The 72,089-nt window shown below is 41.1% G+C and overlaps 1 protein-coding gene across 1 annotated transcript; it reads right to left on the bottom strand.

Annotated features, from left to right (window-relative positions):
* Positions 1-22,052: 22,052 nt before the first annotated feature.
* On the bottom strand, positions 22,053-67,522 carry LOC126095570 (uncharacterized). Its single transcript, XM_049910347.1, has 5 exons — positions 66,642-67,522; positions 63,366-63,465; positions 47,068-47,223; positions 26,348-26,463; positions 22,053-22,158 (listed from the first exon to the last, which is right to left on the bottom strand). The coding sequence occupies exons 1-5, from the start codon at positions 67,520-67,522 to the stop codon at positions 22,053-22,055; spliced, it is 1,359 nt and encodes a 452-aa protein (XP_049766304.1).
* Between the last annotated feature and the right edge of the window lie 4,567 nt (positions 67,523-72,089).

Genomic DNA, 72,089 nt, shown 5'->3' with positions numbered 1-72,089 from the left:
CTCCAATAACTAAAAAAAATTCTCTGCTCATGTCAAAAGTGTCATCTGCCTGAAACGTACTTTAAACAATCGTGATCCCATACCAAATATATCATTCAAAGTTCTCATAATATCACAATGGGTCTAAAAAAATATGTACAGTTCACAAAGTACAGACAAAATACAATTTCGTAAGTGTGAAGTTATACAACGGTTTAATTACGTAAACATGTGTCACTGATGTAGTAAAAATAACATCTTTGTCTCTCTCAGTTAAATGATCAGATAGCTGTGTAATTTTGTGTTAGAGAAATATGATATCGATGTGTAAAGTTGTATAAGCAAATACCATATTAGCTAGGGCTCCTTGTGCTTGCCAAACACATGATACACAAAGTAAGTGAGTACCCCCCTGAGGATTAATGTAATTATACCCTCAGGTGTTACAGATTACAGCAATAAAATGAAATGTATCATGGAAAACTTTCTTTGTAATTCAAAAATCTGTAAAAAATAAATGGTTTAAGTACAAAATTAATCACTCAAATGCGTGTCCTGTAGCGCTAAATGTGCAACTTGCTGTAAGATAATTCTGTGGAAGTGTCAGAGTAATCGTCCTCTGTAAGCAAAGTACTTACCTCATCATAAACGAAAGTGAAATGATTTGTGTATAGATATCGTAGTTATTACGTACCTTACCGTGATCAAGAAAGCACTATAAAGTAACTTATTGTTGTGCTATAGAAAAGCCTATCTCATTGTAGCTATACCACAATAGTCACTACTAAAACATCTTTTACTTTCCAGAATAATACAGAAAAACTGTGCAGATATAAAACAGATACACCACAAAAGCAACAATGTAAATTGTGTCTCATATTAGTAGCGTCGCGATATAATCGTGTAACTGTCAAATAGACTAAGCATTGTGTCACCTGGTATCTCTCAGAAAGTACTTTAAATCTAGAATGTATTTTCAAGTAAACCAAAATGTTGCATTAAAATTTCATTAGCAGTACTGGTAAATGTTCTAAGTATGTGAGCCTTATGGTCGTTACATAATCGTGCAACTAACAAGCAAGAATGTACACACACACTGTGTCGTCTGTTCACTATAACAATGCATTCGTAATTTCTGTTTAAAAATGTTCCCTAGGTTCTAGACTGGGTATTTAACTTCAAACATTGTTGCATGTTAACAGTTTCTTAAGTCTGACAAAGCATAGTAGAAATGTGAAGTGAAAAGTTTTATGGCAAAGACAAAGTTAAAAAGCAGATTATCTTTCAATAAACGGTTTCACATGTGAAATGTGGTGTAAACCTTTACTCTTCCTAGTACGCAGAGTTTCAACTTGAACGCAATTATCATGTGGTATACGTCGGATTCTGTAAGGTCCATTGTAAACTAGAAAGAATTTGTGACTCAAGTGTTTCTTCTTATGTGACAATGAATGAGCTTTAATGAGAACTTTTTGACCAATATATAATTTCTTTGCATTTGCTTTACCGTGTAGTTTTCTCCTTTTGTCTGCTGCAGATTTTATATTTATAATAGCCAAATCAATTATGTCTTTGCGTCGAAGTTTACGTGTATTCGGGAAAGGTACAAGCTCTCTGATTCTGTTCGGTGGTTCTTCATTCTTTAGTACAAGAGTAGGTGGTAAAGCAGTGGAGTCATGCGGGCATTTCATTCAGCACGTTTTGAAATAAGTGTAAATATCTGTCCCAATGCTGATGCTTTCTGTGACAATAAAGTCTGCAAAGCTTATTGATTTCTTTCATAATCCGTTCGGAGGGGTTACAATGTGGCGAGTACAATGAAATAAAAACAGGTTTGATTTTATGATTCTGAAGCATGCGTGACCAAACAGCATATCTGAATTGCGGTCCGTTATCTGAAATGACTTTACTAACGTGTCCAACTTCACGTAAGAAATTTTTAACAAAGGCGTTGGATACAGACCGTCCAGTGGCTTTACGTAACGGAGTGAAAGAAACAAATTTTGAAGTAAGTTCAACAGCGACTAGAACGTACGAAAATCCATTAGATGTTCTGACAAGGGGTCCCAAGAGATCAACAGCAGCAAATTCTTTTAATTTAGAAGGAATGATAGGAAACAGCGGAGCACGATGGGAGATAGTAGATGGTTTCGCCTTTTGACAAAGTTTAGAAATAGACAAGACTCTTCGAATTCTCTTTTCCATATTGTTAAAATAACAAGTCGTTCGAAGAATATGATAACATTTTCGTTAGCCAAAATGTGCATAGCTGAAATGAATGTACCAAATGAGCTTATTAACGAAATCATCAGGAATGCAAAGTACCCATAGCTTGTCATCAACAGTGCAGCGTTTGAACAGTATGTTGTTTCTAACCAGATAATAATGCTGAATCTGTATGTGCGTCTTTTCATGCCATTTGCTCTTGATGTCTTTCCAAATCGGCTCTTTATCTTGTTCATGAGCAATGTACTTTAAAGATGTGGTGATGAAGTTTTCAAAGGCGACTTTCTGAATGTAAAGAATACTGAAATTTTTCTCGAGTTTGCCTTCTGTGTTACTTTTCTCAAGCCCAGCCGGTGCGCGTGACAGTGCGTCCGCAACAATTTTCTCCTTGCCGGGCATGTAGACTATTGTGAAGTGGAATTCTTGCAGAAACAATGCCCAACGTTTTAACCTGTCATGATTTAATTTCGAAGACATAAGAAATTGTAATGCACGGTGATCACTGTATACTTTTACGTGCTTACCAGAAAGAAAGAAACGCAACTTGTTAAATGCCCAAACGATAGCTGAAGCTTCTAATTCAGTAACGGAATAATTTTTTTCAGATTTTGTTAGCACTCGGCTAGCAAAAGCAATGGTTTTCTGAACAGTAGTGTCATTTTCTGTGGCTTCTTGAAATAAATGGGCACCAAGACCGACTTGAGAAGAATCCGTGCTAAGGCAGAAATCTTGTGACAGATCTGGATGAGCTAGTATTGGCGCGTTAAGTAGCGATTCTTTCAAAGAATTGAATTCCATCTGTGCTTGTTCGTCCCAGTTCCAAATATTATTTTTTCCAGTGAGAGAACAAAGTTTTGGTGTAACTAGAATTTGCATATTCAGAAAACGACGGAAAAAATTTTCTAGACCTAGAAAACTGCGGACTTGTCTTTTTGTGGATGGAACTGGAATGGCTCTGATTGCTTCTAACTTTTCAGGATCCAGCTGAATGCCTTCAGAAGAAATAATATGTCCCAAAAACCTCACCTTTGACCTATCGAATTCAGACTTTTCCAAGTTAACTGTAATTCCAGATTCTGCAAAAATACGTTACAAACTGTTGAGGATGCGATTATGTTGTTCCCATGAAGCTTCTGCTATTAGAATATCGTCCACATATAAGGTGATGTGACGTTTTAAGAACTCAGGTAATATGGAATTTAGCCCGTGAATGAATGCTGCCGAAGAAATGTTCAAACCAAAAGTAAGTTTCCGAAATTGATAACAAACGCCGAATCAAAGGAAAGCTGTGTATTTTCTACATTCTGGATGAAGTTCGATCTGATAAAAGCTGGATCTGAGATCAATAGAAGACAACACTTTCACACCATTAAAATTTTGAAGAAGTTCTTCCATCGTCTGCGGCCTATCTGTTTCAGGAATGATGATAGTATTGATTTGTCTCGAATCTAAGACAAGCCTGATAGATCAATTTTTCTTCTCAACAACATGTAATGGATTGTTGTATGAGCTTACTGCAGGCTCAATAAATCCCTCATTAAGCATAGATTGTATTTCTGTTCTAACACGGTCCCTATAATGCGCCGGAATTACGTATGGTCTAACACAAAATTTAGTATGCTCACGAACACGAAATTGGTATTGAAATCCCTTCATTGTTCCTGTTTTGTGTGTAGAAACTGTGGAATGTGCATGTAAAATCTCAAAAAGGTCTTGCCTATCAGTGTCATTACAATTCTCAATTGTTTGAATTTTATTCTGAATTAATTCATTAGTATCAAATATGTCGTCGATATCATCCCTGTCAGTACTTGCAGAGTGATTGTTAGTGTCTAGTTCCGTAGAAAATTCCGAACTGTTGTCTAACAGAAGGAAAAGCCGATTAATTTCCTCATCATGGTTTGAGAGCCAATCTTCAAATTTCAAAGCTATTGACTTACCTTCTTTCTCTAAACTTATTTCAGCATCGTGAAAGTTTAAGATTACTTTGTATTCATTCAAAAAGTCTACTCCCAGTATAATTTCCGTCGACAATAATGGAACAATAAGAAAGTTCATAGAGAAGCTGTGGCTTTGACAAAAGAAATCTAAGTTGGTTTGTTGGCGTACATCTACACTTTTTCCAATGATTGTACCTTGTAATTTAATCTTACGTAACTGAAGTGTGGGACAATCATTCGATTTGTTGCATTTGCTAAAGGCTGTTTCACTAATTACTGAAATGGGACTGCCAGAGTCAAGTAATGCCGTAAATTTTGCGTCACTTACAGTAATTGTAATCACGGGATATGCAATGTTGTTATGTTTTACGTCGTGTTCCTGGAGTAAGATGTCCCTAATGTCTTCCATTTTTACGTAATTACTAGCTACGGCAGCTGCGTCGTCAGTTTCATAAGTACGTTTTGTGGCTGCCAGCGATATGAGTCATTGCCTATTGTGTCTTTGTTGGCGCGCGTTGTTATTGGGATTTGGAGACCTAACTTCTACAAATTCACCTTGTCGATAGGGCTCTGCTCTGTTTGAATCCCGCCAGTTCTGATGCAATTCAGGTCTGTCGTTACGATCATATCGTCGGTCGTCATGTCGGTAGATTCCATAGTTTCTTTCTTGTCGGTCACGTGGTGGAGAATTTCTCCCTGAATCGTAACTGCGTGCTGTACTGTTGCATCTAAAGTTATTCTGTCTCCCTTGGTAATAATTATTTTGGTTCCCATATTGTCTGTATCTCTGATTGTCTCTGTGATAGTCATTACTGCGGAGAGGTGATCTTTCCCAGTAATTATTACTACTCTGCCAACGGTTGTCATACGGGTGGTGTCTATTTTGGTCACGATTTGTGTTGTGAGAATAGCCTTGTCGCTTCCAGTTATTATTTCTTTCATCGCGGAATTGCGACGGATGTGACCTGTAATTGTTGTGTTCCTGTCTTCGCGTTCCGCAATTGTCAGTGTCAATTTCTAATTCTTGTAAGAGTCCCTGAAAAGCTTCAATGTCGTCTTTGCAACGTCCTGCCAAAATAATATGTCGTAAATGTTCAGGCAATTTGATTAAGCAAATGCGGATGAGTTCTGAGGGGCTGTATGGGTTTGACAGGTACTGATTCTTGTGCAACATGTCTTCAAAATATTTCACAAGACTGGAAAATTCAGATTGTTCGAAATGTTTCATAATTATGATGCCATGTTTTACTCGGTCTTGTGTGGCTTGAGACCAATACGCTGAGAGGAAGGCATGGTAAAATTCTCCTTCACTGTGGCAATCGTGAATGACCGATCGCATTCTTACAGCTGGTTCATTCTCTAAGTAGGCACACATAAATTCTAATCTGTGTTCTAATGACCAGTTGGGAGGAAAACAATGACAGAATTTGAATTTATGTGTATTAAAGAACAGCTTATAGTCAAAATCATCTTGTCGGCGAGTCGCATGTCGGTCATTGTTACGTCGTTTCGGCGGTTCCATCTCAAAATTCGGTCTACCTTGCCAATTTCTTTCATAATTTCCGAAGTGTCCTGTGTTATTATTTTGTGGTTGTTTCGTATTTCTATGTCTCTCTTCCCGGACTGGAGCGCGAATGTCCTCTGAAATATGTAACTCTTGTATTACTTGTGCCAACTGATCTTGTACTTCCCGGATTTCTCTTTTGTACAGTGTATTGATTTGATTTTGATTTTGTTTGATTTTTCTAATTTGTGCATACTCTTCAGTGTCAGTAAAGGCTACAGGTCTTGTGTCATTCAGATCATCATCTACCTTTGTAGATAAATTATTTAGCTGATTGGAAAGTTCAACTACTTTCTCTGATAATGAACTAATTTCCTCCATGTGTCTACTGTGTCCTTTAAGTTTTCTTGAGTTTTTGCAAGTTGCGTAACCGAATCGGTAGATGCAACTGAGTCAATTTTAGCTTGCAAGGTCTCATGATTTTCATGAACAATAGTTTGCAGTTCTTTTATGGCTGCTTCGTGATTGTGCAATGCATTTTCATGCCGCGAAAAAATAGGTTGGAAATGCTCACAAATTTGTGCTTTTACGTCATTACAGACTTTCTGACATTTCGATTCAATGTTATGTAACTCAGTAGTGAAATCTTCACGTGTTTGTTCAAGTGTGGCGTCCAACTTCCGAAGATTTTGTTCCATTGTGTCTAACTGTTGCTGTGTTTGTCTCTGATTTTGTTCCATTGTGTCTAACTTTTCAAGCTTTTGTTCCATTGTGTCTAACTTTTGAAGCTTTTGCTGTGTTTGTCTCTGATTTTGTTCCATTGTGTCTAACTTTTGAAGATTTTGTTCCATTGTGTCTAACTTTTGAAGCTTTTGTCCGATTTGTTGCATTAATTGTAATAACAATGCACTGGTGTCTGAAACATGTTCCTCAGTGCTTTTCAGCAGTGAATCTGCACCGGCAACATTCACATTTTGACAAACGGAAAATGTGTCTTGACTCATTTGAGAAAACGGTGAGAACCCAAAACCTGAGTCTACAGTATTTGCAATATTGTATTCTGTCATTCCTGATTCCTAAGGCGAGCTGTTGCCGACCGATCGATCGATAATGCTTCCCTGTTCACTACCTGTTTCACTGTCTACACCATTATTTGACGCCCACTCCATTTCCCTATGCACAGTTACCAAATTACTACTTTGAATATTAGTTAATTCATTACATGGTGGCGTTAACACACTGCTTTCGTCTTCACTGTCATTTCTCAGTTTACTTTGGAGCCTAGTATTACGTTTTTCACACGCCATTATTGTCACAATATTTCACACGACAACACAGAAAAACACAATTTGAAAAGCAAAAATAAGAGAACACATTAACATAGCACTGAAAATAATATGTAGTTAATTTCAAGCGCAGCTGCGAAATACTTGGTGCAAATCTACATGCATACCACAACTGTTTTACTGTACAACAATGAAAGACTGCAACTACAAAGGAGATTCTCTCTACACTTACACGCTAGCAATAAACAATAGCTACACTAATTACACAAACTACAAGAAAAAAATCAGTAGATTCCAGTGAGGTATCCTGGCAGGGTTGCCATATGAAACGTCCCCTTAGAACAATTGTAGATGACTGTGCTTAAACTGACACACAATATTATTAGCGTAACGCAATCTGACTTTCAAAAATCCCTACAAAAGAATGGCCCTGACTAACATTAACCTATACCTTTCACAAATCACTTACCTCACAAAAATCTTCATTACTCGAACTACTGCAATACAGTGAGTGCCACTACTGCCAGCTAAATAAAAGATTCAAACTACGGAAGGCACTAACTACTAATAGGCATAGTTAGCAAATGAAAGATTTTAATAGAGAACAAACAATGTATTTACCTTAATAGTCATCAAAAGTCATAATATATATAGCAGTTCATGACATCCAGTCTTACAAATTTCAAAACTCCGGCATCTCTCTCCCCACATCCACCACTGCTGGCGGCTCACCTCCAACTGCGCAACGCTACGCGCTGTTAACAGCCAACAGCCCCACACTACAATAGCAGACAACAATGCAAACTAGCCACAGACCGCACACAGCACAGCCAGTCATTTTTCATACAGAACGCTACGTGGCGTTACCAATAAAAAAAAACCTAAACAGCCTACTTACACAGTTGGGAATATTCCATTTTAAGTGTGATACAAGAATCCAAAATGCTTTTGCACCTGCCGGCCGGTGTGGCCAAGCGGTTCTAGGTGCTTCAGTTTGGAACCGCGCGACCGCTACGGTTGCAGGTTCGAATCCTGCCTCGGGCATGGATGTGTGTGATGTCCTTAGGTTAGTTAGGTTTCAATAGTTCTGCGTTCTAGGCGATTGATGACCTCAGATGTTAAGTCCTGTAGTGCTCAGAGCCAGTTTTGCTTTTGCACCTGCTTTTAAAAGATGTTGACCTCAGTCACAGTTTCAGCGACTCAACTGTCAGTTGTCCTCATCGTCAACTTCAGCTGATAGTGCTGTCTGAAGATCGGCTAAGTGAAGGCCGAAACCGGTCATTTTAATAAAGTATCATCAGCATCTAGACTGTTTTTTCACTGATATCATATGGATTACATGATCACTGCTTCTAGAAAATGTTATCAATAACCTACAACATACTCTCATGACAGACATTATGAGATACCTCCAAAAGAATGACCTCCTCCATGCTAACCAGCATGGATTCAGAAAAGATCGATGATGTGAAACCACACTCGCAGTTTTCTCAAATGACATAATAAAGCTTTGGATCAAGACAGTCTGGCAGATACAGTATTTCTCTATTTCCTAAGAGCATTTGACTCAGTACCACATCTACGATTATTGTTAACAGTACGATCCTGTCTGGTATCAAGCGAAATTTGTGACTGGATTGAGGATTTTTTTCATAAGGAGGGCGCAACATCTTATCTAGGATGGAGAGTCACCGTCAGTTGTATTGGGACCCTTGGTGCTGGTATTGTATATTAGTGACCTTGCGGGCAGTAATAATAGTAATCTCAGACTTTATGCAGATGATGCTGTTTTTTGTAATGACGCACTATTTGAAAGAAGCTGCATAAATATTCAGTCAGATCTTAATAAGGTTTCAAAGTGCTGCTAAGATTGGCAAGTTGCTATAAATGTTCAGAAATTTAACAATATGCACTTCAGAAAACGAAATAATGTAGTATATGACTAAAATGTCAGTGAGTCATAGCTAGAATCGGCCAACTCTTAGTGTGTAACACTTTGTACGGACATGAAATGGAGTGATCACATAAATTCAGTCGTGGGTAAAGTGGGTTACATACTTCGAATTGTTGGTAGACTACTGTATAAATGCAATTAGTCTACAAAAGAGACTGCTTACTAATCACTCATGCTATCCATTCTGGAACATTTCTCAGGTGTGTGGGACCTGTACCACATTTGACTAACAGGGTATATTGAACACATACAGATTAAAGTAGCAGGAATGGTCGCAGGTTTGTTTGACACGTGGTAGAGGGACACACAGATGCTAGGGAGACTGAACTGACAGACTCTTGAAGACAGATGTAAACTATGCCGAAAAAGCCGACTTACCGTGTTTCAAGAATCGGTTTTGAATGGGGCTATATACTACAACCCCCTACGTATCGCTAACATAGGGATCATGAGGACAAGATTAGATGGATTACAGCATGCACAGAGGCGTTTAAATAATCGTTCTTCCCGCGTTCCATACTTGAATGGAACAGGAAGAACCCTAATAATTTGTACAGATGGACGTATCCTCTACCACGTACTTCACCATGTTTGCAGTGTATATATGCACATGTAGATATGTATGAGGCTTCCTAGGAGTTCTTGAGTGCTTTAGTGTATGGAACTGTACACTTATAACCATTCAAGAAAGTCTACTAGTTTATTGGAATAGTAATCAAGCATTGTAAGCAGATGTCTTTTTAATTTGGCAACTTTCTATCACTATCACCACAAATCACACACGAGTCTGTCTTCAGTATATGCAGAAAAAAAAGTAAATGGATATCCGCATTTCGACATTTAGCGTGCAACTGCACGAAGTCTGCAGTTTCATCTTGTAATTGGACAGTCTTAGTGCTTTAGGATCTACAGCTTTGGTATTATCTACGCACTTGGTCTGTAAGGTGTTTAACCACTTATCCATTGCTAAGATACGTTCGATTATTTGTGGTTCTGAAACAACTCAAGCTCATAATTCGACTTACTTCCCTCGTTCGTAGCTGCCTTTATTACACCGAAACGCAGTAGAAACACTAAACAACTTTATGCAGAAGGAAGTGAATCCATATATGAGAAACTTAAGGGAGATCCGACGGCCAAGATAATGAAATCGTCGCAAGCAGTGCAAAGCAAACCAGAATGAATTCCGACGAGGCCAGAAGACTCATCCCACAAGTTCCACAGACATCAAGAATTTATGGTGTACCGAAGGTCCATAAAGAGGCCTTTCCTTTACGACCGATTGTGAGTACCATTAACTCACCGACGTAGAGTCTAGCAAAGGAACTGGCTCCAAAGCTCCAAAATTTGGTGGGCCACACAAATTCATACGTTAAGGACTCCACCCATTTTCTGGAACTTTTAGAAGAAAAGTGTACCTCGGCCACAGACACGATGGTTAGCTTCGACGAATGTACCGGTAAAAGACACCTTGAATATCTTAGAGGAACGCATGGCACCCCAAATCTGCGAACTAGTGCGCCACTGTTTAACAACCACCTGTTTCAGATGGAAAGGGAAATTTTATGAACAGACAGATGGTGTAGCTACGGGCTCCCTTCTCTCACCTATTGCAGCCGACATCTTTATGGAAGCTTCTCACGAAACAGCGCTCCAGTCCGCACCATTACGCCCAGAATGTTGGCTCCGATATGTTGACGATACTTTCGTTATCTGGCCACATGGAGAGGAAGAGCTACGAAATTTCCATCAACACCTCCACCAGCAGCACAGCAGAATCTAATTCACTATGGAGATGGAAAAGAATGGGGTGCTGCGTTTCCTCGACGTGGAAGTTTACAGAAAGCCTGATGGAAAACTAGACTATAGAGTATATAGGAAGCCAACCAGTACTGACAGGTTCCTGCATGCCTGCTCCATACACCACCCTACGCAGAACAAATCCCTCTGCACACTTTAACCAAGAAGGCTCAAAGGATCAGCGATGAGGACCATCTAATCGGTGACCTACAAAGCCTATAGTCCATTTTTGTGGCAATGGTTATGGAATGAAAGTAACTGATAAAACTATGGCTACAAAAAATGAAGGCAATAGAGGAGAGCAAAAGGAAATATATGGCTCTGTTATCACATGTTAACGGTGTCACTGAATGGTTAGGCAAAATTATCTGCCGAGCAGGCATCAAACCGGTTTTCCGAAGCAGCAACAGAATAAAAGATGTTCTTTCGCACAACGAAAGATACAGTTGACAAACTACATGTTGATGGAGTTTACGAAATCAGGTACGAATGCGGATTAGTGTACGTAGGCGAGACGCAGCGACCAATCAGCACACAAAAGATATATCCGACTATGACAACACACCAAGTCACCGGTGGCGGTGAGAGCGGCAAGCAGATTGATTTCGGTGAAGCTCGCGTACTGACGAAACAGCCTCTTACTTTCAGGAGGAAGATTATAGAGTCAATAGAAATAGTGAAGCGACCGGCCAACATGAACAGAGAGGATGGCTACCGACTTCCGACATCTTGGCTGCCAGCAATAACAGCGATACGGGGCAACACCTCACGTGAAGCAACACATACAGGCGCGAGGGAGAACGCAGCGGCCCCAGGTACATAGAGTACTGAAACGCCTCGGCAGGCGCTAAAAGCAGGAAAACAACGCCACGTTACAGCAGGCGCCTGGTTTTCCACTCGCCGATTTCCGCTAATTACAAGCAGTAATGCAAACCCCAATCAAAACGTCGGGTTTCCACCAATGAAAAGAAATAATAAAAAACACCAATAAAGGCTTCTAACATCCCTCCCCTTCATCCTAAACAGCCTATCAGAATTAGATAACAGCCACGTCTGCAGGTATATAAGAAACAAAGTTTTCTCGTTCTGCAGTAAACAAAAACGCTCTGAAGAAGGTCGCTTGCAACAGTGAAAGGGTACAGTACCGCCCGACATTGAATATAGGTACAACATACTTCATTATTTTTGTCAGAACAACACATTTTTTTGTAAAATAACTCAATTTCAAGTAATACAGCGAAGCCGGATACCAGTGTAGAAATGAATGACAATTTATTTATTTAATTTATCGTACGTGCACTCCCACAAAATAAATCCCTACATCCAGTTTGGTGAGATCTTTTGAAATGAATGAATGTATGGTCGTCTGCTAACCGCAGATAGTGAATGTGAATATATGATCATCTTTGAGTCGATCCTTTGGCCACCTTTGGTGGAACCAAAGAGATGAAATTTACCAGAGCTTTGAGCGCCTGAAATGTAGCTAGCCAATAGGGTAGTAAGGTGCTCCCCCACTTCAGCAGAGGTGGAGAGGACCTCGAGAACGGCCATGTTTTAGGCACTCTGCCGCTGGATCCTGTGCTGTTAACACCTGTTTTAGTTGTGCTACGTAATGACGAAAGAATGGAGACATGATATGCATGTGGAATATTTAAGAGTAGTTTGAAATAATAATTTCTCTATTTCAGGAACTTTTGTGGGGAGAATTAAATGTCAGGCAGGTAATATTAATGGGATTGTAGTAATCTTCGGAAGTGACCAACGGTCACAAAGAAACCACGTGTAGCAATAAGTTGAAATACTTCCGTGTGCTTAAGCTAAGCTGAATTACTAGCGTGTGTACAATAAGTTGAAATATTTAAGAAATAGCGTGTGTACCATAAGTTGAAATATTTAAGAAATGGCGTGTGCAGGACTTGAAATTAGAGACGAGTACTTCCACGTGGTGAGTACTGTGTGAGTCTCAATCTGTGTATGAGACAAAGGATAAAGAGAAGTACTCGTCCATGGCATCAGTTCGCGTGTGTGATGAATACATTAATACTACATTGCGTGTGACGCTAGATTCAAACTCTGAGAGAGAAGTAAGGTGAGTCGGCCGTCTATCCAGCAACGCCACATGGCTTGCATTGCACAGGAAGACGTGCATTTATCTCCAGAGCTCACAGTAGGAAAGTAGAATTACAAAGTGGGGCAGTGTCGTGTGAAACTGGGATCAATATTAATTGAAGTGGGAAAGCTGAAAGTGATAATGTTGTAACCATTCTCTGTGTAGTATTTCATATTGTTGTGTAGTGTATGTCATGTAATTTGGGTATGTGTGGTTTCCATGGGTGTGTAGCGATGTAGTTTCAAAAGATTAGTGGGTTATGCTTGTTCCTTCTGTACCGCTCGGTCTGGAGGAAAGTTTCGTGATGATGATTGTGAGAGTCGAAGTGTGAGGTATAATAAAAGATCCACCATCCTATCCAGAAAGTGCACTGTAACGTTAAATAAATTACGAGACCATAATATAGAGATTCACTAATGTAAAGCCATGCCCATTGGGCGGAATTTCTCATATGTTATTCTTGTAGGTTATAGAATTTGTGTGTTTAGGTTAGGGAATTTATCAGAATAAATCAGATAGTGTAAAGAAAGAGATTGGTAGACTATTCCTTCAAATTGTATGTTGTCATAATGTCCCGAATTTATAATGTGTGCGCCATTCATATTCAGTGGGATGGCCACGTGTTAATAAAAGCCGTCAAATAAAAGACAAAAAGAAAATGTGGTACTGCCAGTGCGTAGTGTACAGTCAGAGTTCTGTAAATCATTGATAGTCAGATATGCGTTTCCGTTGCGAGGTAATCATATAGGAGGATAACTTGTAACTTAAGTGAGAGTACTAGAGCTAATGTTACTCGTTAAATTAAGAAAGAATCCACTCGCTTGGCAGACCACTCATCTTGCAGGCCTGACTGCTTGATGCCACAGTATGAGCAAGGCATGTGGGTGCCTCTCAACAGAGACCGAAAATTCGGTAGCTTTATATATATTGACAATGCGGTCAAAAAATTTTATTGAATCGAAAATGTATGTCATTCAGTAAGTTAGTAAACAGACAAAGGTTAAAGCTCAAAGTCACACTAAAGGTAGTTGTGTGTGTGTGTGTGTGTGTGTGTGTGTGTGTGTGTGTGTGTGTGTGTCAGGAGGAGGATGGAGGGAGTGGGGAGGGGGAGGGGGGATGGAGAGATACAGTCGTGGGGTCCTCCAAACTTCGAGGGCCTCGATATTTGGAGACACCATCGGACCAGACCATTTGTAATCAAATCCCAAAAAAGACCAAAATCTGTTCAATAAATAAGAAGTATTTTGCAGCTAGAGACCCGATATGTATGTAAAATACAAGCATAGGTACGTATTCACCTATTATCAGGTCATAACAGTTGTCAGTCAGTGTGTACAGAATTTTTTGAAGTTCTGTAAAACGTTCCAAGAAACCTGAAAACTGTAGTTTGTTAGACGCAATTATTCTACATGAAACACTCTGGCTGTAACACTGGAGAATCCGGTAGATATTTACTATGGTTTTGATTAGGAGCATGTGCTGCAAGAAACAAAAAGTTATAGTAGGCATTTACGTGCATCTGGTACGAGTGTGGGCGTTCCTGCTAGATGAACAGCCCAATAAATTCTTCAGTTTATAATCAATTAAACGGTACTTCAGTGAATCATTACCTTGTACACCACTTAAAATCCAATACTTTTTGACCATGTATGTCTCAGTCGCGTCGTTTTTCTAAACAATAAGATGAAAAATTATCTTCACACTGCGATGAAACAAGAACGACTACCCAATCTGTCCATTTTATCAACTGAAAGAAAAGTTTAAAATGAAACAAATTTCAGCGACGTTATTATCCATTTCAGTAAAATAAAGGCACAGAAACATTCAATATAGCAATATCTGTGACAACTATTCTCTCGCACTAAAGTTATGAAATTTACTTATATTGTAATTGCACAAGTACATATAAAATAAAAGCTCATTTTCTTATCATATTTTTTTTATTTCCTTGCGCTCTAACTGATGGGTTGCTGCGGTAAATGCTGACTCGTATTCTATGATTCTCACTGATGTCTTTAAGTACGTATATTAAAATTACTAAAGTGAAGAGTACACACATTATAAATGTGCGACATTTTTGAGGCATTACATCTATATCATTCATTTTTTACAAAATGTACACTACATTACCTGAATTTCCAAGGAGACTGGGAACCTCATGTAAGAGGGTTGCCTAGAAAATAATGCCCCGCATTTTTTTCTTCAACAATTCTTTATTGAACATAGTGAGAATTACACATACGAAAGAATGGTGTTTTAGTTACACACCCTATTTTTCCACGTAATCTGCATTCCTTTCGATGGCCTTCCTCCAACGCAAACAATGCTACGAAAGCGAAACGTTACGTATGTATCATTTGAGGTCTCCAGAGTAAGCGTGGCAAGTTTCCGTCACTTCCGACATGTAGTGTAGTTGCAGGACAGTTTTGATATAACGTCACTGAGTATCCTACTGCAGAGAAAAAAACTGTGGGGAAAATTCATAAACGTTTCCACAAAGTCTGTGGAGCATCTGCTGTCGTCAGAAGTACAGTTAGTCGCTGGGCACGAAGGGTGACGTCAGCGAAGGTGGTTCGGCGGAGCTCCACGTTTAGCAGCGGGCGAGACCGTCCACGGCTGTGACACCTGACGTGATGCAGCGAGCTGATGTCATTCTTGAGGACAGACGCATCACGATTCGGTAGTTGGCGCTGTATCTGTCAATCAGCAAAGGATGTGTGGATGCAATTATCCGCATTCTTGAATATTCAGAAGTGTGTGCAAGATGGATCCCGCGGAGTCTAGCGGTGAATCACAAATCGCACAGAAAAAACATTTGTCTTGATTTATTGCAACGTTTAGAAGCTGACGGGGAGGCCTTCTTGTCCCGGATTGTGACAGGTGATGAACCTGGGTTCACCATTTTCAGCCCGAAAGAAAACGACAGTCGTTGGAAAGGCGCCATTCACACTCCCCACAGAAGAAAAAATTTAAAGCAACTGCTTCCGCCGGTAAGGTCATGATCACATTACTGCACTGAAATTGTGCAGAACTTTTTACAAAGGAGTGGCAAACTCCCTCTACTCCGTTGATGACTTTCTCAGTAGAACCTACTGGTTTGTGTGCGTATATATGGTGGTCCATTGATCGTGACAGGGCCAAATATCTCACGAAATAAGCGTCAAACGAAAAAAATTAAAAAAACGAAATCTGTCTAGCTTGAAGGGGGAAACCAGATGGCGTTATGGTTGGCCGGCTAGATGGCGCTGCCATAGGTCAAACGGATATCAACTGCGTTTTTTTAAATAGGAACCCCCACTTTTTATTAAATATTCGTGTAGTACATAAAGAAATATGAATGTTTTAGAGGGAACACTTTTTTCGCTTTGTGGTAGATGGAACTGTAATAGTCACAAACATATGACTCACAATTTTAGACGAACAGTTGGTAACAGATATGTTTTTTCAAATTAAAATACAGAACATAAATACGTTTGAACAGTTTATTTCGGTTGTTCCAATGTGATACATTGAGAACTTATCATACAAGAGGATGATGTATAATGAAATTTAGCTAGGAAACTCGTTTATGGAAAATTAAAATTTCATGAATGGAAAAGATGCGTTCAATTATCTGGTTATTTTAACTTTTCTCTCGTTTGTAGCTCGAAATATTTGTTTGGTGTGTCGTAACTCGTAGGGAAGTTCCTATCCTGAGAAATTAGTAGTGCCTGCACCAGGGTCGTTTATGCTCTATCTTAAGAGATTAAATTCTGGACTTTATCGAAAATTGATACAAAACTCGGACACAGATTCCAATGCTGCAGAGTTAGTATGTCATAAAACCCAGGACGGCCTCCCCACGGCGTACGACTTGTCTCTGATTATTTTCAATATTTTCAGAGTCGACGATAGGCGAAATTCTACAGAACCTCAGAGTTTTTATTGCAGGTGAAATAATTAATTTTATACCTGGGGGAGTGGGAGATTATTCTGTAAAAACTTTGGAGAAGCCACTTCTTTCGCCCAAAAGTTCCATTCAAGTAAGTATATATTATTCATTTACATTAACTTAAGCTCTAATTTTACGGGGGAGGCAAGTTAAAGGCCTTCACTTAACGACCGAGAGCAGCTGTGTTTGCATAGAGTTCTCGGTGATAACAGACAAGTAACACTGCGTGGAATAACCGCAGAAATCAACGTGGGACACACGGCGAACATATCCGTAAGGACAGTCAGTGCTGTGAAATTTGGCGTAAATGGGCTATGACACTAGACGACCTACACGAGAGCCCTTGCCAATAGTACGACATTGCCTGCATCGACTCTTTTGGACTCGTGACTATATCGTTTGGACACTAGGCGAATGTAAAACAATGATCAGGTCTGATGAGTCCCAATTTCAGTTGGTAAGGGCTGATAGTAGGGTTCGAGTGTGGCGCAGACCCCACGAAGCCAAAGACCCAAGTTGTGACAAGACACTGTGCAAGATGGTGATGGCTCCATAATAATGTCGGCTGTGTTTTCATGGAATGGACTGGGCCGTCTGGCCCCACTGAACCGATCATTGGCTGGAAGTGGGTAAGTTTGGCTACTTGGAGACCATTTGCTTTATGTTTCCAAACACTGGCGTCATGTCACTGGGCCACAATTGTTTGCGACTGTTTTAAAGAACAATTCGAGCTAATGGCTTGGCCACCAAGATCGCCCGTCATTAATCCCATCGATCATTTATGGGACATAATCGAGAGGCCCGTTGATGTTCAGCATCGTACACCGGCAACACTTTTGTAGTTATGGAAGGCTGTAGAGCCAGCATGGGCCAATACTTGTGCAAGGGACTTCCAACGACTTGCTGAGTCCATGCAACTCAGAGTTACTGCACTACGCCGGGCAAAAGGCGGTCCGACGCGATATTAGCAGGAGTAGTATGACTTTTGCCGCCTCAGTGTATATCTCTGGCGCCGAAGGGTTCGCAATTCATTTGACAGACTATCTCGCTTAGTGGGTCTAAGGGAACAGCTCTTCATGGTGTGCGCACCTCGATGATATAAGAGGTCTGTGAGGAAACAGATCTGAATTAATGAGGTACAAAGAAAACTGCCCCGAATTCACCAAATTTAGTAGTATGGTTCTTATCATTTATCCTTCAAACTTCTTTTTCTCGTTAGGTTTCCCAGTGAACAAACTATATTGTGACTTAAAAAAGGAATTAGATATTTTCAGCTTATCTAATGTACAGAACTATTTTTCGTGTAATATTTAGTGTATTCCGGCACTATGATCATGTTCCATGTTGATCAAGCATCTTACTGTTCTGATTGTGCCTTGTAATTAGGCCTGCCATACGTCCGGATTTTCCCCTACGTTTCCTAGTTTTGAAGGCGTCAGAGGTCTATATACACTGCTGTAAAAAATTAGTACAAGCTTTTACAATTCATTCAGAATGTATTGCTGCCACCGTGCATATGGATTACACGAAACGACTACAGTTACAGATCAATAGCACAAGCATTTCTGAGGTAACAGGTGTTGACCCATGGTGAAACACCCATATTAGCACGCCGTGTAGCCTCCATGGGCGGCAACGCAGGAACTAATCTGGCATTCAGTCGATCGTACAGATGGCGAATACTGTCCTGGGATACGCTATGCCTCGCCTGCTCGACCTGTTTACGTAGTTCTGTAAGAGCTGTTGGTTAACAAGTCGCACGAGACACTTCTCGTCCCATCATACCCCACAAGTGTTCGACTGGAGAAAAGTTTGGCGATCGTCCTGGCCAGGGAAGCTGCTGCACATCTTGCATATCACTTTGAATTGCATGGGCAGTGTGGGGACAAGCATTATTCTGCTGGAATAACACATCACCTTACTGTTGCAAGAACGGCAAACGAATGGATCTAATAACATTCTGCACGTACTAAGCGCTGGTTAGAAACAGAAACACCAAACGTGAACGAGAGTTGTAGCTTATCGAACCCAAAACCATAAGGCCAGGGGTGGGGCCAATGTCTTTTGCACGAATGCACTCTACGAAACAGCGCTCATCAGGTCAACGACGCACGCGCGAACGACCATTACTTGCATGCAAGCGATCTCTGCTTTCATCGCTGGAGACCACGACGTGCCATTCCATCTTCCAAGTGATCCTCTGAGGGCACCAGTTGAGTTGTGCACGTCGATGCTGCAGCGCGAGTGAAAGACGGGCTACAGGTATGGGTGACCATAGTCCCACTGCTAGTAACTGGTTCGTAACTGTTCATCTTGACATGTCTGGGCTCACAAGCCCTCTGCTCTCCTGTGTGGAAGATGTAGGATTTGCTACTGCGGCCCTTCAGGATGGCGAGTCTGGTGGGGACTGCGCTGCGTGGACGTCCTGAACTTCATCTGGTTGTCTGCATGTTTCACACGTTTGCACATCGCTGAGCCTTTTGGCTGTGACTATTCCCTACTAACAGATACACAAAGGTGGCACTCTTGTAGCTATGGCGCTACGCTATCTGCTGACAGACGACGTTGAAACCATTAGCAGTACATCTGTTATCCCCCAGATGCTATCATCGGATCAAAATCGACGTTGTCTCTCCAGAAATACTAATTTTTCTTCCCGGAAGTGTGAGTAAATACGGTTTTCTCTATCATATATGAGGTTGTAACTTATGAGTTCGAGCGGAAGGTATCAGTCCTGTGATACTGTATAAGTAGCATTAGTTGACGTACCTCTGTTGGTATGGTTCTAAACTGTGAAATTTGGCTCGATATTCGATAGGATAATGCAGTTATTACGTGTTTGTAGGTCAAATGTAAATACTGGAAACGTCAATAAAGAACGTATATAATCAAAACCTACCCCATATGGAGAAATCATTGTAAATATGCCATGTTCAAAATGCAATGGTGATAGGCATTGTTTACTGCAACTAGGTAACAGAAAGCAGGTAACAGAAAGCAGTATGGTACAGAAAATCACTGAACGCTAGGAGTACATAGAAGTTTTTTCAGCTGCATTGATTTTTGCAGCTGTGTTGTATGAGAAGCTGGAATGAGCACACCATCACAACTCAATGACCTGGAATGATGTCCACGCCAGTGCAATAACGTCTATGATTACGGGCACAGTTAGTTTTTTTGATTAATCGAAAAAGAAAGTAACATGCGTACTACATCTAAATGACTGCAACGGTGGAACTGCGTGTACGTATTTCCTAGCCGTGTACGAGTAACCTTAAAAGATACAATTCACCGTTCAAGTAAAGCAAGTGTTATGGTAAAGAACAGCAGACCATCTGTTGAATTATATCTAAATATTAATTTTGTTTATCTACAATCATAGCTACTTTCCATCCCTGTTGAGGTGTTAAAGTACCATTATTTACACAATCAATCAATGTCATGCCCAAAACGGTTAATTCTGATGCTCAGTAATCAGTTAAGATACGAATTTTTTCTTCGCTGCATTCCACAAAATCAACTTGACTTACCTGTTGTTGTCACATGCACTGCCGCGCGGCTCCCCCCCGTCGGAGGTTCGAGTCCTCCCTCGGCCGTGAGTGTGTGTGTTGTCCTTAGCGAAAGTTAGTTAAGTCTGATTAAGTAGTGTGTAAGCTTAGGGACCGATGACCTCAACAGATTGGTCCCAGAAGATCTTACCACAAATTTCCATTTTTTCACATGCATTGTCCCGACTGAATCTAAGTAGCCTAATTATGGTAATAATGGGAAGTGTTTTTAATATATTTTATTTCTATGTGCAAAATGAGGCTCACGAATGATGGTATAGTGGTTCATGTATGTAACTAATTAAGCTTCTTTTTTGTAATAAAAGAACTAAGAAACCTACTGTTACAGCTTCCAATTGATTAAGCATAACTTCTAGCGTGTAGATTGTTGGGAAGGTCTATGTACTACGTAGATAGTCTATCACTGTCGAGGATGAGGGTAACAGGGGCATGTGTGCGAAAGCGCCTAAGACTCATTAAACCTGGGTATTTCAAAAGATTTGATTGAATATGTTCAGTTAACTTATATCACATAGCCCAGGTTCACACTTGGAACTAACATTACTAATTAGTTATACGTAAACTAAAATTTTCTGTTTCACTCTCGAAATCGTCGCTGCTCAGTCCACTGAATTTAAAAACAGCAAACTGATTTAATCGAACACTAATGCCTGAGGCTGCGTAGCCCATTCATTTTCTTAGGGCATAAATTTAAAGTTTCTGCCACTATGGTAGTAATGCTTAGCACACTTTCCTATACTCCTTACGCTATATTTAGCATTTACACAAAGGATGACAGCATTACATTAAAGAATGTTCAATGAATATTACTTGTAACATTCTTCCCTGACTTCATTATGTCGTTTTTTGTCACAGACTGAAAACTATCTTCCAACTCTTCAAGTGGTTCGCTTCCAACATTATTATATAATGGTCAGTTTAGGACTCTTTCGCCAGCTTATAACCGCGAGTTTTCTTTCTATCTTACCCTTTAGTTCTTATGGCCCACTTTCTCATTCAGCCCACAACTTACAGTCACTTTTTTCCTATGGCCCATTATGTGTATACTTACATACACGAAAATTCAGCCTGAAACTATATTTAAGCCTCATTGTTATTTTTCCACCAAACTTACTTTCAATAAAATCAAAACCCTGCATATTGTCGACAAAGGAAGAGAATAGAATGTGGAAGAGAGTAGAACAAGAGAAAGAAGAATTGTCGTACACAGTTCAAATCTGCACATCTGCCCGAGTATGCAGTTTCCAAGAGCTGCGAAACACTCTACGCCTTTTCATTATTACCCTTGCTTAAATCCACCGACTACTCATACTTATTTGATCTTTTCATCTCTCGACCTGAAGCCAACATAAATATATCGTTTTGATTGCTTGTTCTTCCGCCTATTCTTCAAAATATTAAACTACTAGGGTACCCAAACATTTGTTTTTCGTTTTATGAACTGAATTACCAGATTCTTTTCACCTACCTGTAGCTTCAGACAACAGGCATGAGACCCAAGTTTACAAAAATTGTGATATAGAAAAATCGCAATCAAGATCATACCTACAGTAACCGGTCCAATAATTATGTTATTAAACTGCAAAGACAGCAGCACTCCTTACCTGATAGCTATAGCCTGATCCCCAATCGCTACAACAAATTTGACAGCTGACACCAGCATTATCACCATGTCGTGTTTGCTTGGAAATGATTTCTGAAGTTACAGATATTTCTGAGCCATTGTCCATTACTATCTCTGTACCTACACCACCTACTCTGGCATTATGTTGGAACTGATGTTAATTTCAGTAGGCACCAGATCATCTTCATATAATGACTCATCAGTCATTGTCCTGTCATCAGACTTTAGCTTACAGCTGAAATTTTAGTTTTTACCCTCATAAAGTGTAAATATAGGAGCTCTTTAAGCATTCTATCATCAAGTGGCAGATCACATGTGTGAAATACTTTGCATCACTCCTCATGTGCATCTGAAAGTAATGCAGGACCATTATGTAGCCTGAAGAAAAATCCACACTCAAATTTCCTGTCGAATATAATTCTGTACATGCTACCTCTTCCCCCAGGTCCCTTTGTGTTCCTTCATTGATCAGCTTTATAAAATTCCAAGTCAAGTTCCTTAGGTAAACGCATATTGTTCAAAATTCTGATTCATCAGTCAGCCTCTATATCTGCCAACTAGGTGTTCTAACATTGACTTCTGCTGTGTTTGGTTCATGCTGAAAGGATCATCCTCTTTTATCTATAAGAGAGTGTCATGGTGTCTGGAACTGTTATCAGAGAAATCACCCTGCACTGCACACAAGCTGCTTTTTCCCTTTCCACGTTAATATCACTTGTGGCATTGCTATGGCTTGGTTGCTGGAACACCCCACGAGTTGAGATAGCTGGACATTGGACAGGCTCCTCATATCCTTGCGTATCCTTGCACCTCCACCCTCTGCCTCCAACGTCAAACATAGCGTCACCATTCTGCAGTTCTTTCCGATTTGCTTGGAAACCTGAGTTTTCATCTTTTATATTTGACATAAACGTTGGGACATCAGAAATTGTTGACTTGAGCAATCCTGTTCTGAGATGCTATATAGTTTAATGGCTCTTTGGGGAATACAGTGAATGCCATATTTGGCCACGTTACAGTGCCTTCCATTACATTGCTTATAATCTGCATGTGGCTACCCACTGTGGCCACAAATTATACACACTTATCTATTGCCACTGCTGACGCCATATCCACACAGATATGCCACCAGTTTCTAAAATATGGCCTAACTTTCCTAATTATACTGAAATTAAATCTCAACAAACATGAAAAATAACATTCACTCAGTACCAGTAGCAAACTCTTGTGTGTCCATTCCCACATCAACATATTTAATGTGTTTCCACCAGTACTTGCAACAACCTTTCACTGTGCCGTGATCTGAGTGGTATCTTTCTCCACTCCAAGAATCAACTAACAACTCCATCTCAGTTTCCACTAGCAAATATTCCTTTAGAAATATACCTTGAAATTCTTTGAGATCCATACAAGTATTTGAAATTTCGTTCTCCCAACACACTGCATCCTCTTTCAGATGTCCCACTGTAAAAGAAATCTGTTCCAGTGCCAATCGAGATGCCAGCAGCACAACTGTAAACTATTGGATCCAAAATTTCATGTGTACATATTCTTGTGAATCAGAGTAATTGAACTTGAAACATTTATTAATACTGCCTCTGCTGACACAAACAACGATTGCTGATCCACACTTTGTGAAACTACTGAATTCCCTAATTCGTTGTGACCAATCCCTCATCAATAACATCATCATGCACTAGCTGTACAGTCTGAAGAAAACGTGCACAGTTTTTGCTCAGCACTCAGCATACAATTCGGCTCTCCGAATTGGTTACTAAAATTAGTACACCGTTCTTGCATGATAGAAGTATTTATACTAAGCAGTTCTCAAACATCTTCGTGTGCAATTTGCTTTACCTCTACCTGCCTGGCGAAGGTGTGATGAATATGTTCATTTGCTTTTTGCAAGCTGTAGCTCGTATTCTTTGGCACTTTTCGCAAAGACCGTATAGAGAGCTGAGTTACAAGTCTACCCTTGAGGTAATGATTCTCAGTGTGGAACTCACATGCTCATTCAGTTGTACTCGGTACACAACAAACACAATGTCTTCCCGCTTTCGATTGCAAGTTAGAAACTTCATTTGAAAAATGGATTCTCACAGTACAAGTTCGGTCTTAATGTTAGTCTTTAGACTATAATTTTTCTTACTTTAATAAAAACTGGCATTTTGATTTTTCAATTAGGACATTGAACAGCCGAGTGTTTCAATTACAGACGACTTCAAAGCATTTTCCCATCGGATTTGACCTCAGAAGACACTTTCTTTCCAATTGCTTCGATCATTACCCAAGCGTCATCAGTAGGACTAGATAGTGAATCACTCACCTGAAGTTCAATTGGTTACAGTTTCATTTGTGGTATTCTTACATCAGATGGTTCTCTGCAGTTCCATTACCATAATGCACATGAGTAAAAATACATCTGTACTGAATAATTTATTACTGCTGACATCTATTTTAATTGTAACAGTATTAATATTATATTCCATGTCACCCTGTGATGTAGAATCTACTGTGTCCCTACCGCCATCCATTTTGTTCTGATGTTTTAGAAGCGCACCCATCCGTTGCGAAAGAGTTGGTAATCTAGCTTGCTTTGTGTCTGTGATGTGTTGTGTCGCACCGTATCGTCAGCAGGAGTGGATCATGGAGGTGGGCACATGGAATGTACGCGAGGTCGCGCTGTCGGCTGCCAGCCACTGCCTCCTGTCACACGTTTCTGCTGCGCGTGCCACGTCAACATCGTTATGACTGACCGTTGCTCTTACCCCCACTCAGTGAGAGCGAGGGACTGTCGTATTTTCTCGCTCTTTCTGGCTTTCAAAATGACTTGTTAACATCTGAGTTTAGTGTTTCAAACCTTTGCTATTTGGAGAATTCTACAAAAAACCTTTGAGGCTTGGTACTTTATAGCAGTATCCAATACCATTTCCTGGCAACACGGTGCATCGCATTGTGCCTTAATTCACCTTATGTTATGTTATGTTATGTTATGTGAACCGGGGACCTAGAAACGACAGAGATGCTCTGTCCCCGCCGCAGCCGCAGTGGTCTGCAACCCCACTTCACCCCTCCACCATCCACACCGAACCCAGGGTTATTGTGGTGTTTGGCCCCCGGTGGAACCACCAGGGAACGTCTCACACCAGACAAGTGTAAACTCTATGTTAGCTTGGTAGAATAATGGTGGTGTAGCATACGTGCAGAACTTATGCGCAATAATCGCCGACATATTGTAGCTGAGGCGGAATAAGGAGAACCTGCACGCATTCCCCGAGGCAGATGGAAAACCGCCTAAAAACTATCCACAGATTGGCCGGCTCACCGGACCTCGACACAAATCCGCCGGGCGGATTCGTGCCGGGGACCAGGGGCCCCTTCCCGCCTGGAAAGCTGTGCGCACGGCCAACCAGGCGGGCTTAATTCACGTTACTCATTAATATCTGCCGGCTGCGGTGGCCGTGCGGTTCTAGGCACTGCAGCCCGGAATTGCGGGACTGCTACGGTCGCAGGTTCGAATCCTGCCTTGGGCATGGATGTGTGTGATGTCCTTAGGTTAGTTAGGTTTAAGTAGTTCTAAGTTCTAGGGGACTGATGACCTAAGATGTTAAGTCCCATAGTGCTCAGAGCCATTTGAACCAAGCCATTAATATCTGTATGTATCGTGGGAAGTAGGTGGAGTGTGCTTTGGGTTAGAGGCTGTGCAGACATGAGACACAATTTAACAGCTATTTAACGTAGTATCAAAAATTTCTGATAACAGAACATTAACCATCGACAATAAAAGGAATATAATAGTTTTCTGTGGCCTGAAAGAATTTAAATAGGTCTAAAACAACCAAGCATGAAATGCCCTTCTGACAGAACAAGGTCAAATATATAAAAACTTCAATCTGGCCATACTAAGGCGCAACAAACACCAACATGCGCTTTACAATGTCTGGCACTCTGCCATAATCATAAATGACTACAGAACACTTACGGTGGTAAAGAGTACTTAACTTATACATCATCAATAATAATATAGCCTCTAACTATACTCTGCTGTACATTACTAACCGATATCTGACAGCTAACACACTGGCTATCAAAAACAATATGAAGCCACCCACTCTTTTGTCTGAATAAGTTCGTATAAAATGTATACATGACAAATCATTATATATTTGATAGTTCTGTCACATAAGGCAATTACAAAACGAAATCTTAATGCAGAGGAACGAACCACCTGTTCAGTCACAAGAATTCAATATGCAGTCACTCAATTAACAACTACTTCACGACAGCGGCGAACACAGTGAACTGACAAAATTACGACTGTTTGTACCACAACATACACTGCCACAAGCCCTTTGAACTATAAAGCCACTCATACACCGACCACCGATACAGGAACGTTACTTATGTGTATCACTGCACCTGACTGCTCATCACCGTCCCCACCTGTCACCAGCTCGTCCGTGGCAGCCCTCGTGTACTGTACCTCTAATGAACTGAAAGGATAACAGGCGTGTCCGATCTGGTGATACCAAAGACCTTCCTGCCGGTTGTGTTCACTCAGTGTGGATAAGCACTGCTGCAGCCTGTTAAATCTTGCCTGTCTTACCTGGTCTGTACATGTTTTGATCCTGCTCTCCAAGTGGTGTTACATGCACAATCATAGATTTACAGGAAAGGCAAAGGAAGAGGTTGGTTGGCATACGAATAAGTACCCAAAGCGTGTGTTGGAAACCACTATATTGTCGACGCCTGGTGTAGTCAGGAATAATTGTAAATCAATAATAAATATACCACGCACAGAATTCACAGAGCCTGCAGTGAAACCATTAGTTTCAAGACATCTTCCGCTCACACATATTTCAGTTACTAGTAGCCCCAGTGAAAGATCAAACAAAAGGTACTACTGCCGTGCGACTTTATGAATTAAATGCCAGGATAGTTCTGAGAGAGCCTAGCATCGAAATTCGTAAGATCCTTCTTCACTACTAACATGGCACAAGCGCAATCGTGACCAGTAGGACATCAGCAATTACCTACCACAGTACTGGACATATACACATTAAAACAGTTAGCTACTTAGTCACATGTTCCGCAGATAATTTGAACCATTCTTTATCAAAATGATGTGAAACGAATCAGTTTACAGGAAATGTGTACGTGATTAGTGTTAACGTTAATGAAAACATTATATTTTTGGTGCTACTCATGCAACAACACGTAAAAACAAGTTTTTAGATAGAAATTCGTCATTGGAGTAGAATTAGTTGTCCAGGAGAAATGCTTATAACACATTTTATGGTGTTGGGCAAATGATAAAAATTTTTGTTAGTGCATACTGAACTCGTTTCAAAAATGGCTCTGAGCACTATGCGACTTAACTTCTGAGGTCATCAGTCGCCTAGAACTTAGAACTAATTAAACCTAACTAACCTAAGGACATCACACACATCCATGCCCGAGGCAGGATTCGAACCTGCGACCGTAGTGGTCGCTCGGCTCCAGACTGTAGCGCCTAGAACCGCACGGCCACTCCGGCCGGCGAACTCGTTTCTCTGCGACTGACAACCTTATTAACGGTTGAAAAAGGTACTTTTCCCCTTTACTGTTGTAGGTATGGACATCTGTGTTCTTTTCAAATTGTACTGGATTATTTACGACGAATTTCATTGACGAATACGTGTATTATGGCGGCACAGTTACAATGCCTAGCACCTTGAAGAAATGACCTCCGTGGGTGAACACCACTTATTATCCTTGCTGCTATCTTTTCTGCAATCAGTACTTTCTTTCTATGTGGTGAGTTACCCCAGAAAACTATTCAATAAGACATCGTTTAGCGGAAATGTGCAAAATATGTCAGGAGATTGATTCGTCTGCTTCCAATATTAGCATTACACAAAGAGCAATAATAGCTGAAATTAATTGTTTAAGAACCTCAGTAATATATTTCTTCAAATTCAAGTTATCATCAATATCTGCACCCAAAAATTTGGGGTATCCTACTCTATATACTGACTCCTACTCATGTGCTACATCAGTTGTTGGTACGACTCTATTTATTGTATAGAACTGAACATAGTGGTTTTTTTTCATAAACTAGAGACAGCCCATTGTCTGAGAACAGCTTTACAAAGTTTGGAAAATGTCATCTACAATCTCTTGTGTTTCTTTTTCTACAGGTGGATTTATTATAAAACTAACAACAGTAAAAATTTATGACAGTAGTATCTTCTGCGAGAAGTACAAATTTTGCCTCTTGGATGTTAAGTAGAAGGCCATTCACAAATATAAGATAAGAAGTATCGTCCTGTGTACTGGTAGCAATGTGAGAGGCGATGTAATAGCAATGCAAAACAATATGTTTAGCCCCAGAAAATTGCTTTGGGACTAGAAATGAATCGTGCTTGTTAATAAAATCGACACTTGTTTGTGAAGAGGATTTTCTTTTTTATTTCACGAATGTAAGCCAGTAGTGCCTGAGACAATTATCACTGTTGATAAAATAATTCATAACTGATTCTTAATCATTAAAGTAAAGCAAATATATTTAGACGTTAATAAAACACACTTATTATAGGTCGAAACGTTATCTGAATCGAAGAATCAATTATGGGACTTAAAATATAAAATGTGTAAAGACTGCCAGCAGCTAATCATGGAGCCATCCAAAAGTGTCTAAAGTGATCATATATACTGCTAGTTTCTCTGAACATCAGTTTTGTGAGATGAACTTTATTTGCCATTGGCTTAACGTGAACCCATTCCAAATCTGGTAATATAATTTTGGTTATCCTACAGCATCATAACAGAGATGTTGTCTATTAATTCATCGTGTGAAAAATATTAGTAGCCGTATTGAACAGGGCTAAAATTATGGTAGATCTCTAACAACAGCAATAAAGATGGATACATCGGACTCTGAGTGACAGCATCGTTAACTGGTACAGGAAGTTCGTTTACCCCGTCTGTTGAGCTTCAGGCGGCAATTAAAAGTTTTCCCGGAATCTGTACGATAGATTTTAATTACTGCGAAACTTTAAAAATCTCTTGTTGCGATTAATCATGGAGATGATGTCATCGTGTTTAATTTTGCACTCACTGAGTTCACTTAAAGTAATGCTTAACAGTGCCGTGTAGTTTGTTTCATTGATTCGTAGTGCACCTCGATCATATCAAAGGTAAATTTGTTTCAGTTAATTATTTCCGCTGTATAAAGGTAGTTATAATTTGCTAGTTTGTGTTTCGTAACTTGGGCAAGACCTAATTGATTTTTGCGCATAGAACCCATGAAACTGACGAGCAACTGAGACTCGTTGACATCGCAGAACAGATGAGGAAAGTATTAATTTTTCGTTAAAGATGCAACGAAATTTACTTATGGTAATGAAGTTCTCTTGAAAATTTGGAGTGCTAACTAAAATCATAGATTCAACTCAGTGACCCAAAATTTCATGAGGAGAGCCACTGCTAAATTTTCAGGGTACTCTTACTTGTAGGATGTACATATTCTTCCAAGTTTCCTGCGAATTTGTATAACGACGACGTGGTAGCTGCGGTAGCTAGCGCCGAGGAAAATTAATTTCGTCTTGTACGCACGTTCTCCCTCCCTTCACCCGACCGCCCCCCCCCCCCCTCTCTCTCTCTCACCGGACCCTCTGCTGTTGTAAATTGTGGTCAGGAACTGAGGAACTATACATCTCAGTGCTAGACAAATGCTATTAATGAAAATATCTTCCATCAGGTGTATTTAAACCTTCGCTTCTATTTAGCTTGCCCGCACTATGGGGGCGCATTGGTGTCGTCTGTCATGATGAAATCATAACTCCAGACGAGTACTTAAGCGATGTTTGAAACCATTTACTTCTCTCATCTTGTTATCGCTGTTGTTTCTGAATAAATTGCTGTCATTTTCCGTAAACACTTTACCTAATAAATTTAAAACAAAATTCGGTAATATAGTGCCTAACTGAGAGCTAAAGGATATATCATTCACCGAATTGCACGTAAATGTGTGACACAGATATGTTATGAAATACCTGATTCATTCGCTGGTGGTTTTCTGCAATGTTTCGTTCACCTACTGCACGAAAAAGTCTAATAATACCGATGAATAGTTCCGTCCCTCGGACGTTATGTATGAACCACAGCGTTAACTCTGAAGTCAGCTGTCACAGTTGCTGCGATACGTCAGTTTAGCTGGAACCATGTTGCAGAGTGATGATACAGCTGAATATAATCAAATATTTCCTTTTCTTATGGTGTAGAGCAAAGTAGTGAAACATCTAGGCATCACAATATGCATATGAAAACCAGAGACGGTAAGCCTACAAGTAACTGAGGAGTAACAGAGGAATACTGTCAACTAATAACAGAAAAAGAAATGAAGAATGCTCGAAATTTGACAGCTTCGATTATTCGTCACTTAGAAATAAAATCAATATAAAACTGTAAAGGGCCAGCTAAAGTACTGGTAGCTTGAAATTTTCTTCAACCCAACGATATTCCTTTTGTCGCTCTAGTCAAACGACACACCTGCGAAATGAATCTGTAGCAGTCGGAGTTTTCGAGAGCTATGAAGTTTTAATTGTTTTAACGTTCAATTTAGGAGAAAATGTTTAGTCATTTGACTGAAAAGTAGACACTCTTTCCGAAAAAAGTTCCACGGGTAGCTCAGCACCCTTTAAGCTCTCATTACGGAGACGCATAATGAGGAGATCATTCAGGATGTTGAAGATTAGAAAAATCAAAATACGTAACACACATTTATAAAAATGGCGATTAGCTAATATTCCTCCTCATATCTAATCATAATGATTCTCCCTGATGTGGTAAACAGTCATATGTTTCATTCATATTTTCATTTCATCATTCGTGTTATGACATATAGTTAATAATATCTACATAATTTGGTTCTACTGAGAAGTTTATCAGAAGAGTGGAAGGACAGGGAGACAAATAAATCCTGGAGTTTATTTCTAACAAAACTTTTTATTACTAGCTGTACTTTATATATGTTGGTGCTTCTAAATAAAGGGCATTTTTATCGACCAACGCGTGTGACTTTAACTCGCTTTTAAGACTCTTCCAATCCGCAATTTTCATCTACTGAATTGAGCTTTTGATTTGAAAGAAAAGTATATTACTTTAGACAAATCTAATGAAGGAATGGCTATACTGGGAGACAGCAGTTAGTGCACCCACATCTCTATACGGAACATTGACATAAACGAGAGTCAGTGAGCACGGAGATAACTTCCATCCACTAAATCTCTTAAATCTAGTTTCATCCTCAGCGTGCAGGGGTGGAGCCCAAATCCCCATCTGAAATCCTCGTTTATGTTTCCTGCGGATTTTTTAAATCGATGAAGGTCGATGCCAGAAGCTTGCTTTCAAAATGACACTACTTTGCGTCCATGTCCTTGTCCTATCCTAGCATCTGTTCCGTCTCTCATGACCTCGTCATCGACGGGACATAATCTTTTTCCGTCATTTAACAATATAGCACGTATGGCGTCAAAATAGTATGTAGTTCATTAGGAGATATATTGGCTACTGCTGCATGGTTAGACTACGAAATTTCGAGTATACTTAATTTGTTTTAGTTGGGGTGGAACCAAAAATTTGTGAAATTAGGACAAGAAACGTGCAGTTCTAAGTTTCCTAAGGTGTCAGTTAAGAAATAAGTCATCTTAAGAAAAGAAAGGAGATGGTGTGATATGTAAACTATATGTGATGTCCAGCCAGCAGATATCTCCGTTGCAGACTGGTCGGTGTTTATCTGCGTCGTCTGATGGTAAGTTGCGTGTTCTGTTCCTCTTAGTGGCCTCTCATCTGTCGCAGAAGCGCGTAGAATGAATAAGATCCGTTTATTAACTGAAATAAAAAACAGAGAACACTGAGATCAATGTAAAATGGTCTTTAGATATTGGATACTAGAGTAGTGCGTATGGAATCATCTGTACTGGGAATATATTAGCAGATACACTACGCAACTTAAGCTGGCAGCGCATTAACACTTATTACACAATGATGCTTCATTGAAGAGATCAGCTCAGCTAAATAGTCCGTTTCCACGATTCAAAATACTTCGAATGGTACCAGCCGCCGATGAAGCTAGATTTTTCAACTGACTGAATGACCATCAGGCGACAGACAACAGTGATTACTGAAGAGCTGCGTCATCATAGTGTTGCTAATGGTTATCTAAATTTAGTCTCATAAAATGAGTGGTGAAATAATTGCTATAATTATTGCAGTGATATCTGGGACCAGATAGTTTTATAAAATTTTTGTAGCCAAACAAATCCAGAAAATTATCCCAGCACAACAAGGAAAACCGGTTCAGGAGGTAGGCATAAAATACTGTGCCACATATATGAGAGAAACCTTACACTTGTCTCTATGCCCTCCAGTAGTGTTACAGGATGAGAACTGTAAAATTGTGCAATCACTCATTCTGCTGTGCTCCACTATTGTTATGTAACCCATAACATCACGAGAAGTGAAAAACCTAGATGGATAAAACTGTCTATGAATGCCTGTGTGTGTTACACCTGCGACACGCGCTTATTTGACCATGTCATTACTTCCTATCCCAAGATACGATGGCTGTGGACAGACACGTTACACAGATGCCGTACGTTGTATCTATTCTGTGTGCAAGCAACCCAGTATCTCGCGTAAGAGATGAAATGTCTGTCAACTCACCAAAACACAAGCCTCAATTACTTAGTATCCTACCAGTGCTCATCCAGAAGACAGAAACGTCCGCTAGCTCCTTCTCTGTTGCTGCTGCCCTCCTCCAAAACAAGCTGTTCTGCAATCTGCGCACATTTAAATTACCCGTTGCATTTAAGTAAAGTCTGAAGCATTTCCTTTCGTCATCTACAAGTTTTTCATCAAACATTAAAGACACTCTTCGTTTCGCTATCAATCAAGCCAGATTTTGTCCACCTCTCTATTTTTTGTGTTCCACCACATTAGTCTTACTCTCCACCTCCTCCTCTTCTCATGTCTACTGTCGCCAGTTGCGTCGGTTTAAATATATCTGCCTGTACCAGGCACAGTATCCATGACGTCCCAGTATCACTTCAGAAAATCGTAACTTGGAAACTATTAGAGATAGTAAAAATGGTGGTTTGCTGTAAAACATTTAGCACCTCATAGAAAGTTTTCTCTTTCCTTTTTTCCCCTTGCAGGCTGGACTTACAGTGCATCAAATGGCGGCAGATCGGGAGAAGGTGCAGTGTGTCATCTGGTATGCAGAATCCTAACTTGCGCCAAAGGTACTACAGAATTGTCAACACCAATACGAGAGGGCATATAACGTGTTTCAGAAGCTTCGAAGTGACTGGCTGCAAGACATATGTTTCTCGAAGTGGACGTCACCCAGCGTCTCAGTCACATGTAAGCTCCATTTCAGCGCTCCCTAAAGAAGTCAGGTCGTTGTACGTCACGTGAATTGCAAATAGCAAGATCAATTGTCGATAAAATGTTACATAGGTGGCTACGTTTTTTGCGTATAGTCAACTTGTTTACCCAAACGATCGTCCTCTGCGTTATACATTCACGTGTTCCACATTGATCACCATGGATTCTAACAATGACTACCTCAAAAAATTCTGTTTGCAGGTGCAGCAGCATTTCACATTTCTGAAAATGTGAATCGCCACAACATTAAAATTTGGGGCTCCGAAAACCACATACCATACGCGAACAAAATATAAGGAAGATTAAGATTTAACGTCCCGTCGACATCGGAGTGGAAGCACAGAATGTTGGAAGAATTTGGAAGGAAATAGTTTGTGTCCTTTCAAAAGAACCATCGCCGCATTTGCCTCGAGTGCTTTGAATGATATAACGGGAAATGTTTACCTGGCTATGTTGAAACCGTTTCTGCTGCCACAGATCTAAGAGCTGCAGCCATACATCGTCTTTTAGCATAGTAGTGCACCACCGCATTGCAGTTTGAACCTGCGGGATGTCCTGAACGATATATTTCCTGAAAGAGTGTCACATGAAACAACTTTCAGCCGTCTAAATTTCCAAATCGTTATTTTATTTGGCTACCAGTTTCGGCCATATACGACGCCATCTTCAGGCCCTTTGACCGACATGTAGGGAGATTCCCACCTTTGGTCGAGTCAAAATAGGGGCCAGCATTCTGTGACTGGTATCCGTAGATTTCTGAGACAGCGATCACTTCAAACTTTACCTACCGACAAGTACTGAACAGTTGAGGACCCGCAGCCATCTGTGAAAAGATGGCCATGCACGTATTTCCTGAAAGGTGGATTGGCCTTGTTGTTCCCATCGCATGGCCCACGCGTTCTACCGGTGTCACGCCCTTCGACTTCCCTTGCCAATTTGTGTCAAAGATCGCGTCTACACAACGTCAGGCAATGACACTGCCACGCATCGTGCACGTTTCATTGCAGCAGTCAGAATTACTACTGCTGCAATGCTTACCAGTAGACGGGCACAACTCCAATGTCGTATTCGTGTTCTATGCTCGTTGATGGGTCATACAGTAAAATTCTGACATAAAAATAAAAAAATCTCTGAGGGCAATTACATGTTTTCCAGCAAACTACGATGCTCTATCTCTAGTAGTTTCCAGGTTATGGTTTTTTGAAATGAAAACGTGACTTTGTCGACACCCATTTTTTTATCCTTATTGTTCTAGTTTTTATGGACTATAATAAACTGAATTTTCTGTGTTTGTTTTGTTCTACTGTTTCCAGTATGTATGATATAATTGTTCCTACCTGTTGTATTTCGTTTAAAGGTAAGACGCCTTGTAATATATGCATCTTAATAAACATGATACTATCAACAACAGCTAAATAAGTCATTTTTTAAACACCTTATATATGTCACACATTCTTGAGGTAGTTCAGCTTACTCTGTAGCGATATTCTGCACGGAATACCAATAACAGTGTACTGTTGTTTGCTGTAGTTAGACATGTAATCATTTTGCAAACTATAGTATAGTATACTAGAACGTGACTACGATGTTTGAGGTTGCATAAAACTTTCACTCAGTGAATATCAACCCTTCGCTATATCGCTATAACTGCAAAAGCTCTTAAATTATTTCTTGAAATCGGTAAATCGAGGCTCTGAATGGAAGAGACAGTCTCCTTAATTGAGGCGCATATTTCCTTTGCAGTCCTTTCACTGATGAGAGGGTGGACCATCAGCTTCTTGTATATCCCCTTAGGAACTATTATTAGCATACTCTTATCTTTACGATCCATTAAGGAGTGTTTTGTGTAGCGTTGTGGAGATTTCGAGGATTTACCACTGAAAATTGTTTTCTTAAGCCTTAACAGCGGGCTTTAGTGAGGTACTAATAAGCCTCTTTCTTTAAAGTTCTTCCAGTCCACTTTTCTCATCATTTCTGTGCTATTTTCACCAGACTCATACAAATCTGTTTTCATTCTTGTCCATCCTTTTTGTGCACTCCTAGTGCACCTTTATATTTTATCCTTATACGAATCCCACGCAAATAAAACGCACTTCCGTTATGCTTAAATTATGACCAGTCACGTAACGAACTATGAGATCACGCTTTGAGTCATATTGTGAAGTTGAGCCACTGCACAAATAGCACAGGCAAATTGTTGAGAATAAAATTAAATTGTTTAATAAATGAAGGAATGTGCTCATTAAACGTTATGTAACAAATAAAAACTATGATTTAACTGTGGCTGAGAATCTACACTCCTGGAAATTGAAATAAGAACACCGTGAATTCATTGTCCCAGGAAGGGGAAACTTTATTGACACATTCCTGGGGTCAGACACATCACATGATCACACTGACAGAACCACAGGCACATAGACACAGGCAACAGAGCATGCACAATGTCGGCACTAGTACAGTCTATATCCACCTTTCGCAGCAATGCAGGCTGCTATTCTCCCATGGAGACGATCGTAGAGATGCTGGATGTAGTCCTGTGGAACGGCTTGCCATGCCATTTCCACCTGGCGCCTCAGTTGGACCAGCGTTCGTGCTGGACGTGCAGACCGCGTGAGACGACGCTTCATCCAGTCCCAAACATGCTCAATGGGGGACAGATCCGGAGATCTTGCTGGCCAGGGTAGTTGACTTACACCTTCTAGAGCACGTTGGGTGGCACGGGATACATGCATCGTGCATTGTCCTGTTGGAACAGCAAGTTCCCTTGCCGGTCTAGGAATGGTAGAACGATGGGTTCGATGACGGTTTGGATGTACCGTGCACTATTCAGTGTCCCCTTGACGATCACCAGTGGTGTACGGCCATTGCAGGAGATCGCTCCCCACACCATGATGCCGGGTGTTGGCCCTGTGTGCCTTGGTCGTATGCAGTCCTGATTGTGGCGCTCACCTGCACGGCGCCAGACACGCATACGACCATCATTGGCACCAAGGCAGAAGCGACTCTCATCGCTGAAGACGACACGTCTCCATTCGTCCCTCCATTCACGCCTGTCGCGACACCACTGGAGGCGGGCTGCACGATGTTGGGGCGTGAGCGGAAGACGGCCTAACGGTGTGCGGGACCGTAGCCCAGCTTCATGGAGACGGTTGCGAATGGTCCTCGCCGATACACCAGGAGCAACAGTGTCCCTAATTTGCTGGGAAGTGGCGGTGCGGTCCCCTACGGCACTGCGTAGGATCCTACGGTCTTGGCGTGCATCCGTGCGTCGCTGCGGTCCGGTCCCAGGTCGACGGGCATGTGCACCTTCCGCCGACCACTGGCGACAACATCGATGTACTGTAGAGACCTCACGCCCCACGTGTTGAGCAATTCGGCGGTACGTCCACCCGGCCTCCCGCATGCCCACTATACGCCCTCGCTCAAAGTCCGTCAACGGCACATACGGTTCACGTCCACGCTGTCGCGGCATGCTACCAGTGTTAAAGACTGCGATGGAGCTCCGTATGCCACGGCAAACTGGCTGACACTGACGGCGGCGGTGCACAAATGCTGCGCAGCTAGCGCCATTCGGCGGCCAACACCGCGGTTCCTGGTGTGTCCGCTGTGCCGTGCGTGTGATCATTGCTTGTACAGCCCTCTCGCAGTGTCCGGAGCAAGTATGGTGGGTCTGACACACCGGTGTCAATGTGTTGTTTTTTCCATTTCCAGGAGTGTATTTTCCACAAATTATGAGAGCTGCTGCAGGAATATTTTGTATCTGCAGTACTATGCATCAAAAGTAAACCATTTCGTGAGAAGTTAACGCACTATTTTTACTGCAAAAATTGCTTTTAAAAAAAAACCTTTGAGACACGAATAATGCAAGTGAGTTGTATGCCTGGTATAATATTTATGAGCTCTATGGTGAGCTTCAAATCCTAAATAGCGGCTAACGGTAAATATCGTGAGGGGGTAAGCTTATCATAAAGCTGCTAGTGTGCCTAGTTACTTAAGCAATTGTTTACAAGAAGCTAAGTCACTTGACGGTAAATTCATCTTCCATTTAGAGGAGTGCTTTTCCAGTGAATAAATAGTAAATACTGTCGTAACAGACACACTCACGAACATGTTTTCTTATTCTGTAGCATTTTAGTAACAATTACAGAAACATATATTATTTATTTTCATTAGAACTTGAATTATGTTAAAATTTAATTATAGTGCAGTTTGTTAAAAATAATAGATATTTATCTTCATGCATTCACCTATAAACGCTCTTACGTAGCTTCTACATTCACAACTTGTTATGTATGTATGGTAAAAGGTATGGGATATTTAGTTTCCTGTGTCCTGCATCCTCTTCTTTGGAAAGTAAATCTTATTAGAAAAAAGTGATTTTAAAGTCCAGTAGTTTTAAAGTACACTACACAACTATTATCTCAAGTATGCAGAAAAGTCCCGATCACAAGCATCTTTTTACGTTCTTTTATTTCCATACATTACGAATGTTATAGTTACCACTTAAATTGCAGTTTTCCACTCTCTTTCAGTTTAGGGGAATGGAGGAGACGTGGGCAGAATAATATGTCGTTGTTACAGTTGTAACATGCATTGTCAGTACTTCAGTTCAAGGCCTTAAGTAAGACATTAAATCGTGTCCCAAACACTAATATTTTGTGGTTTATGCCGTGAAAATCCATATTATTCGCTGTGATTCTGATTACTGAATTGGACTTCACTTTGCCTTTGAGTTTAATTGTGAAAGTATTTCTAAGGGAATTTCGAATTTCTCAACTAGCTGTATGCTGGTTTCATAGCTTCTGTAACACATCCGAGGAATTAATGGTTTTTGCTCATATACACTCCTGGAAATTGAAATAAGAACACCGTGAATTCATTGTCCCAGGAAGGGGAAACTTTATTAACACATTCCTGGGGTCAGATACATCACATGATCACACTGACAGAACCACAGGCACATAGACACAGGCAACAGAGCATGCACAATGTCGGCACTAGTACAGTGTATATCCACCTTTCGCAGCAATGCAGGCTGCTATTCTCCCATGGAGACGATCGTAGAGATGCTGGATGTAGTCCTGTGGAACGGCTTGCCATGCCATTTCCACCTGGCGCCTCAGTTGGACCAGCGTTCGTGCTGGACGTGCAGACCGCGTGAGACGACGCTTCATCCAGTCCCAAACATGCTCAATGGGGGACAGATCCGGAGATCTTGCTGGCCAGGGTAGTTGACTTACACCTTCTAGAGCACGTTGGGTGGCACGGGATACATGCATCGTGCATTGTCCTGTTGGAACAGCAAGAGCCCTTGCCGGTCTAGGAATGGTAGAACGATGGGTTCGATGACGGTTTGGATGTACCGTGCACTATTCAGTGTCCCCTCGACGATCACCAGTGGTGTACGGCCAGTGTAGGAGATCGCTCCCCACACCATGATGCCGAGTGTTGGCCCTGTGTGCCTCGGTCGTATGCAGTCCTGATTGTGGCGCTCACCTGCATGGCGCCAAACACGCATACGACCATCATTGGCACCAAGGCAGAAGCGACTCTCATCGCTGAAGACGACACGTCTCCATTCGTCCCTCCATTCACGCCTGTCGCGACACCACTGGAGGCGGGCTGCACGATGTTGGGGCGTGAACGGAAGACGGCCTAACGGTGTGCGGGACCGTAGCCCAGCTTCATGGAGACGGTTGCGAATGTTCCTCGCCGATTCCCCAGGAGCAACAGTGTCCCTAATTTGCTGGGAAGTGGCGGTGCGGTCCCCTACGGCACTGCGTAGGATCCTACGGTCTTGGCGTGCATCCGTGCGTCGCTGCGGTCCGGTCCCAGGTCGACGGGCACGTGCACCTTCCGCCGACCACTGGCGACAACATCGATGTACTGTGGAGACCTCACGCCCCACGTGTTGAGCAATTCGGCGGTACGTCCACCTGGCCTCCCGCATGCCCACTATACGCCCTCGCTCAAAGTCCATCAACTGCACATACGGTTCACGTCCACGCTGTCGCGGCATGCTACCAGTGTTAAAGACTGCGATGGAGCTCCGTATGCCACGGCAAACTGGCTGACACTGACGGCGGCGGTGCACAAATGCTGCGCAGCTAGCGCCATTCGACGGCCAACACCGCGGTTCCTGGTGTGTCCGCTGTGCCGTGCGTGTGATCATTGCTTGTACAGCCCTCTCGCAGTGTCCGGAGCAAGTATGGTGGGTCTGACACACCGGTGTCAATGTGTTTTTTTTTTTTCCATTTCCAGGAGTGTATATGCCTCTTGTTTTCAACACCAGCTATCAGGAACAGTGACGCAAAGTTAGCAGGAAAGTTTTTATATCATTTCATAGTGGGCCATATGGTTTTCTTCCTAGCATCAAAATTATCGCTCATTCTGTTTATGGCTAAGTCGTAATAAATCAATAATTTGTAATTCACTGATTCGGCGAAACGAATCTTGCCTTTTATAACATCGTAATTTAACAACACCTCTTTCGATAAGTCTCCAAACGCCAAACCTATTCAATTCTGCCGTTACATTCTATACTAAGATACTGTAACAATTCTACAAACCTTTTCCCAGAGTCTGTTAATTCATACTTCTTGTCATAAGTGGTGTTCTAGAATAACGAATGTATTCGTTATATGGGTGATTCACGTTGATGCGCAAATATTTTATGTTATTCTACAAGTAAAACTAAAGAAAAAAGTTCAGATAAACATAGGTCCGCGAATGTTTAGTTACGGAGCTATGGCTAATAAAAGGTTTTGCCCGAAATTTTGCAACTTCGCTTATCTGAAGCCATTGCAAAACTGTACGAGGTTAAAATGAAATACGATCTCCATTTATTTTGTTGTTATTGGTCTGGTGAATCTAATAAAACATGTCCCAGTTGTGTATCTGCAGTAGTTTTCCAGAACATCCAGAGAAGCAAAGATTATTATACAAGTAAATTTGTTTACTTTCCATTAAGAATGTAGAAACGTTTACGTCAGTGCTCGAAACCATTACTGAGTTGTTTCATTCGTTTCCTAGCCTTGAAATGAGTTAGTGTTCCGTATTGTCCAGTTAAAGAACATAATAACAAACTTGTATGTAAGTGAAACCACAAAGTAACTGTTGTAGTTTGCAGATTATTTATGAAATAGGGATGCCTTTCAAATTTACGATAGAGGAATACGCCAATATGGTCTTTATTTATGGCAGATGTGATGGTAATGCTACGGCTGCAGTTAACAAACTTTCTGGAAAACAACTGCAGATACACGTCTGGAACATGTTTTATTAGATTCACCAGATCAATAATAACAAAATAAATGGAAATTGTGCTTTACTTTGACCTCTTACAGTTTTTCGATAGCTTCATATTAGCGAAGTTGCAAAATTTCAGGCAAAATCTTTTAATAGCCCTAACTCCGTAACTAAACATCTGCGGACCTATATAAACTTTTTTCTTTAGTTTTACTTGTAGAATAACATATTAAAATATTTGCATATTTTCGTGAATCACCCTGCATACACAGTTTACAAGTGTTTTTTTTACGGTTAAAATGATTCAGATGGCTCGAAGCACTATGGGACTTAACATCTGAGGTCATCAGTCCCCTAGACTTAGAACTACTTAAACCTGACTAAGCTAAGAACATCACGCACATCCATGCCCGAGGCAGGATTCAAACCTACGACCGTAACAGCAGCGCGGTTCCGGACTGAAGCGCCTAGAACCTCTCGGCCACAACGGCCGACTTTTGTACATACTATGGAATATTATTTTGACCCTTAAAACATCTCCTAGTATCAATTTCTGTTTCACTGGTGTCTTGTACGTATAGGTAATCCATACAAAACGTACAGTTCAGTCAAATCGCCAACAAGGAAACAGTTTACAGTTAAAAAGGATATCAAGTTTTCGTTTTCGTTCACTAACACTGTTGTAATGTAATATTGAACAAAAATATTGGAATCAGTGATTCGAAGAACAAATGCAGTAGTGACTAAAATCATCAAGTTTCTGGGACAGTGGGAGCCAGAGAGATATCTGGGGAGCAGGTAGTTCAGTCAGGTAAAGAGCTGGTCGTGCTATGAATATGGCCCAACACTTCGCGAAATCATTGTAATGAACACTGGAAATGGAGGAGGAATATGAAAGTTATAAAGAATTATCATCATCAGTAACAGATGAGCTGCGATGAAAATGAAGAACACCTTTTTATATGAAATTTCTGACGTAAACGGTTAACGGATCCTACGTAATCCATAGAAAATATCCATGGTTTAAAATACATAAGCATATGATTTTTTAGGAAATCAATGTTTCTCTTGTGATCTTCAGTCTAAACACTGGCTTGATACTGCTCTCCATGCTACTCTATCCTTTCCAAGCCTCTTCATCTCCGAATAACTACTGCAACCTAAATGCTTTTGAACATGCTTACTGAATTCATCTCTTAGTCTCCCTCTACAATTTTTCTCCAGCACTTCCTTACAGTACTAAACTGGTGATCTCTTGGTGTCTTGGAAAAATGTTCTTTCAACCAATACCTACTTTTGACCAAGCTGTACCATTGATTTTTTCTCCCTCAATATACGCAGTATCTTCTCGTTAGTGACATGATCGATCTATCTAATATTCAGTTCTTCTGTAGCACCACATTCCGAAAAATTCTAGTTTATTATTGTCTGAACTGTTTATCGTCCACGTTTTACTTCCATAAAAAGCTACATTCCATCTTCAGAAAATACTTCCTAACATTTATATATACATTCGTCGCTAACTAACGTTTCTTCATCTGAAATGCTTTCCTTGCCATTGCCATTCTACATTTTACCCTCCCCTCTACTTTAGCCATCATCAGTTATTTTGCTGCCGAAATAGCCAAACCCATCTGGTACTTGTAGTGTTTCATTTCCTAACATAATTCCTTCGCCATCACCTGATTTAGTTCTGCTACATTCCATTCAATCATGGAGGGAGACCAAGAGATGAATACACTAAGCAGATTCAGAAGTATGTAGGTTGCGGTAAGTACTGGGAGATGAAGAAGCTTGCACAGGATAGAGTAGCATGGAGAGCTGCATCAAACCAGTCTCAGGACTGAAGACCGCAATAACAACAACATTCCATTACTCTAGTTATGCTTTTTTTAATGTTCATCTTATATCCTCCTTTAAAGTCACTGTCCATTCTATTCAACTGCTCTTCCAATTTTGTTACTGTCTCTGACAGATGACAGAATTACAGGATCATCACCACTTTTTTCCTTTACTTCTTGCTCAGTGTACATATTGAACGACATCGGGGATAGATAACAACCCTGTCTCACTCCATTCTCCATCACTATTTCCTTTAATGCCCCTCGATTATTATAACTGACACCGGTTACTTTACAAGTTGCAAATAGCTTTTCGCTTCCTGTATTTGACCCCTGCTACCTTCAGAATTTCGAAGAATGTATTCCAGTCAGCACTGTCAAAAGATTTCCCTAAGCCTACAAATGCTACAAACGTAGGTTTGCCTTTCCTAAGCCTACTTAGTAAGAGAAGTCGTAGGGTAAATATTGCCTAGTGTGCTCGTACATTTCTCCGGAATCCAGACTGATCTTCCCCGAGTTCGGCTTCTACTATTTTTTCCGTTCTTCTGTAAAGAATTCATGTTAGTATTTTGCAGCCATGACTTACTGAACTAATAGCTCGGTAATACTCAAACTTGTCAGCATCTGCTTTCTTTGGAATAGTAATTCTTACACTCTTCTTGAAGTCTGAGGAAAACCTATATAATCCATCTGAAATGAATAGAATGGCGAATAAGGTTCCAATGAATCACACTTCTTACGCTCTATCGAATAACGTAGAGATATATTCTCTAAATGAAATTAATTAGACGTTACAGATAGCTAAATAATTTCAGTTATTTCTCAAGCAATTAAGAATAGAGACATAATCACAGACCATAAAATGTAGCAAGATTAATATATAGTAAAAATAATGGAGCTTCACGATTCATAGATGTATACGAATTCAACAGAATCACTAACTATAGAAATTTATGATGCTAACTACCTTAAGTAGTAAAAGTTTGTACAAGGTGCAAAAACTATGGAGAGAAAAGTAATGAAAAATTGTTTCAGAATAATATTGAATGTTTGCTACTGTTAATTACAAACCTGTTTCCTTTGTTCTACTTATACTGAATATAAACTCGCAACGAATCATGTGTTAGGGTACTTGATATGATAAGAATTAAAGTATTTGTGCTATTGCATAGCCTTAACATGATGCTGAGTTCGTTGTGGTTATATGTGACGTAGCTTGTGTAGTTGAAAAGTAGTGAAATAAACTGCTTACTGGTGTAGCGAGAAAGCATATAGTGGTGGAGTTGTGTGCGATAAATGATGACGTGAAGATGGACAAAAGGAACCAGAGACGCACTTGTTACAAGAAGGACGTTATATCGTTCTCGATGACTCTAAAGTCATCGAAGTGTTCAAATAAAGACATCTTGTCAGAGAGTGAAGATAGTAATATTTCAATTAACGCCATAAAATTCTGAAAATTTCCTGTAAACTGTAATTATTAAAAACTATACTATCAAACTGTCTCAAAGTGAGGGAATGTGATACTGTTGAGGGTAATCCGTCTCGTAGCACGTGGCCCCAGACTCGACCTCTCCATCCTATTCGATCAACAGTGTAACGTAAGTATTGCACTCTACAAACTCTAACACCGTTACCTACACTAAACAATCACAGGTAGAAGTCTGCACTCACGCTTCACGATCAGTCGACGGGAGTACAGGAAGACTTTCCTGTTTAGAAAATTTAACTCTGTGTCAATGTCTGACAATGTTACATGACATTTATATTTACTTAACAAGTATAAGCTCCCATGTATTGTTCTGTAGAAAGAGTACCTACGATTACAGTTTTTAATGAAATGTTATTTCTAAAATACGTGAAAGTTCCTCTCGCCCCGTGTTTATTCTACAATACGAAGCAAATAAAATAGAGTATTTCGAGCTTAATATTCAATGAGGAACAAACAGTACCTATCATAGACAACCTACGGCAACCAACCAATAACAGAAGCGTTCTGCCTTCCTTAACCACGAGTGAAATTTTGAGACTAACTCATTACAGGGTCCCATGCGTCATTACATCCAAGAACATTTGAGATACGATTTATTTAGTGAATGTGGCGTTAATTCTTTGTCCAAGGACTGCAGTAGCTCTGCGAGTCATGAAGTGGGCAGATTACATAACTCTAGAGCCAGTTTGATCATGATGATTTTATTTTTATAAATCTGGTGTCTGCATATAATCTATAAGATTTAAATTTTAAATAACCGCGTCACCTTCGCGAAGTTTGATGTTGCAGCTGGTATCACAGTCTGAGTCATTCAAATAAAATATAGGCAGTAACGTATCTAGCACCCTTGCCTTAGACTACTAACAGCTAATTCGGTTTTTGTGAATGAGACATGTTCCCTCTTCCCCCCTCCCCCCTCCACTCCCTTTTCCGGTATAAGGAGGTACATTGTTTGTTCAAAGAATTTCTGAAAACTGTTACAAATGTGAATATAAATAAGGTGATCGAGAACTCCACCGACCAACTTCAGAGGATTTTCAGGGATACCTTCTGAGTATTTTGGTGTAAGGAACCCACATTCCCTGACGGCTCGTTACAGAATAAGGATGAAATTATGGTTCGTTCGGTGTCGTACTGCAGTCACCCTTGCTTCTGCGGAAATTCCTTCACAACAGTGAAGAAGTCTGCAATATGCAACGACCAAAACGTGTAATACACAACACCCAGTAATGCAACAACCTTCAGACGAAACAAGTACACTTTTACCACATTTTGTTCAGTCTGTTCTGTCGCTGTGGGAGTACAGCACGTAACAAATTCAAAACGGTTCCCTTACAGGTTTTGCTAAGAGTTTCATTCACCATGACCACACTGAGTGTACATCGATGCACCATCGACTGTTTTACACGCTCAAGAATTGGAAAATTCACTGCTGCGAAAATCCAAGCAACCACCTTCGTGCGAACATCGACAGAACTCTCGCAAGCTAGGCTTTTCACGTGCCCCGAGAAGAAGTCTATTGGTGTGAAGTCTGGTAGCGAGATGGCAGTGGAAGAGAACTACCACGGACAATCTATTGTCAAAGGAAATGCAGTAACTCTGTAACGAGCCGATGGAGGCCGTGGGTCACTTATAGCAAAACACCCAAAAGGTACCCTTGAAGAACCTCTGAAAGTTCAACACTGGAGTTCTGATTTACCCTGTACAATGGAAGAAACGAATATATTCTCTGTAGTGATCAAAAATGCGACTTTCTAGCCCTATGTGCAACAGGTAACAACTGCAGCTTCTAACACTCCTTTACAATGGGAACAAACGTAGCATGCAGAGCTACGAAGCAAGCGTATGGTGCCAGTATCGTAATTTGGTTACTTTTAATAGATGAAGGTTGGTCATATGCAATAACTCGGTTTTTGTATTTATGGGCTGGGAGATGCTAGCTAATCTACCGGCAAACTTATGAGGAGAACAACTCTGAAAAGAAGGCCATGGGACAAGAACTCTTTCGCTGCAGTCTACACCGTTGGCCATTAAAATTCAAACACTACCAAGGAAAGCCCAGAGCAAAATTTTAGTCACTGTACATATACAGTGCAGTGGGAAAAATACATGTTTAAATTTGTAGGACATTTGGGTAAGTACAGTGTTCGAAATTGAGAAGACAGACATGACACGTTTGACAGCAAGAATAATTCAATAGAGCTGGATACTTAGTGGAACTGAGCCTGGCTGACAGATGCAGTTTCGTCATTCCGCGTTGCCTCAACAGATTACAGAGCTCATCAACCTTAGTGGTGTGTCAGTCTCTCGCCAACCCATGACCAGATGTTTCCAATAGGTGAGACATATGGAGAACGTGCTGGACAGGCCAACGGCCGAACACTCTCCGTATCAAAACAGGCCTTGAAACAACGGGTAACATACGGTCTTGTGTTATCTTGTTGAAAAATAACATCACGAAGACCGAGGATAATGGGTACAGCCTATGGGCCAGACATTAACAGCTGCAGTCCAAATTACCGGCTAGACACACTGGAAGTGATTGTGTTGTGTACCCAACGGCACCACATACAATCACGCCAGGTACTATGCCTATATGACACTGACAAATGCAATTAGGTAACGTTCGTTCTCTTGGGAGCTTCCACACACAGTGTCCTTCTAGACGCTGTATGCAGAATTGAGATTCGTCGGAAGAAAAACCAAAGTGGTGCCACGTCCGTGAGCAGTGGATTTGTCAGCACAATCCAGTTCATCTGTCTTGCGTGTGTTGCTATCGTCGGTTGTTTCAGACAAGGTCTGGGCAAGATTTTCATCCTTGATGTGTGCCTCACGCCAGCGCTCAGAGTTTTTCTGCCTCTCCTATGTTCGGTGTGATGTTCGGTGGGCTGTTCAGGCACAACCATCATTTTCCTTCCCCCAATTACCCTTCCCTCTATGTATGACAGCGTTCGGACCTCACACGCCCATGGAGTGCACCTTGGTCGGTCTTATCTCAATATCAGGTGGTCATTCTAATGTTATATCATTTATGGCTCAATTTCTTGAGTTTTTTATGTGTAATATGAGCAGGCAACGGCATTTTTCAGAAGAATCAGAGGTACGTGTGAGGTGCAAAAAAGGTCAGACTTACAGAAACGAATGTGTCCCGGTTGACCGGGTAGAGCTTCCCAGCGGTGAGTATGAGCGGCTTCTGCGCCCTGCACATGAGAATGTGCAGCGCTGTCGTCACACGCCGGCTCGCCCCGATCCACGCACAGCTGTACGCAGACACTGAGAGCGACGCTCCCTGTATAAATTAGTGAAAATTCAGTCGTGGGCTACACAAAGTATCCTTACCATTGGTAACACACTTGTTAATTTTCCCGGGTTCGATTCCCGGCGGGGTCAGGGATTTTCTCTCCCTCGTGATGACTGGGTGTTGTGTGATGTCCTTAGGTTAGTTAGGTTTAAGTAGTTCTAAGTTCTAGGGGACTGATGACCATAGATCTTAAGGCCCATAGTGCTCAGAACCAACACTTGTTAATTGTATCCGTTAATAGGAAATCAGGTTACATTCAGAATATTGATAAGCCATTTGATTTTATGAATTTGGAAGCTACATTCCAAAACTAGTTATAATTGTACCTTTTGTAAATATGTGGTTTTGTACAGCCGCGTGCTCTTACAGTGACCACTTGTACATACTATGTACTCATGAGCTTTCGTTTCTACTGTCTGAAGAATAGCTCAGTTTATATGAAGTCTCTGCTAAATTCGTTTTCTGACGTAATCTGTTTTCAATCCTTCGATGCTGATTACAATTTATCTTCATTTATCTTTTGCTGAAGGCCCATAATTGTATCCGTTGCTCTATGAAAGTTGGTGCACTATCTCACTTTTTACTAAAAGTATTCAGATCGTGATACTGTTCTGTCGTAGGTCAAGTTTCCCACAGAGGGAGATGTCGTCTAGGAACTAATACTGGAGTCATAACTTGTCATTAGCTCAAAGGTTAAAGCTAAAGCGTGGAATGCAGGCCTTCAAGTTTTTTAATACAAAACTTCCGTTCGGAGCTAGGATTATAATTCTGCACAAAACTAGGAGAAATACAAACAAAAGTTAACAAAGAGCATATTGGTGATATGAGCACAAGTATCGTGCTTGTAGAACATACAATGAACTAAGGATGGTTCCGGCATTTTGCAAGTACACAAAATATTGTGTTTAATGCTCAAACATATTTCACCACTGCTGTGGCGTCCTCAGTGGTTCTTTTTTTTTTTTTAATTGTGCGGTCCTGTGACTACCAGCCAAAATCAGCCACTGTTTTAAATTACCACAGGTACTAATTTAGATCGGTGGCAGATTTCGGTTGCCAGAAACAGGACACACACACAACGTGAAAGAATATAAGAAAACCCACTGAGGATGTCGCAACTTTGGTGAAACATGTTTGCGTGTTAAGACAAAACAACAATTGGCATACTGCTAAAAGGTGGACCAATTCTAAATTCACTGCCAGTAGAGACTGCAAAGCAATATGAACGGCATTTGCCAAATACTTACTCTAAATAGATGAAATATAAATGTAATTATTACAAGTACATACCTCATCAATTAATTCATGTCCACCCCAACAGTAAATGTATATTTGAAATGCTGGCATGGGAAGGTACATCAAACATTTGAAAATAGAGTTCCCTTCCGGATTCTGAAAGAAATAATTAGTAACGTTCATTTATGTACTGAAAAATTGTTTACATGCATGTTACTACACATTTTGTTGTTTGAAGTATCGAATTCTACCAGTCTGGACTAAATATGTCACAGACTATTATATTTACATTCACTTACATGTGGAAAGTTAGTATCAAATAAGAAATACCAGTTAAGGGCGGTTATAGTGTTTTACACTAAATACTGTCCTGTAGATGTTGTACAACATTCGAGGAGTCCTGAATTTATTTACGTAAAGATTGTAGCAACATTCTCCCGTTTCTCAAATAAAGGCCTCTGTCATATATTTTTATGCACGTTAATAAAGAGTGACAGGGATCTTATAATCCCATTTCTTTCTTTTACTTTTATTTAAGGAAATTCAAATTTATAGTTTTAGAATCTAAAGATAGTGTAGCAAAATGGGATCCATTGAAATAAAATAGAAGAAACTGAGCTGTGGTGAAACCATGAAGGCCAAATACAATTGGCACAGCCACTTTTCAAAAGGCATTACTTCAAAATCTTTAGTGTTCAGGAACGAAGGAAATAATTCTGTGAATTAATGAATCGAACGTAACAGGTTGGGCTTTCCAATGTTTAAAGAACAGAATATAATGTATATTTTGCCATTCCTGCGGTTGCTAGGTTTTGCAATGTCTTTGAAAAATTTAAGTCCCAAATCTTGGAATAAAGTTCTTTTCTTGATTAAGTAATTCATAATTATGGTCAAGTTACGTTTTTAATAGTGTTTTATGTTGTTTCCTTTTACTCAAACGGTGTCACTGTATTGTAACTCTAATCAAAGCACGTCAAACATGATTTCATTGATCATCATCTGCAGCAGTAACAGCAGCAATGTTACATACAGCCCATTTCTTCAAATCATCATAGAGATATCTGTATTTGAGCTGAATATAATCAAGTAACATTGATGATCTTGCATTTTGTTCCTGTTAATAGCCGCTGGTCCAGCGTAAGTCTTTTCAAAATTTAAAAGAGCAGGCTCCTTCAAAAATAAAAGATGTATCCATTTTGTAACATGTTTGTCACCAATTAGAGAAGTTTAAATATCTTTATTTTCTATTAGCTTCATGGTGAGCTTGCGATATTCGAAGCACTTGCAATGATTTCACAATATTATTCCGCCACGTACATTCTATGAGTTCTTCTGGTTACTAGTTTCACCACGGGACATATCCTGTCGCATACGTTATACGAATGTCGACGCATAGAAAAACACCGTTCCACTTTAGCAAAATGTTTAGCGTTCACCAATGATTTTGGTTTTGTTTTGCCAAACGGAGCCGTCGGGAAACAAACTTAGCTCTCTGACATATCCTGGTATATATTTTTTTATATAATCAAGTCATTATATATATATATATATATATATATATATATATATATATATATATATATATATATATATAATCAAGTTCTCCCCCCCCCCCATGAACCATGGGCCTTGCCGTTGGTGGGGAGGCTTGCGTGTCTCAGCAATACAGATAGTCGTATCGTAGGTGCAACCACAACGGAGGGGTATCTGTTGAGAGGCCACACAAACATGTGGTTCCTGAAGAGGGGCAGCAGCCTTTTCAGCAGTTGCAGCGGCAACAGTCTGGATGATTGACTGATCTGGCCTTGTAACACTAACCAAAACGGCCTTGCTGTGCTGGTACTGCGAACGGCTGAAAGCAAGGGGAAACCACAGCCGTAATTTTTCCCGAGGGCATGTAGCTTTACTTTATGGTTAAATGATGATGGCGTCCTCTTGGGTAAAATATTCCGGAGGTAAAATAGTCCCCCATTCGGATCTCCGAGCGGGGACTACTCAAGAGGAAGTCATTATCAGGAGAAAGAAAACTGGCGCTCGACGGATCGGGGCGTGGAACGTCAGATCCCTTAATCGGGCAGGTAGGTTAGAAAATTTAAAAAGGGAATTGGATAGGTTAAAGTTAGATATAGTGGAATTAGTGAAGTTCGGTGGCAGGAGGAACAAGACTTCTGGTCAGGTGACTACAGGGTTATAAACACAAAATCAAATAGGGGAAATGCAGGAGTAGGTTTAATAATGAACAAGAAAATAGGAATGCGGGTAAGCTACTACGAACAGCATAGTGAACGCATTATTGTGGCCAAGATAGATACGAAGCCCACGCCTACGACAGTAGTACAAGTTTATATGCCGACTAGCTCTGCAGATGACGAAGAAATTGAAGAAATGTATGATGAGATAAAAGAAATTATTCAGATAGTGAAGGGACACGAAAATGTAATAGTCATGGATGACTGGAATTCGTCAGTATGAAAAGGGAGAGAAGGAAACGCAGTAGGTGAATATGGATTGCGGCTAAGAAATGAAAGAAGAAGCCGCCTGGTAGAATTTTGCACAGAGCATAACTTAATCATAGCTAACACTTGGTTCAAGAATCATAAAAGAAGGTTGTATACCTGGAAGAATCCTGGAGATACTAAAAGGTATCAGAAGATTATATAATGGTAAGACAGAGATTTAGGAGCCAGGTTTTAAATTGTAAGACATTTCCAGGGGCAGATGTGGACTCTAACCACAATCTATTGGTTATGAACTGTAGATTAAAACTGAAGAAACTAAAAAAAGGTGGTAATTTAAGGAGATGGGACCTGGATAAACTGACTAAACCAGAGGTTGTACAGAGTTTCAGGGAGAGCATAAGGGAACAATTAACAAGAATGGGGGAAAGAAATACAGTAGAAGAAGAATTGGTAGCTTTGAGGGATGAAGTAGTGAAGGCAGCAGAGAATAAAGTAGGTAAAAAGACGAGGGCTAGTAGAAATCCTTGGGTAACAGAAGATATATTGAATTTAATTGATGAAAGGAGAAAATATAAAAATGCAGTAAATGAAGCAGGCAAAGAGGAATACAAACGTCTCAAAAATGAGATCGACAGGAAGTGCAAAATGGCTAAGCAGGGATGGCTAGAGGACAAATGTAAGGATGTTGAGGCTTATCTCACTAGGGGTAAGATAGATACTGCCTACAGGAAAATTAAAGAGACCTTTGGAGAAAAGAGAACCACCCAGTTCTAAGCAAAGAAGGGAAAGCAGAAAGGTGGAAGGAGTATATAGAGGGTCTATACAAGGGCGATGTACTTGAGGACAATATAATGGAAATGAAAGAGGATGTAGATGAAGATGAAATGGGAGATATGATACTGCGTGAAGAGTTTGACAGAGCTCTGGAAGACCTAGGTCGAAACAAGGCCATGGGAGTAGACAACATTCCATTAGAACTACTGACGGCCTTGAGAGAGCCAGTCCTTACAAAACTCTACATCTGGTGATCAAGATTTATGAGACAGGCGAAATACCCTCAGACTTCAAGAAGAATATAATAATTCCAAAGCAGGTGTTGACAGATGTGAAAATTACCGAACTATCAGTTTAATAAGTCACGGCTGCAAAATACTAACGCGAATTCTTTACAGACTAATGGAAAAACTAGTAGAAGCCGACCTCGGGAAAGATCAGTTTGGATTCCGTAGAAATATCGGAACACGTGAGGCAATACTGACCTTACGACTTATCTTAGAAGCTAGATTAAGGAAAGGCAAACGTACACTTCTATCATTTGCAGACTTAGAGAAAGCTTTTGACGATGTTGACTGGAGTACTCTATTTCAAATTCTGAAGGTGGCAGGGGTAAAATACAGGGAGCGAAAAGCTGTTTACAATTTGTACAGAAACCAGATGGCAGTTATAAGAGTCGAGGGGCATCAAAGGGAAGCAGTTGTTGGGAAGGGAGTGAGACAGAGTTGTAGCCTCTCCCCGATGTTATTCAATCTCTATATTGAGCAAGCAGTGAAGGAATCAAAAGAAAAATTTGGAGTAGGTATTAAAATCCATTGAGAAGAAATAAAAACCTTGAGGTTCGCCGATGACATTGTAATTGTGCCAGAGACAGCAAATGACTTGGAAGAGCCGTTGAACGGAATGGACAGTGTCTTGAAAGGAGGGTATAAGATGAACATCAACAAAAGCAAAACGAGGATAATGGAATGTAGTCGAATTAAGTCGGGTGATGCTGAGGGAATTATATTAGGAAATGAGACACTTAAAGTAGTAAAGGAGTTTTGCTATTTGGGGAGCAAAAAAACTGATGATGGTCGAAGTAGAGAGGATATAAAATGTAGACTGGCAATGGCAAGAAAAGCATTTCTGAAGAAGAGAAATTTGTTAACATCGAGTATAGATTTAAGTGTCAGGAAGTCGTTTCTGAAAGTATTTGTATGGAGTGTAGCCATGTATGGAAGTGAGACGTGGACGATAAATAGTTTGGACAAGAAGAGAATAGAAGCTTTTGAAATGTGGTGCTACCGAAGAATGTTGAAGATTAGATGGGTAGATCACATAAGTAATGAGGAATTACTGAATAGGATTGGGGAGAAGAGAAGTTTGTGGCACAACTTGACTAGAAGAAGGGATCGGTTGGTAGGACATGTTCTGAGGCATTAAGGGATCACCAATTTGGTATTGGAGGGCAGAGTGGAGGGTCAAAATCGTAGAGGGAGACCAAGAGACGAATACACTAAACAGATACAGAAGGATGTAGGTTGCAGTAGGTACTGGGAAATGAAGAAGCTTGCACAGGAGAGCATGCATGGAGAGCTGCATCAAACCAGTCTCAGGACTGAAGACCACAACAACAACAACAACATAATCAAGTCGGAAGGAGCACACGTCATTTTCTCCTTTCTTCGCAGTGCCTTCATGGTATGCATGCATTACAGATTCATTATTTTCCGTGTTACGCACCAGTTTAGCAGTACCGTTCATGACCTGAACTACGATAAGCGAAACGTAACGCTTAGTGCATTAGGTATTCGATTAGACGACAGGCGAAGATAATCACTATTGAGAGGGCATTATTCCAGGAGTAAAGCCCTTCCAGAAATGATGTCTCTGTAACTAAGTCGCAAAAAACACAGTAAAAATAGCTGGAATAACGCCTTTTTTTCCACAAAGGTGTATCTATGTTTGTAGAACTTGGCACCGTTCTTAACTCTCTTTGTCAAAATTTGGAATAAGGCTCTTTCAAAAATGACTGCATCAATTAAAAGTGGGACGTTTATTTTATTACAGAAGAACGGAGATGAAAGGAAATGTGTAGCTTAATTGTAAACAAGAAAATTAGGAACAATATTACATTTAATGAAATATTTTCAGAAGGATTTGCTGTAAAAATAAACAAAAGGTACTCAATGAAAATCATTCTCACCAATGCCTCAACGTATTCACATTCTGTTGAGGAGAGGGAAATCTCATGAGAACCTACTGAAATAATCATTGTCAGCTAAACTCATTACAAGATGAAACTAATCGATGTGAGTGCAAAAGCAGAACAATAACCAATAATCGAGTCTACAACTTTGTGTGTGATGCCACAAATGGAAGATATCGAATATTAGAGTAATCTGTGTCATCTTGTTGGTCTTAAATTATGAATTGAATTCACTGCATGTAAGTAAGATGCTACTCTGACTTAAGGATTATCTAACTGCACTGGGATTATTCCTTGAAGATGTTCTTAATTTTAACATGATCTTAAGGAACGCGACTTATTCCTGGAAATGAGTACAATTGCATGCTAGCATGCTAGACCTGTAATTATTCACTACAGATATTCTCTGTTGACCTGCCCCGCATCTCGTGGATTCGTAAAGCGAAGAACTTTCCTTTCACGCTGCAAGAAAATATATTCATGTACCGGTATGTATAATGAACGTGTTTTCACATGAGATGAAACTGTGGCTATAGGAACGACAGAGCCGGAGTTACAGTTAATAATGCTGGGTGTGTGCAAAACGTTAACAATCTCTTTGACTGAATTTATACGTTGAGGAGTAAAGAATGGCAGATGTTATTGGGTTCAAATTCCAGACGTAGCCCGTAGCTGACGTGGCCACAATCTTTTATGTTACAAGCTACACAAGTTATACGGCAAACATGATTACAAAATCACTGAGGAAACTGGAGGAAAAATATGTGACACATTCTAAAGAAGGAACACGAGATGCAAAGATACCCATGTGTGTTGAATACGCGTTCCATTAAGCCAGACAATCATTCAGCTGCAGGACTCACGACCGTAACCATAATAAGGCCACGATGTGACTTTCATTGTTCTCGATGCTTAGAACATGGAAAAGCAATAGATACGGAAGTTAACAGGGCCCGCGAAACTTACTCTAGTTTCGTAACAAATCCCCACGTTCTTATCGTGAAGTAGCTGGAAGAATCTTTAGTGATTAAAAGTTCCTGTCGCAAAAAAATTAATTTGCTCTCCACCGTTAACTGTGAGTTCGGCTGAAGGCCTTTTGCAGCATGAATAATAGTGATGGTTATCATTACCAACTACGTGTAGCACAGACCATTTGCATGTCTCAGTACACGTGTGAGTGACGTCCAAGCACTGTCTAGATCGACTGCGAGAACATCAAAATCTCTCTACTAAGTGTAACGTGCAGACAGTAAAGTTAACAAACCGCCATTTTAAAATTTAGAGAGAACAACATTTTATTTTCCGGAATAAAACAAATAAGAGTCTTATTAGGAAGGGGGTATACAGATTTAAATAATAAATTCACTATATTTCTTCAATATTTAAGGAAGTTGTACAGGATATGATAATCATAAATCACTTCAAAACTTCTAATCACCAAGATATAAGAGTTGGACTAATAGTTTTCAGATTTTATTTAAGAATAAGGATGAATTTCAAAGTACCTCCTAAGATAAAAAAAACGATGCACCACGAACGAATTGTCCGAATGGGACTCAAATTGGTAGATGTGGTGTAGATGCACAGACAAATGATTATAATTTCAGAAAAAATTGGGTAGTTTATTGAAGAGAATGAGCTTCACGAATTGAGCAAGTCAATAAAACGTTGGTACATCGGTGGCCCCAATGGAAGCAGTTATTCGGCTTGGCATTGATTGAGAGTTGTTGGACGCCTTACTGAGGGAAATCGTGCCAAATTTGGTCCAGTGTGCGTGAAGGATGTGAAAACCCTAATGCCGCACCATACAATAACCCGCCAATGTCGCTGATGTTCAACTTGTCGCAGCCATCGTGTATTTTCCGTTGCCCAATAGTGCATATTATGCCGGTTTACGTTACCGCTGTTGGTGAATGACGCTTCGTCGCTAAATAGAACGCGTGCAAAAAATCTGTCATCATCCTGTAATTTCTCTTGCGCCCAGTGGCAGAACTGTACACGACGTTCAAAGTCGTCGCCATGCAATTCTTGGTGCATAGAAATATGGTTCGGGTGCAATCGATGTTGATGTAGCATTCTCAACACCGATGTTTTTGAGATTCACGATTCTCGCGCAATTTTTCTGCTCCTGACGCGCGGATTAGCCGCGACAGCAGGTAAAACACCTACTTGGCCCTCATCATTTGTTGCAGGTCGTGGTAGACGTTTCACATGTGGCTGAACACTTCCTGTTTCTTTAAATAACGTAACTATCCTCCGAACGGTCCGGACACTTGGATTATGTCGTCCAGGATACCGAGCAGCATACATAGCACACGTCCGTTGGGCATTTTAATCACAATAGCCGTACATCAACACGATATCGACCTTTTCCGCAATTGGTAAACGGACCATATTAACACGGGTGATGTATCACGAAGCAAATACTGTCTGCACTGGCGGAATGTTATGTGATGCCACGTACTTATTCGTTTGTGACTATTACAGCACCATCTATCAGAAAGGGAAAAAAGTGGTCCAACTAAAACATTCAAATTTCTTTATGTACTACACGAATATGTAGTAAAAAATGGGGGTTCCTATTTTTAAAAAAACGCAGTTGATATCCGTTTCACGTATCGCAGCGCCATCTAGCGGGCCAACCATAGCGTCATCTGGTTTCCCCCTTCAAGCTAGACGAGTTTCTTCCTTTGTAGTTTTTTCGTTTGATGCTAATTTCGTGAGATATTTGGCCTGGTCACTATCAATCGACCACCCTGTATACTGCCTGACATGTCACTGTAATTTCGTAAATGTATACACCACATTCGGGTCTGTCTTCGGCCTGGAATCACATTGACTGGAGTAGTATTACAACATCCAGGCCAGAGGGAGTGAATTGTCATACTGACGAATGGGCTCATCCAGCTAAGTTCTTTGTAAATACTCCTACATTCCCAATGTCAGTTACGGGACAGCAGTGCCCAGACGTGTCTCCGCTGATTACGTGGTACGGGAAGTGCGCACTGGGGATGCGAGCCGCAGACCCCAGTGTTTCTGTCGCCACATCTGGGATCAGGACGCTATTGATGCCCAAGAGGTGCGTCTATGTGCTGTTGTCTCACCTGTTTAATTGCCATGAAGTGAGTGAGTGCATCGTCTCACTGACTGCCGTCGTGCCTTCAACACGCTCAAGCATGAGTTCCTTTCCTTACTTAGTTGAAAACCGCTGTGCTTATCTATACGTTTTGCTAAGTAAGGTTTGTAGGGATGTGTTGTAAGGATTGCTTCCAGAAAAAGGGGATGGCGGAAAGTCAGTTTGCCAGCTGATCTCCGAAATGACCCTCTTTCCCATACGCATATTCCCTCCCCATGCATACACACGCTCATGTCATAGCTCTCAAGTTTACGCTTTTTATGTATAGCTTAGCAAATGAAGCCGACATCCAAAAAAATTAGACTGATAAAAGTACAAACTGCCTAAGCAGTAATGGCTAGAGAGCAAACGCAAGGCCTTAACGTAAGGATGACTAGGTGTAAGACACATGCTACCTGTGGAAAAATTGATGGGACCATTGAGAGGAAGGGGAGTATATGAATATGAAATGTTCAGATGCAAGCAAAAGAATGAAAAGCTGAAAGTGGGGCGGAATATATAGAGGGTCTATAAAAGAGTAACAAACTTGAAGACAATGATATGGAAAAACACGAAGAAGTAAGGGAAGGTATGGGAGATAGGACGAGAAAAGAATTTCACCGAGCACTGAAAGATATAAGTGGAAACAAAATCGCTGGGGTAGACGAATTTCCCTCAGCATTTTTGAGATCTTTTAGAGAGCGGACCATGACAAAATTATTCCACCTGGTGTGCAAGATTCTTAAGACAGTCAAAATACTCTGATACTTCAAGAAGAAGGTAATAATTCCAATTCCAAAGAAAGCAGTTGCAGACAAGACTGAATTCTGTCGAATTAGGAGTTTAATAACTCACTGTTGCAAAATATTGAAAAGAATTTCCTACAGAAGACTGGAAAAACTGATAGAGACCGACCTTGGGGAAGCTCAGTTTGGGATCTGTAAAAATGTAGAACACGCGGGGCAGTACTGACTCAGCGAGTTATTTCATAGATCACAGAAAACAAACCTACATTTGCAACATTTCTAGATTTAGAGAAAGTTTTTGACAATGTGTACTGGACTATTCTCTTAGAAATATTAAAGGAATCAGGGACACAATACAGGGTCCGGGATCTTCTTGCAACTTATACGGAAACCAGACTGCCTTAATGTGAATCGAAGGTAATGGAAGAGAAGCCATAGTTGAATAGGAACTGAGACATCGATGTAGGCTATCGTCGATGTTATTCAGTCTGTGCACACAACAGGCTGTGAAGGAAATAAAAGTTCAGGGAAAAGATATAAAAAGTCGGCTGTTGCTGATGACACTGTATTCTGTTAGATGTGGCTAAGGACTTGGAACAGCAGTTGAACGAAGTGGATAGTGACTTGGCAAATGACTATATGATAAACATCGATAAAATTAAACACGGTTAATAGGATGTAATCTAGGTAAATCAGACGATTCTGAGGGAATTAGATTACGAAACGAGACACTGAATGAAGTACATTAATTTTATTATTTGGGCAGCAAGATAACTGATGAAGTGGATAAGGTGTGAAATGCAGACTAGTAAGGGTAAGGAAAGAATTTCTGAAAAAGAGGAATTTCTTAACGTTATAAATATGATTCAGACATTATTTTCTGAAGGAATTTGTCTCGTGTGTAACTGAAAAGTTGACGATAGCCAATTCTTACAAGAAAAAGATAGACATTTATGAACTGTGGTGCTGTAGAAGGATGCTTGAGATTAGATGCTTGATTGAATAATAATTGACGCCCGAACGCAACATTGGTGAATTGTATCACGTAATATGTTTTTTGTGTTGTGGTCTTTAGTCCGAGATCGGTTTCATGCACGTCTCCTAGCTGCTCCATCCTGTAAAAGCCGCTTTATTTACGAACAACTACTGCAATGTACGTCCTTTTGAATCCGATTATTATATTCAGCCTTGGTTTTCCTCTACGATTTTAGGCCCCCACACTCCTCTTCAATACTAAATTGGTCATACCTTTATGTCTCAGAATGGGTCCTATCAACAGATAGTCATGTTGTGCCACAAATTTCTTGTCTCCCCATTTCTATTCAGTTCCCCCTAATTAGTTACGCGGTCTACCCATCTAAACGTCAGCATTCTTCTTTATATGTTACTCAAAATTTAAATGTTGAGGAAAAGTAAATACGGTACGTGCATTTTTCTGGAATTACGTATCTCTCGTGTTAGCACGAACGTGCCTAGAGGCCGTTGCTTGTACCAGACAGCTAGAAGTTCAAATTGCATGCGAGCTGGTCCTGCTATCTTACAGTACAGGCGCTTCTAGGAAAAATCATATCCAGAAGAATAGTACTGGTAAGACAGAAAGTCTTAACATAACAATTAAGTCTCTGACACAGTGAAAAATCGTAAAGACTGAAACCAGCACTCCCATCGCATTTTCAATAAGCAGCACATTCCTTTGCTTAGAGTTGTCACAGTGTGGAGCATCAGAGATAACCTAAGTGACTGAGGATGAGCATAATTCTGTCACTACGCCTCTCAGTCTTATCCAGGCTAACAAATAAAAAGCCAAATCACAGCGAGACCTGTCACCCTAACGAATAAGTTAGAGGACTGCATGTTGTGAGGGAAAATCTGTAAAAGATAATTCTCATAAACAACACTGCGAGGTGATTTTCAAGGGAATAAATTACTCGTCACTAAGGCAATATGCTGGTGTATTTTATAAACGAACATTATTTATTGGAACACACGAATAAAATTTTAACACTTAGTCCTATATAGCAGGTTGAGTAAAAGTATGAAACTTATTAATCTTCGAACTTCTTATAAATTTGTAACTTATTATATCTATCTAAAACGAAACTTACAATCAGGAAATGAGTTCTGAAAAAATAGAGACGTACTGAATGTGGCCTAGAAGTTTGTGATCTGTGACTCATGTAACATGAACTACAGTAGCGTATTGCGTCTATTGAACCCACACACTGACCAGCCAGAACATCGTGGCCGCCGACCTACTATCGATGTAAGGCGTCCAGGCGACAGCACCCTCACTTGCTGAGGAGTGACTTGCAACCAAACACGTGCACGGTGCATGTAGTAACAGTGAGCGTGCTGTCTGTGCGGAGAACGGGAAAGGCGTGCGATCTATCTGACAAGGGGACCCTCCATACTGTTAATCACGGATTTTGATGAGCTTGAAATATGGAGTAGAGGAACTTACCCTGACTACCTGGCTATCCGGTTTGTTAGCGACGGGCCTTGGTTTTTGAGAAAATCGATTTTGAAGTTCATTGCGTCGTTTTCACACCCGTAACATTACATATATTCCGAGCAAGTCAGCGTAGCGTGGCGGTAAAGGCTCACGGCTATCGCGCTACAGGTACCGTGTTCCAACCCTGTTCGCGGAGTAGATTTCGGTGTATTTAATGGCATTTGTGATTTCGCCTTTTGATTCTTCGTTCAACTCCTCTACTTGTGGATCTTCTTCTGGCTGCACTACTGCAGAAACGCTTGGATCTTCCATTTCACAGGATTTTTTTCTAACACACGGCACTTGAGACGTTTTGCGAGAAACTAACGCTGTAGTTAGATGCCAACGTAAAGGAATGCAACTCGCATTCTCATTTGGCCGCAACAAGGAGCTGGCTAACGATATTCACGGGAGAGGGGACGATAATGGGCGGAGATCGATTTCACGTAATACAAGAAGCGACAGAGAAGAACTCGAACACGGTACCCCCAGCGCGGTAGCCGTGAACCTTTACCGCTGAGCTACGCTGACTTGCTCGGAATGTACAGGGTTATTACAAATGATTAAAGCGATTTCACAGCTCTACAATAACTTTATTATTTGAGATATTTTCACATTGCTTTCCACACACATACACAAACTCAAAAAGTTTTTTTAGGCATTCACAAATGTTCGATATGTGCCCCTTTAGTCATTCGGCAGACATCAAGCCGATAATCAAGTTCCTCCCACACTCGGCGCAGCATGTCCCCATCAATGAGTTCGAAAGCATCGTTGATGTGAGCTCGCAGTTCTGGCACGTTTCTTGGTAGAGGAGGTTTAAACACTGAATATTTCACATAACCCCACAGAAAGAAATCGCACCGGGTTAAGTTGGGAGAGCGTGGAGGCCATGACATGAATTGCTGATCATGATCTCCACCACGACCGATCCATCGGTTTTCCAATCTCCTGTTTAAGAAATGCCGAACATCATGATGGAAGTGCGGTGGATCACCATCCTGTTGAAAGATGAAGTCGGCGCTGTCGGTCTCCAGTTGTGGCATGAGCCAATTTTCCAGCATGTCCAGATACACGTGTCCTGTAACGTTTTTTTCCCAGAAGAAAAAGGGGCCGTAAACTTTAAACCGTGAGATTGCACAAAACACGTTAACTTTTGTTGAATTGCGAATTTGCTGCACGAATGCGTGAGGATTCTCTACCGCCCAGATTCGCACATTGTGTCTGTTCACTTCACCATTAAGAAAAAATGTTGCTTCATCACTGAAAACAAGTTTCGCACTGAACGCATCCTCTTCCATGAGCTGTTGCAACCGCGCCGGAAATTCAAAGCGTTTGACTTTGTCATCGGGTGTCAGGGCTTGTAGCAATTGTAAACGGTAAGGCTTCTGCTTTAGCCTTTTCCGTAAGATTTTCCAAACCGTCGGCTGTGGTACGTTTAGGTCCCTGCTTGCTTTATTCGTCGACTTCCGCGGGCTACGCGTGAAACTTGCCCGCACGCGTTCAACCGTTTCTTCGCTCACTGCAGGCCGACCCGTTGATTTCCCCTTACAGAGGCATCCAGAAGCTTTAAACTGCGCATACCATCGCCGAATGGAGTTAGCAGTTGGTGGATCTTTGTTGAACTTCGTCCTGAAGTGTCGTTGTACTGTTATGACTGACTGATGTGAGTGCATTTCAAGCACGACATACGCTTTCTCGGCTCCTGTCGCCATTTTGTGCCGCTGCGCTCTCGAGCGCTCTGGCGGCAGAAACCTGAAGTGCTGCTTCAGCTGAACAAAACTTTATGAGTTTTTCTACGTATCTGTAGTGTGTCGTGACCATATGTCAATGAATGGAGCTACAGTGAATTTATGAAATCGCTTCAATCATTTGTAATAGCCCTGTATGTAATGTTACGGGTACACAAAGTACGGAATGAACTTCATAATTGATTTCCTCAGAAACCAAGGCCCCTCGCTAAAAAACCGGCTAGCTGGGTACTCAGGGTGAGTTCCTCTACAACATATTTGAAGCGCATCAAAATCCGTGATTTTCAGTATGGAGGGTCCCCTTGTGAGTCTCACCGACGGCAGACTGCCGTGCCCGGAGGCTCGGCACGAACATTGGGAAACTGCAAGACTTGTTGCGTATTCGACGAATGCTGTGGTGAGTGTCTTCAACACGTGGCGAAACTAAGGTGAAACCACGTCCAGACGTCGTGGGGTTGGGATGCCACTCCTGATTAGAGATGCCGAATTCGTAATCTGTTCAGACTGATAAAACGGGACAGGCGGCGAACTGTGGCGGAATTAACATCAGACTTAAATACTGAACCGAGTAAAAGTGTGTGAGAACACACAGTGCACCGAACACTCCTAAACATGGACCTTCGCCTTCGACGACCCATGGATGTGCCAATCTTAACACTACGACATCGGCAACTACGACTGAAATGGCCACGTGGCCATCGGTAATTTGACGTGGCAGAGCCTGAATGAGAGGGCGCGAATCCACCTTGTTCCAGGCGAACAGCTCCGTGACCTCTGTACGACGAGATGGAGACAAGCTGGCAGCGGCTCCATTCTGCTCTGGGGACTATTGAGGTGGACATCCATGAGTACAGATCAGATCGCACAAATCACCAAGACGGCGAAGCAGTATCTTACACTGGTTGCAAACTACGTACGCAACTTCATGACGATCGTGTTTTCCCCGGCAGTAGCATTTTTCAACAAAATAATGCGGCATGTCACAAGGCGAGCAATGTGATGGAGTATTTCGAGGAAAACAGTGGCGAGGTTCCAATTGATGTGCTAGCTCCAAAATTCGTCATATCTGAACACTACGAACACATCCGAGGCGTGATTGAGCGTGGCGTCAGAGCTCATCGCTTCCTCGCCGAAAGTGACGAGAATAAAGTGACTTGTGTGTTCAGATGTGGGGCTAACGCCCCCCAGCGACCTACCAAGGCCTCATTGCTTTCATGCCACGACTCGTCGCCTCTGTTACCCGTGACGGAGGTGATATAACAGCTACTGTGTAGGTGATCATACAGTTCTGGCTGATCAGGGTATCTTACAAGAAAATGATCTCTAAAATAAGGGAAATATGTTGTGAAACAACGACAGCTGCTTACGAACGTGGCCTGAAAGAGCGTGATGCAGGCAGCCGTGGCGCTGCACACGAACTGCGCCATCGCCACCGGGCTCATCACGTCCTGCAGCACGTGCAGGAAGCTGCGGGCAGGAAGAGGAACGCTCACACAGTTAACCTGGCTCTCTGCGCAGATCTCAGTGTGTGTCATTCACTTTAAGGGGCTCCGGAGCGCCCTATACTTGCAATGTTAAAATAACGCTTATAAATTACATCTTTCCTCACAAAGTATTTGAGGTAGGAAGTTGAACTTTTTACAGATTATTTATTGGAATATGGGCTACAACTTAATATAGGGATTTTACAAAATTTTAGTTCAGTTATTAAAGATGATTTTTTTTTTCAATTGTAATGAAAATTCACATTTTTTGCAATTTTTTATTTATATATTCAAAAATATACAGTTTTTTGGAAAAAGGCTATGTTAAATTATGCAGAAGGTACTGTGTAACATTTACTGAAAGTTTGAAACAAATATGTTTGGAAGATCCTTAGAAAACATGTAATTACTATGAGAAAATAAGAGTTTTGGGAATCGAGCGACAAAGATTGGATTAACTTTTTAGTGCATTCCAGGTCCATAGGATGGATTATCTTCATCCTCTGCCAACTCCCCCTCCAGCTTCGTCTTGTTCCTCCTCCTGTTTACTCTTGCTTGTATTTCTAGACTCTTTACAGCCCTGTCTGCAGCCCGAAGGCGTTCCTTGTCTAAAGCAAGCATCGCTCGTACCATGTTAGAACCTATCTTCATTCCCATATTTCTAAATACCTTGCACCTTACAATGTTGCCATCATTGAAAGTCGCAACAGCAACTTTACTTTTACTCATTATTATACTTCAACAAAACAGAGACTCAAGAAAAAGAATTAATTCCGAATATTTTCGAGATAACGACAGAGTAAATAAACATGAAACAATCGACAATCACACCAGCGATATATATTGAACCATCACAGGTTAGCCACAACACATACTTTATCTCACATCACTAAAATGTACCTGATGAACACGGACGTTAATAATGACACCATTTGACAGCAGTTTAACAGCGCCACAGTGGGTCACGCCCATGTAGAACACATTTCAAAATAAATTTAAAAATAGTTGTAGTCTTCGGAATTGAATAAATTATATATCTATTAAAAGGTAATAGTCTGCAGATTCAGAAAACGCAGAAAAGTAATAATTGAACTTTTCATGATTTGAGCCTTTCCGGAGCCCCTTAACATAATCTTAGAACAACCACGACACTTCCTCGCAATTTAGAAATGTATGCGGTGCCACGACTCAACATCCGACCATTATTTCACCACCCAGTTTCGAGACCCATCCCAGCGAACTTCCTGAGTCTCTCAGAACCAAATTATTGGCAACTTAAGTAAACTTCACAAGCCAAAATCGCTAAAAAAGCATTTTATTTGACGACCAGTTTCGAAAGGGCTGTGCTGTCATCTCCGGATATTATGCTTTTGAATTTTTGTGAAATATTTTCCGTCAGTGTTACAAGTCATTTCACACTGCATAAAATACTATGATGACAGCACATCTCTTTCGAAACGCGTCATTTAATAAAATGCTTTTTTAGAGTTCTTGGCTCGTGAAGTTTTCTTCAGTTCCTGTACACTGCAGGTCGTCCTCAGACTGACATATAACCAAATTACTGCAAGTCTTACGGCACAAGGGATTTCGAAGTAGTCACTAAGGTAATAAATATTTTTATGTTAATCCATACATTGTGTAAAAGGTGAAGGTGCAGTAATTTTTGTCGATGAATGAGGACGGTGTACTGAACAACATTACATCATCAGTATTTACTTCATTTGTTAGCTAATAATTATAATAACAAGTCGTATGTTTTTAGGTTGAGTAGCACCCTCCAAGTACACGAGGGTAAGAACAAGCCATTAATGTTTATTTTCTCCTGGACACCATGTCATGCGTTGAAATTTGGACGTATGGACGCAAAACGTTATGTCTGTACTGACAGGAATCGTTCACTTCGTGGCCCAGGCACGAACATGCAGAAAACATTAAGTCACAAAGTTCGTAGCGTGTTTCTAGGAAGACGTTAGACACAGAGAAAAAGAGCAACACACTGATGTGTGTACATACTAATGCACCACATATAAAATTATATGCACTGATTCCCTGTGCATTAAACGTTTAAATTTAACGGAGCAAGCTGAAGTAACACATGAGTTTACTGTCTTTAATTTGTAGGGGGTGGATACAATAACTGTTTTCAGTGCACTGCAGTGTCATGGGGAAGACGAGACGGAAAAAAATCATGCTCGTAAACAACACTGAACTGGCTTCCGAAGGCCACCTTAGCTGCAACACATGAGTGTTCCATCTGTTTTGGAATTTCACCTGTTACACCCCCAGCTTAGTCAGTCCAATTCTTGAAAGTTTTTTATTTCGTTAACAATAGTGATGTAAATTTTCCCTTGATGATTATTAGAGGAAAGAGTCTGTTGTAAACGCTATGGAAAATCGAATTACGTTTAAGTTCAATCTATACACAACCGTTACAAACACATCGTGCCAAGAAGGCTAGAAAAACAAAACGGTTTAATTGTTAACTTTAGGCTGTTAATATTAACAGCATTTCGAGTTAAAATTTACATACAGAGTCAGTTTATAATTAGTGGGTATAATAGCAACGTACGTTTAATATCGCAGGACGATTTTAACGACTAAAACAAGTGAGCAGTAAACAGTTAAGACCGACTAAGCCAGTGATGTAAGAAGGTGAGATGATATTAAAAAATTCTTGCGGCGCGCATGCCTGCAGCTTGAGTGGCTTTTGTAGGCCAGTTTCAGGTTATTTCAATTTGATAGACCACAAGTGGTGAGCTGTATCAAATTTTTTGTCTCGACTTCCTCTACATCCGTGTGGTACGTCGCAATCAGTTATCGCCACCGTCCACATGTTCGATAAAAATTAATAAATGCCAAATGTTCTTACTGGTAGTAAGTTTAAGTTTCCATGTAGCAAATCAAGCAGTGTATTGTAAGTGGGATGTAATTTCTATTTGCCATAATTCACCCTCGATATTAATAGTTTCAGCCGGTAATAAAATAAGGTTCACCTATAAAACATTCTAATATTCTTCTCAAACTGAATTTTGTAACATGAATAAAAATGGTGCCTAACTCTGACAAATGTTTTACATCAAGAAGTCAAATTTCTAATTCGCCATTGTTAGATTTCTAATAGAATATTTCGTAGAAAAATGTAAATTAAAATTGACCCACCTTAGAGTGTGCTGATGAGCCTTGACACAGTCCACCAATTCCGAGTACATCTCTTCTGACCCTCCACCAGCCTCTGATGAGTTGTACGATTTGGCTCCAAATTTTTGCAGTCGCGCCTTTTCGTTATACACAGCTCTACTTTCCTCGACTTTTGATCCTCTGCCGACAGTCGAAAGTCGCTCTCCCACTATACGCAGCTGTGCAGCTATATATATCATGCACGTGACGAAGAATATATCCAGACCGAAGCTTAAAAAGTTCCAGTAGAAAACTGAGTGGCACTGTATGAAGTAGACGGCGATATACAGCGGGAAATTCGTCTTGACGACTCCGCGCACGTTGGCGAAGGGGAACTGCCGGCCGGGAACGCCCGATGCCCAGGCCACGACAGGCATCATGAACCAGACGGGCCCCAAGATGTTGAGGTACACCATGGGGGCCCACGTCAGCCACAAGGCCTTACGGTGCGAGCCGGTGAAGATGGCCATCAAGGCACCGTCGCGCTCGCAGTGCGCCCACTGCACGCTGATGACGTCACGAAGTGCGGTGACGAGTCGTCGGTAGGCGCCGACGTGGCTGGAGAAGTGCGCCAGTTTGACGGCGCCGCCGATCAGAGTGAACGTGTTGACGAACGTGAGCATGATGCTGTCCCAGTCGCCCCACGACTGGTACGCGAAGAGGAACCCCATGGCGATGGTGGCGAGCATGCTGAAGTATATGGTGGCCGTGTAGGCGGGGTACAGCAGGTGCCACCAGCTGCTGCCCTCTGGAGGCCACGCGCCCGTCACCATCAGCAGCGTCACGTTGTGACGCAGGACGTCGCCCACCGAGACACCGCTCGCCGGTTTCGTTTTGCGTTCAAACATCGACAGCGCCGGCATAATGCTGCGCAAACTGTGGAGAATCACACATTTTTCTTTCTTAACGGAGTAGTTTAAAAAACACAAACGTAAAAGAAATAAAATGAAACACCTCCAGCCGTCCTCTCCATGTTATTTATTATATAGCAACCAGTTCCTCTGCTCTTAGCTAACTCTGAGGTGGGTGAACTCCAGTAGTATGCACGATCCAATCAACGGCCAATATTTATGATGTGGCTTCCGTAGAACACTGTAACAGCAATGTTGTGTCTGCAGTTGAGGTGGTAGTTGATGGTTGCATACACAACATCTCTCTTACGGTATTCTACGGAAGCCAGATCATAAATAATGTCCGTTGATGGAGTCATGTTCAGTTAAGTCATCGAAACTGATTGCTGTATAATAAATAACACCGAAAGGACAGCTGCAAGTGTTCCATTCTATTACGCCGGTGAACGGCCAATATCCCATAAACCTTCAATCAGAAGGATGGACATGCAAAAATTTAAATAGCTGTCATTTACTATTGTGAACTAATTAAAGTTGAGCCATTACATACAAAATCTGGGGAAAGCGAGCCAAAGCCTGCGTTTTTTTGGCAGAACATTTGGATGGTGCAAGAGATCTGGTAAAGAAGCTCACAGGGTATTCCAAAAAGAGTGTCGCCGTGCGGTCTAAGGCGCCTTGTCACAGACAGTTCACACGCCCCCTCCCCCTCCCCCCGGTCGGAGGTTCGAGTCCTCCCTCGGGCATGGGTGTATGTGTTGTTCTTCGCGCAAGTTAGTGTAAGCTCCATTAAGTATTCCATAAGTCTAGGGACCGATGACCTCAGCAGTTTGCTGTCATAGTACTTACCACAAATCTCTAAAAAAAAATGTCGAATACTTTCAGAGGTGGTAGTACTCATCGAAACATGAAAAATGTGTCAAATAAATATGGATCCTGAAACGTATACTTTCCAAGGTAAACATCTGTTAATAGGGAGGGCTGCGCGGCACTTGGTTGCGGGTTTGCGGATACTAACAAAGCCGTTGCATTGGCCCTCCGTTAAATGTGTCGGCAGGGTATCATCAAGTCTCACTCACAGTACTCTACCTACCAGTAGGTGGTCCGTAGGCAGTTGTGTGGTCGAATCGTGTTGTAGGCTATGTTATGTAAGTAACCTGTTTGTATGTTGGCAGCGTCGGCCGCTGTGACCGAGCGATTCTAGGCACTGGAACCGCGCGACTGATACGGTCGCGGGTTCGAATCCTGCCTCGCGCATGGATGTGTGTGGTGTTCTTAGGTTAGTTAGGTTTAAGTAATTCTAAGTTCTAGGGGACTGATGACCTCAGATGTTAAGTCCCATAGTGCTCAGAGCCATTTGAACCATTTTTTATGTTGGCAGCACTATAGACGGTGTTAATATCGCTGACAGCGATCTGCAACCTCCTCAAGAGATTCTGTGTTTGGCCAGACTAGCAATTAGTGAGTGGATACGGAAGCGTATGGAAAAGATACACTCAGTCGAGACTCTGTGTTGGTAGGACATGCACTGTAAAGTGAGATGAAATGATGTGTTTATAAGAAAATTTGCGAGCAAATGTGTGACGATGAACGTTGTTGATAATGTTTGGGTAGTGGAATTACCAACAATTATATAATTTTTGAAACTGGATATCACATGAATAAGGTAAAATTTTCTAAATACATTGTTGGCTCTTCAACCAAATCTTTCTGTATGCTAACGATATGCCTCCTAATAGTCAGAGTCTATAGTAGTCAGAATCTTTTTATTTAGCTGGCTGTAGTTGCTACTTGCTGTAATTGCTCTAGTTCGTGTTATGATTTTCTGTGAGGTAAGTGACTTATGAAAAAGAATGAGGTTTGCACTGTCGGAATTCTTGATTCAAATGAGTTTAGGCAATTAACGGAGTTGGAGGTAGTTTCATGTTTCTTTAATTTCATATTGTTTGGATTATTATTGTTTGGATTCCTTGCAATTAAGGCCTTTGTTTTGTGTTAATTATTGGATGCCATGTTGTCTATGTATAGCAGTCAGATTGCGCTGGGCATATTGTGGGTAATAAATGAATAGGTTAAGCTTGAGTAGTCTTTCTACGGGAAAATCCTGTACGTCAGTTTTTAGTTAAAAATAATTAAAGAATTAGTTTCAGTTAGTTTTCGTCGTGTTTGTGTGTCTTGTTGTACAGTACTGTCAAGCCTGGGTACGTACCATGGCGTTTTACCTTCTCCCAAACGCGGATTTACTTATCTGTTTACTGTTATTGCGCTGATTGTACCTACAAATTGTGTAGTACATTTGCATTTTCTCTCTTCTACTACTCGCAAGTGAAACGGCGGACATGATACTCCGCTTTGGTTTAGCAAACGGACGCAGTCTGTGAGCCCGTGACTGAAAAATATCCACGGCACAGAGTGCCCTCTGATGTACGGCAGACTTTTAGAGTGCCTGTGGGACACAGGTAGCCTAGAGCCTTGGAAGAATGACAGTGGAAGGGCCCGCACAGTTCGCACACCTCACTTGAAGGAGCGTGTGCGAGGAGAAGCGTGTGCTACTTTGGAAGAGAGCCCTGGAACCAGTTTGTGACGATTAGTAGCAGCAGAAGACGCATCTTTATTCTCTTATGTGCGGAGGGGGGGGGGGGGGGGGGTAAGGGTAAAATGGTTCAAATGGCTCTGAGCACAATGGGATTTAACATCTGAGGTATCAGTCCCCTAGACTTAGAACTACTTAAACCTAACTAACCGAAGGACTTTACACACATCCATGCCAGAGGCAGGATTCGAACCTGCGACCGTAGCAGTCACGCAGTTCCGGACTGAAGCGCCTACAACCACTCGGCCACAGGGGTGAGGGTATTTCATGTAAAATTGCTGTACCCGTATAATCTACACCGCGTTCAGGATCATCATGGAAGACTGCTGTGGCTGTTACAGTGCTTTGCCGCAGATACACTGTTGACATCCAAGATTTCATTTACCGATGAGGCAGGGTTCACAGGATGGTATTGTAAATTTCCACAACCAGCATCTATGGACAGATGTAAATCCCCAAGCAATTCAGGAAAGAGGCCATCAACAACGATTTTCAGCCAACGTATGGGCAAACGTACTTGGCGATAGATTAATAGGACCCATACGTACAACCATAAAGGTTAACTGGGGCAATTTATCTGAACTTTCTCATTATTGTATTGTCTATCTTTCTGGAGGCTGTGCCACTGCAGCAACGAATACATCCGTGATGGCACACCAGCACACTTTCGTGACAGTGTGCGGGAACATCTGTCGCAAACATTTCAGGACCGCTGGAGCGGTCGGGGAGGGCCCCACACCTTGGGCTGATCGTTCCCCAGACCTAAATCGCCTAGACATTTGATTAAGGGGACAATTGAAGGAACTGGTCTAGGTCACTCCAATCAGCGATGTGTGGACACTACAGGGTCGCGTCTTCAGTGTGCGCCAGCGGGTACAACTCAACCGGGTATACTTCAAAGGCTGCCTCATTCCTTACGCCGGAGAACAGAGGGGTGCATTGTCGTGAATGGACGCCACGTTTAACACCTCCTGTAAACACGTGATTATCGCAGTAAGTATGCATTTTCGGACCCAAGTTTACTGGACTTATTTTTCTTTTTCAGTTAGTACTACCACCACTCAAAGTATTCTACACTATTTTTGGAACACTTTGTATCTACAGTATCTGATCAGATGCCCTTCTATAATGCGAAACTGACCACTAGATATCACGTGCGGTGGACGCACCAGTACTAAAGGAAATGGCGCGTATTGTGTTGTTAGTAGAGAAGGAGTAATATCAGAATGATGTACAGAGGTCTAGCGGCTCCTCATAAGTTACCTATTTATGTACCCAAAACTAAGTGATTTTTTAGGTGGTGTAAATAGCAAAGCCACTGGGCAGTGGACGACTGGTAATGAGTGATCTGCAGTGACGTATCACACTATACCATTTGGCGACTTAGGATCGGTGAATGCCTGCAGAACGTTACCTGCGATGATGTGTAGCGCCAACAGTGAAGTACAAAGGAGCTGATGTTAAGGTTTTTGGGGTGTTTTTCGTGATTATGGTGTGTTCCACTTATTGTGCTCACGAAAACGCTAAATGCGGAATCATATCAACACATTTTACAGCATAGTGTACTGTGCACAGTAGAAGAACAGGATGGACACCACGAATATTTGTATCAGTATGTAAATGCACCATGTCATAAACGAGCATCTATAAGTAAATTGGTCTGTGGAAAATAATATTTCTGAAACTGAGTGGCCTGCCTGGAATCCCGACCTAAATCCAATGGATCACCTTTGGGATGAGTAAGAACATCGACTTCCCTTCAGATCCTAGCGTCCAATGTCACTGTCTTCTCTGGCTTCGCCTCTTGAGGAAGAAATGGCTGCCATTCCTCCACATACATTCAGACACCTTATTGAAAGTAGAGATCAAGCCATTATAAAGGCAAAGAGGAGAACACACCCCGTATTAATGTCCTGTAATAAGTGTCAGGATACTTTTGTTCAGATAGCATATATTGTGACAAGAACACAGGCAGAACAGGATATATTG

This window comes from Schistocerca cancellata, chromosome 8, assembly GCF_023864275.1.
Source record: "Schistocerca cancellata isolate TAMUIC-IGC-003103 chromosome 8, iqSchCanc2.1, whole genome shotgun sequence".
Lineage (NCBI taxonomy): Eukaryota > Metazoa > Arthropoda > Insecta > Orthoptera > Acrididae > Schistocerca > Schistocerca cancellata.
Note: the sequence above shows the minus strand (reverse complement) of the source record. Positions and strands in the feature narration are given on the sequence as shown.

Bases quoted from the DNA above. Each gene is read 5' to 3' on its own strand.
- LOC126095570 (XM_049910347.1), bottom strand. From the start codon at position 67,522: ATGCCGGCGCTGTCGATGTTTGAACGCAAAACGAAACCGGCGAGCGGT. The intron at 26,464-47,067 runs GTAAGTCTGACC...CACAACCGGCAG, and splicing joins ACCGGGACACATTCGTTTCT to GAAGGTCTTTGGTATCACCA. The intron at 22,159-26,347 runs GTCAGGTGCAGT...CTAAAATTTCAG, and splicing joins GGTGGGGACGGTGATGAGCA to CTGTAAGCTAAAGTCTGATG.